A 72,089-nucleotide genomic window follows, 5' to 3' on the forward strand; every position below is an offset into this window, starting at 1 on the left:
CTTATTTTGCTTAGTATGGCGGTAGCACTATAAGATGATCCCTTACTAAATTTCAAGGTATAAGTGTTCTCCCTGAGTATGCACCGTTGCTGCAGTTCATCATGCCGAGACAACACGTGATGATCGGGTGTGATAAGCTCTACGTTCACATACAACGGGTGCAAGCCAGTTTTGCACATGCAGAATACTCGGGTTAAAGTTGACGAGCCTAGCATATGCAGATATGGCCTCGGAACACTGAGACCGATAGGTCAAACGTGAATCATATAGTAGATATGATCAACATAGTGATGTTCACCATTGAAAACTACTCCATCTCACATGATGATCCGACATGGTTTAGTTGATTTGGATCTCGTGATCATTTAGATGACTAGAGGGATGTCTATCTAAGTGGGAGTTCTTAAGTAATATGATTAATTGAACTTTAATTTATCATGAACTTAGTCCTGATAGTTTTGGCATGTCTATGTTGTTGTAGATCAATGGCCCATGCTACCGTTCCCTTGAATTTTAATGCGTTCCTAGAGAAAGCTAAGTTGAAAGATGATGGTAGCAATTACATGGATTGAGTCCGTAACTTGAGGATTATCCTCATTGTTGCACAGAAGAATTACGTCTTGGAAGCACCGCTAGGTGCAAGGCGTGCTGCAGATGCAACTGCGGATGTTCTGAACGTCTGGCAGAGCAAAGCTGATGACTACTCGATAGTTCAGTGTGCCATGCTTTACGGCTTAGAATCGTGACTTCAAAGACGTTTTGAACGTCATGGAGCATATGAGATGTTCCTAGAGTTGAAGTTAATATTTTAAGCAAATGCCCGAGTTGAGAGATATGAAGTCTCCAACAAGTTCTATAGCTGCAAAATGGAGGAGAATAGTTCTGTCAGTGAACACATACTCAAAATGTCTGGGTACCATAACCACTTCACTCAGCTAGGAGTTAATCTTCATGATGATAGTGCCATTGACAGAGTTCTTCAATCACTGCCACCAAGCTATAAAGGCTTTGTGATGAACTATAATATGCAAGGGATGACGAAAATGATTCCCGAGCTCTTCGCAATGCTAAAGGCTGCGGAGGTAGAAATCAAGAAGGAGCATCAAGTGTTGATGGTCAACAAGACCACTAGTTTCAAGAAAACGGGCAAAGGTAAGAAGGGGAACTTCAAGAAGAATAGCAAGCAAGTTGCTACTCCCGGGAAGAAGCCCTAGTCTGGACCTAAGCCTAAAACTGAGTGCTTCTACTACAAAGGGACTGGTCACTGGAAGCGGAACTGCCCCAAGTATTTGGCAGATAAGAAGGATGGCAAATTGAAAGGTATATTTGATATACATGTTATTGATGTGTACCTTACTAATGCTCGTAGTAGCGCCTGGGTATTTGATACTGGTTCCGTTGCTCATATTTGTAACTCGAAACAGGGGCTACGGATTAAATGAAGATTGGCTAAGGACGAGGTGACGATGCGCGTCGGAAATGGTTCCAAGGTCGATGTGATCGCTGTCGGCACGCTACCTCTACATCTACCTTCGGGATTAGTTTTAGACCTGAATAATTGTTATTTGGTGCCAACGTTGAGCATGAACATTATATGTGGATCTTGTTTGATGCGAGAAGGTTATTCATTTAAATCAGAGAATAATGGTTGTTCTATTTATATGAGTAATATCTTTTATGGTCATGCACCCTTGTTGAGTGGTCTATTTTTATTGAATCTCGATCGTGGAGATACACATGTTCATAATATTGAAGCCAAAAGATGCAAAGTTGATAATGATAGTGCAACTTATTTGTGGCACTATTGTTTAGGTCATATTGGTGTAAAGCGCATGAAGAAACTCCATGCTGATGGGCTTTTGGAATCACTTGATTATGAATCACTTGGTGCTTGCGAACCATGTCTCATGGGCAACATAACTAAAACTCTGTTCTCCGGAACAATGGAACGAGTTACTGACTTATTGGAAATAATACATACCGATGTATGCGGTCCAATGAGTGTTGAGGCTCGTGGCAGGTATCGTTATTTTCTTACCTTCACAGATGATTTGAGCAGATATGGGTATATCTACTTAATGAAGCATAAGTCTGAAACATTTGAAAAAGTTCAAAGAATTTCAGAGTGAAGTGGAAAATCATCATAACAAGAAAATAAAGTTTCTACGATCTGATCATGGAGGAGAATATCTGAGTTACGAGTTTGCTCTTCATTTGAAACAATGTGGAATAGTTTCGCAACTCATGCCACATAGAACACCACAATGTAATGGTGTGTCCGAACATCGTAACCGTACTTTATTGGATATGGTGCAATCTATGATGTCTCTTACTGATTTACTGCTATCGTTTTGGGGTTATGCTTTAGAGACGGCTGCATTCACTTTAAATAGGGCACCATTGAAATCCATTGAGACGATGCCTTATGAACTGTGGTTTGGCAAGAAACCAAAGTTGTCGTTTCTTAAAGTTTGGGGCTGTGATGCTTATGTGAAAAAGCTTCAACCTGATAAGCTCGAACCCAAATTGGAGAAGTGCGTCTTCATAGGATACCCAAAGGAAACTGTTGGGTACACCTTCTATCATAGATCCGAAGGTAGGATATTTTTTGCTAAGAATGGATCCTTTCTAGAGAAGGAGTTTCTCTTGAAAGAAGTGAGTGGGAGGAAAGTAGAACTTGATGAGGTAATTGTACCTTCTCCCGAATTGGAAAGTAGTTCATCATAGAAATCAGTTCCAATGATTCCTACACCAATTAGTGAGGAAGCTAATGATGATGATCATGAAACTTCAGATCAAGTTACTATCGAACCTCGTAGGTCTTCCAGAGTAAGGTACGCACCAGAGTGGTATGCTAATCCTGTTCTGGAAGTCATGTTACTAGACCATGATGAACCTATGAACTATGAGGAAGCGATGATGAGCCTAGATTCCGCAAAATGGCTCGAGGCCATGAAATCTGAGATGGGATCCATGTACGAGAACAAAGTATGGAATTTGGTGGATTTGCCCGATGATCGGCTAGCCATAGAAAATAAATGGATCTTCAAGAAGAAGACTGACGCTGACGGTAATGTTATTGTTTACAAAGCTCGACTTGTTACGAAAGGTTTTGGACAAGTTCAAGGAGTTGACTACGATGAGATTTTCTCACTTGTAGCGATGCTTAAGTCTGTCCGAATCATGTTAGCAATTGCCGCATTTTATGATTATGAAATTTGGCGGATGGATATCAAAACTGCATTCCTTAATGGATTTATTAGGAAGAGTTGTATATGATGCAACCAGAAGGTTTTGTCGATCCAAAGGGTGCTAACAAAGTGTGCAAGCTCCAGCGATCCATTTATGGACTGGTGCAAGCCTCTCGGAGTTGGAATAAACGCTTTGATAGTGTGATCAAAGCATATGGTTTTATACAGACTTTTGGAGAAGCATGTATTTACAAGAAAGTGAGTGGGAGCTCTGTAGCATTTCTGATATTATATGTGGATGACATATTGTTGATTGGAAATGATACAGAATTTCTGGATAGCATAAAAGGATACTTGAATAAGAGTTTTTCAATGAAAGACCTCGGTGAAGCTGCTTACATATTAAGCATCAAGATCTATAGAGAGAGATCAAGATGCTTAATTGGATTTTCACAAAGCACATACCTTGATAAAGTTTTGAAGAAGTTCAAAAATGGATCAGTCAAAGAAAGGGTTCTTGCCTGTGTTACAAGGTGTGAAGTTGAGTCAGACTCAGTGCCCGACCACTACAGAAGATAGAGAGAAAATGAAAGTCATTCCCTATGCTTCAGCCATAGGTTCTATCATGTATGCAATGCTGTGTACCAAACCTGATGTGTGCCTTGCTATAAGTATAACAGGGAGGTACCAAAGTAATCCAGGAGTGGAACACTGGACAACAGTCAAGAACGTCCTGAAATACCTGAAAAGGACTAAGAACATGTTTCTCGTTTATGGAGGTGACAAAGAGCTCGTCGTAAATGGTTACGTCGATGCAAGCTTTCACACAGATCCGGATGACTCTAAGTCACAATCCGGATACGTATTTATATTGAATGGTGGAGCTGTCAGTTGGTGCAGTTCCAAGAAGAGTGTCGTGGTGGAATCTACGTGTGAAGCCGAGTACATAGCTGCTTCGGAAGCAGCAAATGAAGGAGTCTGGATGAAGGAGTTCATATCTGATCTAGGTGTTATACCTAGTGCATCGGGTCCAATGAAAATCTTTTGTGACAATACTGGTGCAATTTCCTTGGCAAAGGAACCCAGATTTCACAAGAGAACCAAACACATCAAGAGACGCTTCAATTCCATCCGGCATCAAGTCGCGGAAGGAGAAGTAGAGATTTGCAAAATACATACAGATTTGAACGTTGCAGACCCATTGACTAAGTCTCTTCCATGAGCAAAACATGATCAACACCAAGACTCCATGGGTGTTAGAATCATTACTATGTAATCAAGATTATTGACTCTAGTGCAAGTGGGAGACTGAAGGAAATATGCCCTAGAGGCAATAATAAAGTTGTTATTTATATTTCCTTATATCATGATAAATGTTTATTATTCATGCTAGAATTGTATTAACCGGAAACTTAGTACATATGTGAATACATAGACAAAACATAGTGTCCCTAGTATGCCTCTACTTGACTAGCTCGTCAATCAAAGATGGTTATGTTTCCTAACCATAGACACGTGTTGTCATTTGTTGAACGAGATCACATCATTAGGAGAATGATGTGATGGACAAGACCCATCCGTTAGCTTAGCATTATGATTGTTACAGTTTCATTGCTACTGCTTTCTTCATGACTTATACATGTTCCTCGGACTATGAGATTATGCAACCCCTGAATACCGGAGGAACACCTTGTGTGCTATCAAATGTCACAACGTAACTGGGTGATTATAAAGATGCTCTACAGGTGTCTCCGAAGGTGTTTGTTGGGTTGGCATAGATTGAGATTAGGATTTGTCACTCCATGTATCAGAGAGGTATCTGTGGGCCCTCTCGGTAATGCTCATCACTATAAGCCTTGCAAGCAATGTGAATAATGAGTTAGTTACGGGGTGAAGCATTATGAAGGAGTAAAGAGACTTGCCGGTAATGATATTGAACTAGGTATGATGATACCGATGATTAAATCTCGGGCAAGTAACATACCGATGACAAAGGGAACAACGTATGTTGTTATGCGGTTCGACCGATAAAGATTTTCGTAGAATATGTAGGAGCCAACATGAGCATCCATGTTCCACTATTGGTTATTGATCAGAGATGTGTCTCGATCATGTCTACATAGTTCTCGAACCCGTAGGGTCCGCGCGCTTAACGTTCGATGATGATTTGTATTATGAGTTATATGTTTTTGATGACCGAAGTTTGTTCGGAGTCCCGGATGAGATCACAGACATGACGAGGAGTCTCGAATTGGCCGAGACATAAAGATTGATATATTGGAAGGTTATGTTCGGACAGCGGAAAGGTTTCAGAAAGGTTCGTGCATTTTTCGGAGTACCAGGAGGTTACGGAACCCCCGAGGGGACTAATGGGCCTTCATGGGCCTTAGTGGAAGAGAGGAGGCAGCGGCCAGGTGGAGGCGCACGCCCCCCCCGGCCCAAACCGAATTGGACTAGGGGAGCCCCCCCCCCCCTCCTCTTTCTCCTCCACCTCTTTCCCTCTCCACCCCTCCCCCCTCTTGGAAAAGGAAGGGGACTCCAACTAGGATTGGGAATCCTAGTTGGACTCCCCCAATAGGTGCGCCTCTCCTAGGCCGCCGGCCTCCTCCCTCTCTCCTTTATATACGGGGGTAGGAGGGCACCCCAATGGACAACAGTTATTCTCTTAGCCGTGTGCGGTGCCCCCTCCACAGTTTAACACCTCGATCATATCGTCGTAGTGCTTAGGCGAAGCCCTGCGCCAGTAACATCATCAACACCGTCACCACGCCGTCGTGCTGACAGAACTCTTCCTCGTCCTCAACTGGATCAAGAGCTCGAGGGACGTCATTGTGCTGAACGTGTGCTGAACACGGAGGTGCCGTACGTTCGGTACTTGGATCAATCATGAAGACGTTCAACTACATCAACCGCGTTACTAAACGCTTCCGCTTTTGGTCTACGAGGGTACGTGGACACACTCTCCCGTCTCGTTGCTATGCATCTCCTAGATAGATCTTGCGTGATTGTAGAATTTTTTTTTGAATTACTACATTCCTCAACAGCTGTGCCCCGCATGTGGAGTCCAAACCCTTTGGAAGCTTGCCGACTCAAAACTTTTTCTGATTTTTTTTGGGAATTTTGGAGCTCCGTAAAATTGATTTTAGTCCAAAGACATGTAGAAAGTATCAACAGTACTAAGTTAATATGTTAGTCCAGAAAAAAAAGTAATGTCAAAACTATGACAAAATGATATAAACATTGCATGAAATAATTAAAAAAATTATAGATACGTTTGAGATGTATCAGTGATAAAACTATATTAGACAGAATCACCATGTGCCAACTCTGGTTGCGCCGTCCACGCCAATAGCGCAGAACAACGACGCCATCGAAGTTCCCAAAAGAAGGATTGCCTCACGAGGGCGCAGATGGCTGCGCCCAGCGAACACACAAATCACGGGATCATGACAATCGGCACAACACCTGCATATCTTCACACATGTAAGGCCTTTTTGATTCGTAGAATTCTAAAAACATAGGAATAGAAGAACGTAAGATTGAAGTGCCATAGTCATCTCAATCCTACAAATTTTTGGGTTGTTTGATTGCATCATAAAAAAAACAAATAATTCTTCCAGGCGTTTTTTGGTTTGAAGGAGTTTTGTAGGAATTCTATAGGAAAAAAAAAATCCTTCAGAGTTGTAGGAATAGAATCATATTTCTGTGAAGCAATTCTTCCTGTCTTTCACCTTTCATAGGAAAATAAACATTAGTCTAGACTCTTTGAAAATTTTATATGATGTGAACCAAAAGCACTCTTCATATTCTTACTCCTAGGATATATGAGATACATGACATGTCATTTTCTACAAGTTTTCTATTATTATGATATTCCTACCCTATGAACCAAAAAAGGCCTCAAAGAGGTATGAGTGGATGCTAGAATTTCTAGAATTTTTTTTATATGATTCAATCCTATGAACCAAACAACCAACATATGAAAAAATCGTAAGGATTCTAATCCTTCAAAACTCCTATGAAAATCATTTGAATCAAAGGAGCCCACGGTTGTATTTTACCGATCCGTCGCATGACTTCCACTACCCGACCGCCACACTAGAGCTGCCAGGCACACTTGTCCGGTCACGCTGACATCTGCACTCGTGTCCGTCGCGTCGGATGAAAGCAGGGGCATGCCATTTGGACGCGCCGACCTGCAACCAGGACATGAGCTGACTTTTTTTTTTTATTTGCGGGGGGACATGAACGGACTCAACCCAAGCATCATATCACTGAGGAGCTATGCCTGATCTATAGTTCCCACCGCAAGCCGGCCAGACCAAACCATCGTTGAAGAGTAGCGCTAGCGCAAGCAAATCACAAACCAGATGTCAGATCAGGAGAAGGGTTAGGGAAGAAGGGGAGGGGCAGGCTTAGAGAGGAAGCCCGCCACCACTATCGGTCGGCTGTGGAGGTCATCGTCAGTGATGGTGAGGAGGAATGAGGAAGGAGGTGATCCAGGTTGCAGGTCGCTGGCGTTTGGGTGTCTCCGAAGTCGTGAGAGCGACCCAGGTAGGCGTCGACCTTGACGATTACTACTAGATAGGCGCCACATAGGACTAGCTGGGACCCCCGGGTAGGAAATTAAACTTTACCAGGACAAAGTGGTTGGTCTTTTAATAGTTCTCCAGCCGTATATTAAGCTGCAAGAAGACTGGCTTAAATTACCCTAAGATATCAAAAAAAAATTGATCTATGCATTGTACAAAGAACATTAAAAATATTAAAATTACATCTAATTTCATAGACAACCTAGCGACGACTAAAGCTGGAGCGAGCCGAAGGTGCACTGGTCATCGCCGACCCTCAACGGGCCGGGCAAACTTCTTGTACTAAATATAGTCGGGAAGTCATCATGCTATGCTAAGACCCCACGGGACCAAGGTACCAGAACAACAATCATCGACGATGAAGAGAACCGTAGATTGGAAGGATCTAACATGTAGACACGCGAAGGAACACGAACAAAGACTGGATCAACGGAGATCCAACAAAGACCAATACCGACTGAATCCCGCGCGATCCGCTGAAGACACACATCCACACACCCTCCAACAACGCTAAACGCACCGCCAGGACGCGGGATAGGCGGAGAGGGCCTTATTCCATCTTCAGGGAGCCGCCACCGCCACGCCTTCCTGAGCAGGACACAGACACTAAGAATATTAATTAACCTTTTAGCCACAACTAGTAGGCAGCTAGCAAAAATATGGAAAGTACTATTGAATAGTAGAATTATGCAACACAATCCAATTATTCTGATTTAGAACATCTAGTAAGGATTAACATACCTTTTTCTCCTCCTCAATCTTAGCCTTGATAACTGAGTATAGGGCAACACCAGAAATAGCAATGGCTGTGCCAATTCCAGTTTGTGTGGTGATCTTGTTGCCTGCTCAGCATTCCAAAAAGTATTATGTGACAAGAGTACACCAGTGCAAAAGAACAAGAGCCAGACATATGTATCGATCTTTAAGAAACAACAGATTTTAGTGATACCGAAAATGATGATTGAGAAGCCGATGACAAAGACACGTTTCAACACGTTGCCAACGGCATGTGTTAGAGGGGCCACCCGCTGCAATGTGTTTGTTGCAACCTGTATGTCCAGAATTCTTTTAGGACCAAATTATAACAGATAAATGAAAGAATGACAAAACTATCATCAAAATGGCACAACTATAATGCATATCTGCGATATCTTCTGTATCTGAACAACTAAAAGAAGTCCATGTGCACTATATGGAGGGTCACACTGTGGTTGGCACGGTTGAAGTTGATTCATACCATCTTGAAGTGAAACTTTATACCTGATTATAAAGGTGATAGAACAAGCCCGCCAAGAAAATATTGGAAACTAACTTTGCTAATCCAACTTTGGCAATTGCATCTTTAAATCCATGCTGCACTAGTTGAGGTCCTTCAATCTGCAAGTTAACACTGTGATAAATAAATATTCCCTCAGTAAACTAATATAAGATTGCTTAGATAACTACTTTAGTGATCTAAACGATCTTATATTGTTTACAGAGGGAGTATATCACAATCAATGGTCTATACATGCAGAATTGGCAGTAAAAGTAGTTTGTGAATAGGAATTTATATCCAAGAATCAGTTTAATCGCGCAGTCACAAGCCATAATGCTGCAGGACAAGCAATTTTTTATTCCATTGAATATTCTCGCAATTGTTTGTGTTGCAGAAACAATACTCATATTATAATCAAAATTATGAACGAAATATATGCTCTCTTAATCATGATGCTAGATTGTTCATGCAGAATATTTGGGATTGTCATGCCCACACCAACGCATGGGCATCATCTACTTATACATAATTGCATATACAAACTGCATGCAGCCATGTCCACACATATTCAAGAACAGGAACTTGTGACATTAGTTGCAGTGTCATATTATCTAAAGTTTAGTGATAAATATAGACTTACAATGAGTGCTGGAGGAATGCAGACGATGAGAGCAATTATAGAGATATAGGCATACAGATTGGTGCTATCCATGTCAGTCTAGGACAAATAGAAATAACGAGAAAAGTTGTTAAATACGAATTCTTCAAGAGGAAGGAAAACTGGGTGCAAAACCTTAAAGCAAGACACAAACCATAGCTTTCTTCGAATAAATGCTACGGTAGGTGAACGAGATATTAGAAATCATGGCATTGATGAAACCAGTCCAGTTGAATGAGAGTTCAGTGAGAGATGCGATTGATACACCTGTTCAGTTTAAAATAGTTAATCCTGGTCCACATCTCATTATAAGAATCGTGATTTTCAAGGTGTAATCCTAACATGATTCTACAATCATCGTGTCAACAAAGAAACTATCATGCCTAGTGCCTACGGTGCTCATCTTAGCAATCTTGCTAGTCACACTTTATGACCTAAGCAACCCCATACATCGTCACACATCAAAATGAAAACGACAATCTACAACACTTGCACATCAACCACACGGATAATTATGTGTTCTGTAACATATATTTTCCTCTTGTCCCAAAAAAAACAGCATAAAACATGGGAAGCTAAAACTTTGTGTGAATATTAAACCATTATAACAGTGATGATGAAAATATTGTACAGAAAAAGTCCTAAGTTATATATGAATAGCATCACAAGCAAAAAATGCAATAACCAGAAATTACCTATTACAACTGGAGCCAGAGATAACCACAATGTGAAGGGAACTTGCTGCCCGAGAATAAACTGTGAAGCAGCCGCATTGAAGAACGGCTCGAGAGCTGGATTGTATTTATTTGTTATTAAAATATTTAAAATATTTTCCTTAAAAGATTGAAAACATGTATAAAAGAGCAAAAACGCCAGCACAACAAACGGAGAACAAAATTAGAATATCGTTGCAGCACCTTTAATGGTGTGGGCAAATGAGACCGATACAGCAGCAAAAGACACAGTGCTCGTTACATGACCGATGGCATGGCAAATTGCAACTGGCAGCAGCAGCTTCAGAAGCGTCGAATTCATCGGCTACAAGAGTACAACAGTATTGGGTTTACTACTTCCTCCAGAAATAATGACATTAACATAAAAAGAACATGGACAAGAAACACTTGATGATTCACGGAAATATAGAAAAAATTCTCAACGAAGAACTATTTACATTTTATGCATAGTTCAATGTGATTCTTAGAAGCCATGTCATCATTTGTAAATTCCTGAAATTTTCAGAAAAGCACTCTATAACACCATAGTGTAAGAGATCAGGGAGAATGTGTCATCAGTTGATTGCAAAGAGGTAAAGAAAAAGAAAGAAAATGTTGCAGTTCGAGTGATTTGTGTAAATGTTTCAGTTGACTCGCTGCTTCAATTGTGTATATATCCATCGAGAACCAACATCGTTAGCCAATCATAAGGAGTATGGTACCAATAAATTATTATCAGTAATTGTGTTAAGTACCTCAGAAAATAAACATATAAACAGCTAAAGACATCAATATGACCCAATGCTTCATGTTTTCAAAATTATAATTTTGTGAAACCCTGATCACTACTTGTGACTAAATATAACGAACCATGAGTCAGGGTTGTGGTGAGAAATACCGCACACTTTAGGAGACCGGTGCTCCAGCTGATAAGGCAGTACAAGACTCCAACCGAAAGATGGGTCACCGACACAAAGCTATGTGAATTGGCAAAACTTTTAGATGATGAACAGAACTAATCGCAGCATAAAAGAGAATTCGGACACATACTATGGATAGGGGAAGTAATCAAAGATCTTCTTGTTGAGAATGTTAAATATCACATTCAAAAAATACCTACAAATTGTATCAAAATAGCAACCATTAGAGATCTGTGGTTTCCATTTATACTGTCTGATATATGACCCGCAGGTGAGGTGAGTGAGCGTACCACATGAAGAAGAAGAAACCAGTGACAAGAGCCGGGTACCTCTCCAAAAACCCGATGGGCTTTGCTTGCCTGCAAGTGACAACAATAGGTTGTGTTAGGGTGACACAACAAGTTGTGTTGGGGTAACAGGACTAATCTCAAAGCTCTCATGAAGGTTGATGTTAAATTCTACACTGAGATATTTAATTTTTGAGAAAACAGCAAGTACAACAGACACACACTTCGAGATTTGTTAGGAAAACATGACAGAAATACTTAATCACAAAATAAAACTCTCTCTCACTATTGAAACTATCGAGACTGCGAGCATACAGGCACAAGCACACAGCTGACATGCATGACCACACGTGACACACATGCTGGTAGGAGCTAGGGTTCTACCGGGTCTAGGCCGGAGATTGTAGGGGAAGGAGGAAGCAGGGCGCGCGTGAGCACGCGGCCGCCGGCGGCTGGGCGCCGTCGTGCGCGTGGAGGAGGCGGTGGCGGTGAGAGGAGGCGGCTAGGGGTTTAGGATTTCCGGCTCCTCTGGGAGCCGGGCAATGGAATTGTCTTATTGCTTAATCTGAAAAAGAGTCTTACAGCTTCTTTATATAACCACGAAAATAAGATAACTTGTGGGCTAAGCCCCTAACTAAACCTGCCCGGTGGGCCTCCTACGGGTATAAGTTACCCCGGTCATAACATCTCTCCCCGCCTGCGCAAACAGCTCGTCCTCGAGCTGAAAGTATGGGTAGTGTTGGCGGAACTCATCGCGCTGCTCCCAAGTAGCCTCCTCCTCCGGAAGGCCAGCCCATTGGATCGACACATACCACACCCCGCGACATAGCTGGGCCTGCAACACCTTCGCGGGTCCCGGAAGGAGGCGGCCGTCGGAGGTCGGCGGAAGTGCAGGGGTGGTGGCCGGGGGCTCCCCACGGAAGGGCTTCAGCAGCCCCACATGGAAGACGTCGTGGATGCAAGCACCGTCCGGAAGCTAAAGGCGGTAGGCCACCTTCCCGATGCGCTCCAAGATGGCAAAGGGCCCGGCGTAGCGAGGGCCCAGTTTGCGCTTCACACGTGGGTCCAGGGACTGCGTAGAGTGGTGAAGAAGACGCAGCCACACCCAATCGCCCACCGCGAACTCCGCCTCGCGATGGTGGCCGTCGTAGTAGTGCTTGGCTAGCTGCTGGGCCTGAATGAGGCGCTGCCGGACCTCCACAAGCATCTCCTCGCGGCTGCGAAGAAGATCGCCCGCCGCCTCCGTCCGAGCCGTCGCCGGGTCAACCGGCAGGATGGGCGGAGGAGGGCGGCCGTAGACCACCTCAAATGGCATGGCGTGCAGGGCGGAGTGATAGGAGGTGTTGTAGCAGTACTCCGCCCACGCGAGCCAATCCACCCAAGCGCGAGGACGATCACTTGTGACACAACGTAAGTACATGGCAATCACCTTGTTGACGACCTCGGATTCGCCGTCCGTCTGAGGATGGAAGGCCGTGCTCAGGCGGAGCTTCACGCCCGCCAACCGAAAGAGATCGCGCCAGACATGCCCCGTGATCACCGAGTCCCGATTGCTGACGATCGAAGCGGGAAATCCGTGGAGGTGGACGATGCCGTCGAAGAAGGCACGGGCCACGGACGCGGCAGTGTAGGGATGGCCGAGCGCGATGAAGTGAGCATACTTGGAGAAGCGGTCGACCACCGTGAGGATGACGGACTTGCCGCCCACCTTGGGGAGGCCCTCGATGAAGTCCATGGAGATATCCGCCCAGACCTGAGACAACACCTCCAAGGGCTGTAGCAAACCAGCCGGCCGTAGTGTCTCCGTCTTGTTGCGCTGGCATGTCACACAAGACCGCACCCAGTCCTGGACCAGGGCCCGATCACCGGGGATATAGAAGTCGGCGCGGAGACGATGTAAGGTTTTCTGCACACCCTCGTGGCCGTCGAGTGGGCCAGCAACAGAACCTGATGACAGAGGTCGTCGTGCGCTGGCACGAAGATATGGCGCCCATGCAGGAGGAAGCCATCGGCAAGGCGCCACGGCTCCTCCAGGTCGCCCGCAGCAAGCTGCTGCTGAAGGAGCAGAGCGTCCGGCGCGACCGCGGTGGCCCGTTGGATGTCGGCGAAGAGGGCGAAAGAGGGCCCCGTGCGGATGCATAGCACCGTCCCCTCGGAGTCGCCGACAGTGGGGTCGTGGTCCACGTCGCGGCGAGACAGGGCGTCGGCCACAGTGTTGAGGCGGCCCGGACGATACTCGACGGTGAAGTCAAAGCGAAAGAGTTTGCTGATCCACTGATGCTGCGGCACGGTAGACAGCCTCTGGTCCAATAAGGACTGAAGGTTGTAGTGATCCGTGCAAATCCGGAACGAGCGGCCCCAAAGATAGGGCCGCCAATGGCGCACCGCCTGCACCAAGCCAATGAGCTCCCGCTCATAAGCCGCGAGCTTAAGATGGCGCGCGGCGAAGGGCCTGCTGAAGAAGGCGAGAGGGCCATCGCCCTGATGAAGGACGGCACCGAACCCCGCACCGAAGGCGCCGCAGTCCACCACAAACGGGCGGTCGAAATCCAGCATCTGAAGAACGGGACCCTTCATGAGGGCCCCCTTGAGGGCCTCGAACGCCGCCGTCGCCTCCTCATCCCAGGCAAAGGCGTCACGGCGCAGCAGGCGCGTGAGCGGTGACGCGATGAGGCCGAACTCCCGGATGAATTCCCAGTAGTACCCCGCGAGGCCCAGGAAGCCACGAAGAGCCCGCGGTGAGTGCGGTGTCGGCTAGGCCGTGACGGCCGCCACCTTGTCGGCGTCCATAGCAACCCCCTCGACCGAGATGATGTGGCCGAGGTAGGCGACTGAAGGCGTCTCGAACGAGCACTTCGAGCACTTAAGATGAAGATGGTACGCCCGAAGCTCGTTGAAGACGATGGCGACATGCTGAAGGTGCTCCGCCCACGAGGCGCTGTAGATAAGAATGTCATCAAAGAAAACGAGCACAAACCGACGCAAGTAGGGGCGGAGGACGTCGTTCATCAGAGCCTGGAAGGTCGCCGGGGCGTTGGAGAGGCCAAAAGGCATCACCAAGAACTCAAAGTGGCTGTGATGAGTCTGAAACGCCGTCTTGGCGTCATCGTCTGGGTGCATTCGCACCTGGTGGTAGCCCGACCAAAGGTCGAGCTTGGTGAAGAAACGCGCCCCATGGAGCTCGTCCAGGAGCTCGTCGACCACTGGAATAGGAAACTTGTCCTTGAGCATCAGGGCATTAAGAGTGCAATAGTCGATGCAGAAGCGCCACGTGCCGTCCGACTTGCGGACGAGGAGGACCGGCGCCGAAAACGGCGACGTGGAGATCCGGATGATGCCCAAGGCGAGCATGAGAGCGCACTACCGCTCCAGCTCGTCCTTCTGTAGCTGGGGATAGCGGTAGGGGCGCGCTGCAACCGGCGCCGTGCCCGGCAGGAGATGAATGCGGTGATCATACACCCGGGCTGGCGGAAGGCCCTGAGGCTCGTCGAAGAGGTCGCGGTGCTGCTGCAGGAGGTGATCCAGCAATGGATGCTCGAGCTCCGTGGCGGCCGCGGCAAGCTGAAGCTGCGGCGGCGCCAGAGAGGCGCCACCCACGCCCTCCCACCGGACGCGGCGACCCTAGCGCCAGAAGGTCATCGTCAGGGCGTCGAAGTCCCAGAGGATGGGACCAAGGGTCCGCAAGAAGTTGACACCGAGGATGAAGTCGAAGCAGCCCAAGTCGATGCCCGCGCACGTGATGGTGAAGTGCTCGTCGCCGATAGTGATGGGCACGTTCCGTGCCAGCCCATGACACCGGAGGCGGTCGCCGTTAGCCACCGTGACCCAAAGTTGCTCCCCGCCCGTCGGCTGAAGCGCTAAGTGGCGCATGGTAGCCTCGGGCAGGAAGTTATGTGTGGAGCCCGTATCCAAGAGGGCCACCAGGCGCTCGCCATGAATCATCACCGGCAAGAGCATAGTCCGCTCGTCGCGGATGCCGGCAAGCGCATGGAGCGAGACCACGAGCGCCGTCGCGGGTGCAGCCGCGGGGGCGGCGTCCGCAACAACTGGTGGCGGCAACTCGCCGTGACCGTCGGCGGGTGTGTCCTCCTCGATGTAGTCGGCTGTCTCCAAGTAGAAGAGGCACGGGCAGACGTGACCCGGCACGTAGGGCTCATCGCAGTTAAAGCAAAGCCCCTGACGCCGACGCTCAAGTTGCTCGGCCGGAGAGAGCCGATGGAAGGGCCGCGTCGTGGCCGGGGTGGCAGTCGCAAGAGCGGCCGGACCGGCGCCGGTGCCGGGGGCTGCCTGGCATGCTGTCGGCCTCCGTGAGCTAGGGCCGCCTGCTGCAAGGCCTGCGCGCGACACTCGAAGGCGCGGGTGTAGTACATGGCCGTTTGGAGGTCCTGGGGTCCCCGAAGCTCCACGTCAACGCGGATGTGGTCCGGAAGACCGCCGACGAAGAGTTCGGCCCGCTGCTGCGTCGTCACGCCCGGCACGTGGCATGCCAGGGCCTGGAAGCGGTTGGCGAAGTCCTGCACCATGGATGTGAAGGGGAGGCGGCCGAGCTCCGCCAGCCGGCTCCCGCGGATCGGCGGCCCGAAGCGAAGGAGACATAGCTCGCGAAAACGCTCCCAAGGAGACATACCACCCTCGTCCTGCTCGAGGGCGTAGTACCACGTCTGTGCGGCGCCCGGAAGGTGATACAAGGCGAGCCAGGTGCGGTCCGACGCGAGTGTGCGTTGCCCCCGGAAGAACTGCTCGCACTGGTTGAGCCAGTTGAGGGGGTCCTCAATCCCGTCGTAGGTGGCGAAGTCCAGCTTGGCAAAGCGTGGCGGCGTCTGGTTATGACCGCCGCGGCCGTACGGCTCGATGGCGCGGAGCAGTGAGGAGGGTGACGCCCGGTCGGTGGGGACCGGGGGTCCCCAGTGGACTGGCGGGTCGGCGCGGCCCATGGAAGGACCCGCTGAGCCAAACGGATCGCCGAACTGCAAGGTGGGCGCCGGCTATTCCCCGGCCTTAGTGTAGACGGGCTGCGGCGCCGACCCGGACAGCCAGGCCGGGAGCGGTGACGGAGACGACGGGAAGCGAACTTGCTGGATCGGAACGCCTCCCTGCGTGGTCGGCCCTGGCCAGGTGCTGAGTGGTGGAGGTGCCTGCAGCAGCGGCGGTTGCTGGATGGGGGCGGTGGGCGCTGGAGGTGCGGCGGGAGCCGGTGCCGGCCACTGCGGCCACTGCGGGGCGGCGGCGGGTGGCGGCGACAGCTGCAGCTGGGGCTGCAGCGTCCCAGCAAACGCCGCGGAGGCCCCTGGGTGCGGCGAGTACCACACCAGGGCCGGCGGCCCAGTGGCGGCGACGGCCCGTAGGGGCTGGCCAGGTACAGCCGGATCCCCTGGACGGCGGTGACGAGGTCGTTGAGGACCCCAGTGATGTCCTCCGGGGTGTAGGCGGCGGCCGGTGGTGCGGTGGAGGGCGCCGGCATCTGGGCGGTGGCGGCGCCGGAAGATGCGACCAGCGGCGCAGACGGGAAGGGCAGCGGCGCGGTGGTGCCGGTCGGCAACGGAAGCGACAGGGTGGGCGGCGGCAAAGACATGATCGGAACTGAGCTACCTGATACCAAGGTGGTAGGAGCTAGGGTTCTACCGGGTCTAGGCCGGAGATTGTAGGGGAAGGAGGAAGCAGGGCGTGGGTGAGCACGCGGCCGCCGGCGGCTGGGCGCCGTCATGCGCGTGGAGGAGGCGGCGGCGGTGAGAGGAGGCGGCTAGGGTTTCTGACTCCTCTGGGAGCCGGGCAATAGAATTGTCTTATTGCTTAATCTGAAAAAGAGTCTTACAGCTTGTTTATATAACCACGAAAATAAGATAACTTGTGGACTAAGCCCCTAACTAAACCTGCCCGGTGGGCCTCCTGCAGGTATAAGTTACCCCGGTATAACACATGCGCATGTAGATAGGAAACTATTGAAGAGACTACCATCCTCACTTACCTGGGGCACATATCATCCTACTCCCTCTGTTCCTAAATATAATTCTTTTTAGAGATTCTACTATGGATTACATATGGAGCAAAATGAGTGAATCTACACTCTAAAATATGCCTATACACATCCGTATGTAGTCCGCATTGAAATCTCTAAAAAGACTTATATTTAGAGGCGGAGGGAGTACTTAACATGCATGGCTCCGTGTACTCTGAAAAAACTTGGAATCCAAGTGGATAGAAATGAATAACCTCAGCTCTTAGGGCCACGTACCATTAGTAGTAATGCACATTTTCTCCTATGTTGAGAGCATGTTCACGAATACTATACATATTTAGACCAACTAAAGCATGCATGTGAAATCACGTCCCAAAAATTCATGAATTTCAGTAGGACAAAGTATTTTCACTCAGCAAGTCGAGAACAAAATATATATATATATATATATATATATATATATATATATATATATATATATATATATATATATATAACATAGTAGCATTGGCATCCAAATAGAATGCTATCGGAGGAAATTATGAGCATTGGTTTACAGTATTCAGAACAAAGCATGATTTAAGTGTAGGGGTCCAACTTCATCTTGTATCCTTAATTAGAAAGATGGAGGGGTTAGGGCACAAATTTGTAGAATTTGACTAAAATTTTGAAAGAATTAGGCATTGTTTGGTGTTTCCCTAGTGAACAAGCGTCTGAGCTGTGTGCCCAGTCAGTTGTCAGTCGTCCTAACAAGTAGATCGAGCTCTTCAGTTTGGGAAAAATAACAAAACTACTATGGAAGATTTTTTTTAAATGAAGTAAAGGCTGTTACAACGGCACAACTAATGGATAAAATGCGGAATTCACTCCGTAATGCAGTGGGGGCTGCGGGAAGGCAAGAGCCAAGAGGCACTAACCCCTGGGAGTCGGATGAGGGGGCGGCCGCGGAAGCCGACGTCCGGAGGAGCTTCCTACTCCCCGGAGGAAACAGGGGCAGAGCGCCGAAGGAGGAAGTGGGGAACAGCGCCGGGCGGAGCTTCCTACCGCAGACAAGGTGGGCGGCGTCCGAAGCGGAGCCGCCTCTGACATGGAGCGACGGGGCTGCGCGGCGGCGTGACCGCTGGTGGCCGGCGACGGCGCCGCCGCAGAGGATGGTCGCGAGCGCCGCCATTTGTGTTTACCGCGAAGACGTTGTGTGGTGGAGGTGCGCGCGCGCGGAGATAGAGCCCGTCAGACGAAAGAGCAACAACAGTCGAACGTCCGTAACAAATCTGAGCACACCCCGGCCCGGCCGGCCCGACCCGAAAAAGCCCCACCTGACCGGCCTGGTCTTGCCTGTGGGTCGGGGCCTGGGCCTAATTTTTTTAGCCCGAAGGCAGGTCCGATGGGCTTGTCTTGGCATTTTTGCATTTTAGGAAAGAGGCCTGGCCCGGTGCCCAACGGGCTTTTTCTCTGATGGGCTGGGCCTAGGTTTTCTTCTACGGGCTTTATTAGGCCCGGCTCGGCCCAACTTATGGCCAGGTATAAGAGCACACCAGCCAAGCAAAAATGCTACACTTCCAGGCTACCTAAGGAGCTTACGGATTAACCTGCTCCCTCGATTTCAATCCAATCTCTCAATGTAACTTCTTGTGATTTGAACCCAACCAACCTCGATTCCCACCTTTGTCTGTAACAAATCTTCCGTGAGGTTGGTTCTCACCAACTGTCGATCTCCAAGGCACAATGGCCTATACTTTGTTTGAAGGATTTTCTCGCAAAAATCCGATCCATTATTTCTCCGCTATGAGCATTCACAACCAGCGCTCCCATGTCCTTCCCAAATGTCCTAGTGGCCAGCCCCATCTCGTACCCAACCCATATCTAGGACGGACCAGATGTGTTCGGATGTTACCACCATGTCAGACTGTCCCACGCTGGCTTATACCGTCCCGCCGTTGTCCCCATAAATATCCCACTCGGATCAAACCTTGTTCATACCTTACTCCACTTGACTGCTTCGCTCGACTACCCGTGTCCTCCCCTTCTTCTACCCTCCCCTTCATCATGGCCGACACCGAATCCGGCAGCGAATCCGACTCCATCGACTAGCCGGAGCTCGTCAAGGAGGACTCCAGCTCGTCCATGCCGGACGACAAGGAGCACACGCTACGCATTGCCCTCATCTTGCGGATGGATAGGGGTAGGAGATCCTCCTCCCACTAGTAGAAAAAGGGTCAAACGTGAAGCACATTAGTGCCGGTTTGTATTTGAGCCGGCACAAATGTATACATTAGTGTCGGTTCCAACGGCTAGCCGGGCCGCTCTCATTAGTACTGGTTCGTGGCTAACCTTTAGCACCGGTTCGTGCCATGAACCGGTACTAATGAGAGTGGTGGCAGGATGTTGTCAGTCTGGGCCCCTTCCAGCACCTTTAGTACCGGTTCTTGGCACGAACCGGTACTAAAGGTCGTCCTATATAAATCCTTCGTCCACCCGGCTCCTCTGTTCTTCCCCTTTCCCCTCTCCCTCTCTTTGTTCTTCCCTCTTCCTCTCGAGTTCATCACAAATTTTGCCCCAAATTTGTCAAGATTTGCAGGCCCTCATCCATTCAAATGATCACCAAGGTTAGCAACTTTGTCCTTTCATCTCTCATTGCTAGATTAGCTCTTGCAATGGTTTATATAGTGATTAATTGTGGGTTTAGTAATTTGGGAGGAAATATATATGTGCTAGTATTTGATTTATATGCAATTTGAGGTCAAAATAACACTTAGTTTGCATATGTAGGTGTGGTTTACTTAGTGCCTTCTAAATCTCCGTCGTAACCACCGTCGATCGCCCGCACCGTCCCGTCGCCGGCACCACCTTGTGGTGAGCCTCTTGTTCATGAAATTTTATATAAAAAATGATGTTTGTGTGATTTGGATATATAGTTACTCGTATAATAATTATCTTACCCGTACGTTGTTTGTTATACATAGTGCCATGGTTTTGATATCCGTCCCCGTCGGCCCTCGTCCTTGTTATGATTCGGATGTGGTATATTCTCTTTTAAAACTATTTGTTGCATTTCGTGTTTATGACAAATTATGCCCATCAAGTTGACATAGATATTTTTATCTAGGAGGTATGTGAACCGGAAATTCCAACCGACCCTATTGTCGAGAGGTTAAATTTAGTTGAAAGAGAAAACGAGTACTTGAAAGAAAAATTGAAAAGAATTGAGGGGGAGAAGATGGAATTGGAGTTGCATGTTGCCGATGTCGTCGATGATCACAAGATCAAGATGGAGAAAATGCGCTTGAAGATTAGAAAGATTAGAAAATATGCCATCGATAGTGAGGCTTGGTATCATTATGCTGTTGGATCAATTGTTACCTTAGTTGCGATCTTGATCGCATTTGTTGTTGCATTTAAATGCTTTAGCTAGAGAGTTATTTGTTTGTTGCATTTAAGTGTTGTATGAACTTTATGTATGAACTTGTATTAATTTGGTCTATTCGGTGTTGTGTAATGAAGATGAGCCGGCAATGGATGTACGATGACCGATGCTCTCCCCAGTTCGTTGAGGGCGTGCATACTTTTCTGCTTGCGGCTGAGGCAAACAAGCGGGCGGATGGTTTTATGCCTTGTCCATGTGCTGGCTGTAAGAATGATCGCAATTACTCTACGTCAAGAACCATTCACGTCCACCTGTTTGAGTCCGGTTTCATGCCCCACTATAATGTTTGGACCAAGCACGGAGAAAGAGGGGTTATGATGGAAGACAATGAAGAAGAAGAGGACGACGACAGCTATCCTGGCCATGGGTTCCCTGAATACGATGATACAACAATGGGGGAAGAAGCTGAGCCGGTAATGCGGGAAGAAGCTGAGCCGGCAATGCGGGAAGAAGCTGAAGAAGAGGCATCAGATGAGCCCGTTGATGATCTAGGTCGGGCCATTGCCGATGCAAAGAGAAACTGCGCAAGTGATTTGGAGAAGAAGAAGTTGCAGCGCATGTTAGAGGATCACAAAAAATTGTTGTACCCGAATTGCGTAGGTGACAAGAAAAAGCTGGGCACCACACTGGAATTGCTGCAATGGAAGGCAGAGAATGGTGTATCTGACAAGGGATTTGGAAAGTTGCTGGTAATGATAAAGGATATGCTTCCAAAGGACAACGAATTGCCCGAGAGTACGTACGAAGCAAAGAAGGCTGTCTGCCCTCTAGGGTTAGAGGTGCAGAAGATACATGCATGCCCTAATGATTGCATCCTCTACCGCGGTGAGTACGAGGATTTGAACGCTTGCCCGGTATGTGGTGCATTGCGCTATAAGATCAGCCGCGATGAGCATGGTGATGTCGAGGGCGAGCGCCCCAGGAAGAAGATTCCTGCCAAGGTGATGTGGTATTCTCCTATAATACCACGGTTGAAACGTTTGTTCCAAAACAAAGAGCATGCCAAGGCGATGCGATGGCACAGAGAAGACCGTAAGAAAGACGGAAAGTTGAGAGTACCCGCTGACGGGTCGCAGTGGAGAAAAATCGAAAGAAAGTACGGGAAGGAGTTTGCAGATGACGCAAGGAGCGTATGGTTTGGTCTAAGCGCAGATGGCATTAATCCTTTTGGGGAGCAGAGCAGCAACCATAGCACCTGGCCTGTGACTCTATGTTTGTATAACCTTCCTCCTTGGTTGTGCATGAAGCGGAAGTTCATTATGATGCCAGTGCTCATCCAAGGCCCTAAGCAACCCGGCAACGACATTGATGTGTACCTAAGGCCATTAGTTGAAGAACTCTTACAACTGTGGAATGGAACAGGTGTACGTGCGTGGGATGAGCACATGGGGGAAGAATTTGACCTAAAGGCGTTGCTGTTCGTGACCATCAATGATTGGCCTGCTCTCAGTAACCTTTCAGGACAGACAAACAAGGGATACCGCGGATGCACGCACTGTTTGGATGATACCGACAGTATATATTTGAATAGTTGTAAGAAGAATGTGTACCTGGGACATCGTCGATTTCTTCCGAGCAGGCATCCCGTAAGAAAGAAAGGCAAGCATTTCAAAGGTGAGGCGGATCACCGGACGAAGCCTCGCCACCGTACTGGTGCTGATGTACATGATATGGTCAAGGATTTGAAGGTGATATTTGGAAAGGGTCCTGGCGGACAACCTGTTCCAAAGGACGCTGACGGACGCGCACCCATGTGGAAGAAGAAATCTATATTTTGGGACCTGCCATATTGGAAAGACCTAGAGGTCCGCTCCGCAATCGACGTGATGCACGTGACGAAGAATCTTTGCGTGACCCTGCTTGGCTTCTTGGGCGTGTATGGGAAGACAAAAGATACACCTGAGGCACGGGAGGACCAGCAACGTATGCACGGAGAAGACGGCATACATCAGGGTCATGCAAGCTACGCTCTTACCAAAGAAGAGAAGGAAATCTTCTTTGAATGCCTGCTCAGTATTAAGGTACCGTCTGGCTTCTCGTCGAATATAAAGGGAATAATAAACATGGCAGAGAAAAAGTTCCAGAACCTAAAGTCTCATGACTGCCACGTGATTATGACGCAACTGCTTCCGGTTGCATTGAGGGGGCTTCTACCGGAAAACGTTCGATTAGCCATTGTGAAGCTATGTGCATTTCTCAATGCAATCTCTCAGAAGGTAATCGATCCAGAAATCATACCAAGGTTACAGAATGATTTGGTGCAATGTCTTGTCAGTTTCGAGTTGGTGTTCCCACCATCCTTCTTCAACATCATGACGCACGTCCTAGTTCACCTATGCGAAGAGATTAACGTTTTGGGTCCTGTATTTCTACACAATATGTTCCCCTTTGAGAGGTTCATGGGAGTCTTAAAGAAATATGTTCATAACCGTGCTAGGCCAGAAGGAAGCATCTCCAAGGGCCATCAAAATGAGGAGGTCATTGAGTTTTGTATTGACTTTATTCCTGACCTTAAGCCGATTGGTGTTCCTGAATCGCGGCATAAGGGCAGACTGGATGGAAAAGGCACGCTAGGAGGGGAACAAATAATATGTATGGACGGACATTCTCTCACTGAAGCACACTACACAGTTCTACAGAATTCCGCCTTGGTGGCTCCGTATATGGATGAACACAAGAATTTGCTACGCTCCAAACACCCGGAGCGGTCTGATGACTGGATTACACGTGAACAAACCAGGAGTTTCGCCAGCTGGTTGCAGACACGTACCATGCATGACACCTCTATTGAAGATGACCTGTACTTGCTGTCCCAGTTACCATCTTCGAATATAATGACTTTCAAAGGGTACGAGATAAATGGTAATACATTTTACACGATCGCCCAAGATAAGAAGAGCACCAACCAAAACAGTGGTGTCCGCTTTGATGCAGAAACCAAGACGGGAAAGGAAACATATTATGGTTATATACAGGACATATGGGAACTTGACTATCGACGTGGTTTAAAGGTCCCTTTGTTTCGGTGCAAATGGGTCAATATGACACGAGGCGGGGTAACGGAAGACCCGCAGTACGGAATGACAACAGTGGATCTCAACAATCTTGCGTATGCAGACGAACCATTCGTCCTAGCCAATGATGTGGCACAGGTTTTCTATGTGAAGGACATGTCTACCAAGCCAAGAAAAAGAAAAGATAAGGAAGCGAATGCATCGTACGATGAGCCAAAGCGGCACATAGTTCTTTCTGGGAAGAGAAACATCGTGGGAGTGGATGACAAGACAGACAAGTCAGAAGATTATGAAAAGTTTGATGAAATTGCTCCATTCACAGTGAATATTGACCCGAGCATCCCGTTAAATGATGAAGATTTTCCATGGTTACGGCGCAAAGGGACACACGCGAAGAAAAAGTTTCACACCCAAAGATCTGGGATGTGATCGGCTTCACTAGCTATCATCACTTTCTTCTGTGTTTCGCACCGAGAGGGGAATCTCTGTAATAGTTAGGGTAGTTATGTGTTTTGGCATTTGAAACGCGAAGAAATTTTATGTGCAAACAAATTCACACTAATTTCAAATAATTCAAAATTTAAACTATTCAAATTTGAAAACTACGGGCACTAACAGAAAAAATAGCAGAAAAGAAAGAAAAACTATAGCTGAAAAGAAAAAAACTATATAAAAAAACTACTCAAAAATAAATAGAAGAAAATAAATATAGCAGAAAAGAAAAAACTACTCAGAAATAAATAGAAGAAAAAATAAAGCAGAAAAGGAAAAAAAATTATATTTGCTATTTTTCAATCGTTTACAAAATGACCGTGAAATTGAAAATCACTACAAAATGAACTCTGAAAATGTTGAATTTTGGCAAACTAGATGAAAAACTACTCACAAATAAATAGAAGAAAATAAATATAACAGAAAATAAAAACTATACAAAAAACTACGCAAAAATAAATAGAAGAAAATAAAGCAGAAAAGAAAAAAACTATAAAAAATTGGGGCGCTGCCCTGTGGGCCTGATAGGCCACAGGTGTGTAATTACAGGCCTTAAAGGCCCAGCAGACTCACAGGGCCGCGCGCAAAGTTTAGGCCCACAAGCCTGCTAGCTATATAGAGGAGTTCGAAGTGGTAGCCGTGGCTGGGTTTATAAACCAGTGCGGCTGCCCTTCGCCCGGCGAGGTGGGACTAAACTTTGGGGTGGCAGCGCGACCCCTTTAGTACCAGGTCGTGGCACAAACCGGTACTAAAGGGGGGGGTCCTTTAGTACCGGTTTGTGCCACCATCCGGTACTAAAGGGGGTCGCTTCCCGCCGCTTGGCCTGGCCAAAACAGGCCTTTAGTACCGGTTGGTGGCTCCAACCGGTACTAAAGGTGCCTTCTATATATACTCGACTTACGAAATTTTCATTCTTCCTCTGTTTCCGTCGTCTCCGTCGCCGTCGCCGCCCCCGTCCCCGTCGCCGCCCTCGTCTCCGTCGCCGCCCCGTCCCCGTCGCCGCCCCGGGCCCGCCCCCGTCCCCGTCGCCGCCCCCGTCCCCGTCGCCGCCCTCGTCTCCGTCGCCGCCCCCGTCCCCGTCGCCGCCCCGTCCCCGTCGCCGCCGTCGCCTCGCCGTCGCCGTCGCCCCGCTGTGAGCTCTCCCCCTCTAACCTCTCTCCCTTGCCCCCGGCGGCCACCATGGGCGCCACCCCTCCCGGCCCCGAGCACACACACACACACAAGCATGACTTAGTATATAATTTAGATTATTTAGATTATTATTGTTTTAGTTATCAAAACACACACACACACACAAGCATGAATTAGTATATAATTTAGATTATTTAGATTATTATTGTTTTAGTTATCAAAATTTTTATATGGAACACACACACACATATGTATGAATTAATGCATGTATATATTAGTATATACATATTTTGTATGTTTAATTAGTTTAGATTATTTAGATTATTATTGTTTTAGTTATCAAAATTTTTAATATGGAAATTAGTGTTTAATTAGTATGGAATTTTTTTATGTTTAATTAGTATATAATTTAGATTATTATTATTAGTATATAATTACTGTTTAATTAGTATGGAAATTTTTTATATAATGTTGTTTTTCAGTTTTTTAATGGATGTATAGAAGTTGTGTTTTCTGTTTTTAGTGTTAGATGCTTAATTAGTATGAAATAGTATATAGATTTTTGAAATAGTAGAAATGTTAGAAATTTTAGTTATCAAAATCCAATCATTAAAAAAATATTACTTTTTGCGGGCATATAGCTAGTATTTGTTCTCGACGATGCCCGGCCCGCATCCTCGCCGTCGACCCGTCCGCGACGACGTCCAGCCGACCCATGTCCGGGACTGGGCTCCGCCGGGCTGGCACTGGGAGGTGCTGCCTGGAGGGGCGCGCCGCTTGATGAGGAACCCGGCCCCGGGTCCCGTCGTCGACCCTGATCTCGTTTGGTGGCGTTCGCGTGGGCCAGTTTCGGTGCGGAGGGACCCGGCCCCGCCGGAGGTGGTACGTCGCCGTGTCAGGGAGGAGGACGAGCACGTCCATCGCTACATGGTTGCGTTAGAGGGCGGCAGGTTCTCCAATACCTGGCAGTATCTTCGGGGATCTCACTTCAGCTATGATCCTGTGAGGGTTCCTTCTCTTTGGGTGTCCACCGCCCGCGCCGCAGGAACCGCGAGTGTCCTAGATTCTTCTGTAGTATTCGATCTTTAATTAGCTAGCCAGTGATGTACTATTCAATATTATATATTATTCGAGACGATGTATTCGAGATTATATCTATTATTCTAGACGAAGTATTCGAGATTATATCTATTATTCGAGACGATGTAATTTGAATACTAAATTGTTTTATATTTCTTTTGAATTAGTTAAATAAAAGCTATGGCAGACAATACCGACAGAGAGGGAGAACAGACCATGTTCGATATGATACGCGGGCCAGATGATGATCAGAATGAAGAAGATTATGACGGCTCCGAATTTCTAAACAACACCGGAGAGGGTGATATGATATTCGATCGCGACGACCGAATTGATGAAGTCATGAACTACGATTATGACGATGACGAAGAACATGTTGATCCTGAAACAACAAAGACCGGCGAGGTATATATATTTATATAAGCAGGTATCTGGTGATCATCACATGTTTTAAATGACTTGAAGATATATTAACGAATCGATCTTTGTTCTTTCAGCCATCCGGATCGAGCAAATCTTCAGGCAAAAGGACGAAACGAGGCCCGAACAAAAAGTTGAAGGAGGGCGTAAAGTACAATATCGAGGCAGTCAGACCTAATGGCGAACCATTAGCGCCTAAGAAGATTGCGGACAAGTTCGTTCGTCAGTGCGGAGTTCTTGTGAAGGACCAACTCCCGATCTCCCTTCAAGAATGGAGAGAGCCAGCAAAAGACAAAAGACAAAAAGGCAAAGAGGACGCTGCTCCACGTCCAGATGTTACTTTTGTCGACAAGAATCAAAAAGATCTGCTTTGGGATACTCTCATGGAACATTTCACCCTACCAGATCATTTCACAGAAGCAGATGTGCAGAAAGTCAAGGACGCTGCTCTTAGGAAGATGGCGGTTGCATTCAAGAACCACAAGAATCGTGAATGGGACAAGTACGTCAAGGGAGGAAGGAAGACTCCAGTATTCGAGGGAACACTAGAGAACCAACGTGCTCATTGGGACGATTTCGTGAAATTCAAGGATTCGGAATTAGCTAAGGAACGGTCGAGAATAAACAAGAAGAATGCCGAAAAAAGGATAAGTTCCATAAGCTGGGGCCAGGTGGCTATGCGGTGGCAATGCCTAAGTGGGATAAGTCTGAGAAAGAGATGGAGGATGCAGGTGCCACTCCGGTTACTAAGAGCTGGCCCCCCAGGGTCAGGACTTGGTTCTATGCGCATGGGGGGAGTTGGACCCGAAGACAGGCAATGTTTCGACGAGGGCAAGTCTGAAGGGAGCCGACGATGCGATACTTGTTGCAATAGAAGAGGCACGATCGGGGGTGTTCCAGCCCAACAGAGAGAACGACGAGCTTACGCGTGCCCTGGGAAATCCTGAACACCCGGGAAGAACACGAGGCAAGGGCGCTATTCCGTGGTATGAGGGGTTTTCAGACTGGAACACCGACTACAGAACCCGTGCGAGAAAGAAGATTGCGGAGGAGAAGAAGAGGAAGATGGAGGAGGAGCAGAGGAAGCGGGACTATGAACGCCTTCAAGGCCTAGAAGCAAGTCAAGCGGAATTGGTAGTCAAATTCCAGCGGCAGCAGGAGCAGATCGACTCACTTACCCAGCAAAGGGGGTCTCAGCAGCTGCAGCAGCTAGCGAATGATCCAGCATTGGATAGCACCGCCCCATCCATGCCGAGAAGCAGCGTGGGTTCCGCCCCGGACGATGCAATGCTGGGTAGATACCCCGTGGATGACATCACGGAGAACACTAGCTGCGAGCTACACGTCAAAATGAAGAACATATCCATGAAGGTGGCGGACGCCGTTGCTTTTACAAATCCCCCCGAGGCAACCTTCCATTGCAACCCGATTCCAGCGGGCTATGCTCGTGTCTTGGTTGATGAGGTGGTGGACCCATATTCGGAGCTAGAGCTTGACATTCCTGGAGGTGACGACGAGCGCTTTCTCGGAGACGCCAACCATCGTATCATCCTATGGAAAAAGGATTGCATCATCTTTCGAAGGCCACCGACACCGCGTCAGCCGACTCCTCGTCGAAGTCCGCCACCGAGTCAGCAGTCTCCCGCTCCTGCAAGTCCACCAAGTCCGGCAAAGTGTCAGGCCACTCCTCCTCCAAGTCCGGCAAAGTGTCAGGCCACTCCTCCTCCTCCAAGTCCGCCACAGCGTCAGACGTCCACTCCTCCTCCAAGTCCGGCACAACCTCAGGCCACTCCTCCTCCAAGTCCGGCACAGCTTCAGGCGGCCACTCCTCCTCGTCCAACTCAGCCCCGTCAGCCGTCTCCGCCGCCTCAGCAATCGCAGAAGAGACACCCCGCAGCTATGGTGCGTAGCGGTACGAGTCGAGGTAGTACAGGAAGTACAGGCGGAGGCAAGCGATATAAATATGGTCCAAGCCTCACGCCTCTTCCGCAGAGGGCTTATGACAGGTCCGAGGAGGAAATCGCAGCCATATCGAAGTCCGAGGTGGAAGCCCATTTTGCACCGAAACCGCCACCGCCGCCAAGGGAGAAAGTGCCTGAGGAAACGATTGACCACTTCATTCGTATGGCTCAACCACCAGCTCCCAAGCCTGTTGACACAGACTATGAGCGCCACATCAGGAAGTTAAATCGAGCACGTCTACATAAGGAGGCGAGCTCGGGATCGAGCAAACAAGAAGCAGCTGTCAAAAAATGCGGGAAAACCATTCCCCAGCTGGGAGAACAGGCGGCGCAATCGATCCCCTCGCTTGTTGTGCCAACAACACGTGACAGTACGCGCGCCCAATATTATTGTGGGCAAACAGTTTACGTTCCTGAGGTGGGCAATGTGGTAATAACGGAGGAGCATATAATGCAGGCTGAAGTTCTCAAAATCACTGTTGGACAACTCCTCGAGATCGAGCCCATGCCTGTGCTTAGAGAGGATGAAATAAAACGGAAATATGTCCGGGGCCAACCTTTGGTCGAGCCAGACAAGGTCAAGAACCTCCCAACGAGAATGTATGAATTGCATCAATGGTACATGAACATTACCAAGATTTCCGATCGATTGTCCCTCATGGTGAATGTCAAGGAGGAGCATTACTACCATGAGAAAGCTGTGTCCGTTGAGTATTCTGAACTGTTTCAGTTATACAATCAAGACGCACTCGACAAATCTATCGTCAGTTGCTATTGTCTGTAAGTGATTTCTTTCTGTAATTTAAGTCTCAAGCTAGCTGTAGTGATCCTTTTGATCAATCATTACCTGTAATTATCCTCACTATATTCTTTTCTGTGGTATTATATGCAGGATGAAGATGTATGAAATGAGAAAAGGTGGACGCTTTGGCATTGGGTTCATTGACCCAAACACCGTTAATGAATACACATGGAAAATAGATCCACGTCATCAAAAGGCCGTAGAGGACAGCATGCTAGAGTTCTTGAAGCGCCTCAAATACAATGAAGATATACTACTTCCTTACAACTTCCAGTGAGTCACACTGTCTTGTACTACAAATTCTCTGTTTTTGCCTACTAGCTAGCTACATGTTTTTGCTTACATATGCCCGCTTAATTAAGACATGCAAACGTGTGTGCATGCAGATTTCACTGGGTCTTGTGTATCATTAAAGTTGACGCCGGAACAGTTGAAATACTGGACTCACTACTCAAAGAAAAAACTGACTATAACATCTTGTTTGGGATAGTCAACAGGTAATTTCAATCATTATTAACTATATATCTCGGCCTATTTAGTTCGTCATTTCATGATATGAACTATTTAATAACCCCTTTATTCATTTTCTTTGTCGGCGGGCAGGGCTTGGGCAAGGTTCATCAGCGTCACGGAAGGCGAATGGAAAGAAAAGCTTAAATGGGGAAGACCCAAGGTAAGTAATTAAGTAGTACTAGCTAGCTAGCTAGCTGCCATCTCTTTAATTATCATGCTTGATTAATTATTATCTGATCAAATTCCATTCTCGTAAAGGCCCTGAAGCAGGCGCAGGGGACTGATCTGTGTGCATTCTGCGTTTGCGAGAACATTCGCATGATGGCGTCCGAAAGGAGCAGATCTCAAAGACAGGAATGGGTACGCTTATCAAAACACTATTCACAATTTTTACACCATTATCGATATCTAGTCACACAACTAATACACATGCATATTGATCTCCTTCTTAACAGTTCAGAGAGGTGCGGGAGAAGCTCCTAGAAACGGAGCGCGTAGAAGCACTTCAAGAGGAAATAGCGGGATTTTTGCTCGACCAGGTCATAAATCCGAAGGGAGAATACTATTACCCGCTACCGCCCCCATGAAAACCACTTCCAATTGTCATCGTGCTCCGAAGGCATAAATTAGGCTAATGCCACTGGCTCCGAAGGCAACATGCATATGTAGGAGAAATTGTATATAGCTATACATGTGTGTATGTGTGAATTAATTAATATGATGGTTTGTGAGACATTGATGATATATATATATATATATATATATATATATATATGCATGATTGGTTCTACTAGAAATTCTATTATATATATATATATATATATATATATATATATATATATATGCATAACGTGTACAATGTGTAGTATCGTAAAATACCAGCAAACAAAAAGAATTAAAATGGAAACACAAAATTAAATGAAAAAGAAATCATAAAACTAAAAAACCCCCAAACCTTATAGTACCGGTTGGTCTTACCAACCGGTACTAAAGGGCTCCAGGCCCCTGGAGCAGGCTTGTGCCACGTGGTTTCCCTTTAGCACCGGTTCGTGCTGAACCGGTACTAAGGGGGGGGGGGGCTTTAGTGCCCACACTTTAGTGCCGGTTATGGAACCAGCACTAAAGGGCCTTATGAATCGGTGCTATTGCCCGGTTCTGCACTAGTGTCCACAGTGTCCCCGGTGGCCCGGAGGGACTGGTGCAACTTCGCGCCTTCCTGGGTCAAGCGGTAGGGCAACCAGTGGCGCCCGACATCTCCAGCTCCTGCTCTTCCTAGGCAGCGTTAGGTGCTCATGCCCGCACCGCCGAGCCTGCGGCCACGACTACTGGAGTCCGAGGCACACTTATATCGCCATGCAAGGCAGAGAGCAACGCAGGCACCTCCAGACGCTCCGACTATGGGTCCTACAGACCTGCGGCGGAGCTGCTTCCGCCCGCTAGCGATGGCGAGGAGGTCCTCCGCGTCATCATTCGTCGCTCCTACACCTCGGTGGAGACGGACGCCTGTTGTCGGTGCTGGAAAAATGCAATGGCGCGCCGCATCGGGCTCGAGGAGTTCGAGCGGCTCACGAGCCAAAAGGCAGTCGTCCGGCTCGCGAGGGAGCACCCCTGTGTCGTCCGGCGTATGGCCTGGATCATCTCCTCCTCTGATAGCGGAACCATCTTCGACAATGACGACGCTTCGCCCTACGCCGAGGACAACCGCTGCTCCAGAGACCCCAAGGGGAAGCGACCGACAAGGGAGTGGTGAACTTTGGCGGCCCTGATGTCCTGTCTCACTGATTAAACCTTACATGCATCAATCATTGTTTTTCCTAGAATTTCTAAAGATAGTTTACATGTTTTAGAGAAAGCAAGTATGGAGTAGCAGTGGTAGGAATTGCAAAAATATCCCTAGCAATTGGTTACAATACTAGATTCATAATCATGCATTACAGTTTTATATGTGAGAGAGGCCTATGCTAACATTCAATAAAGCCCACTGATAACATGTACTCCCTCCGTCCGGAAATACTCGTCGGAGAAGTGGATGTATCTAGACATATTTTAGTTCTAGATACATCCATTTTTATCAATTTCTCCGACAAGTATTTTGGGACGGAGGGAGTACTTATGAATGAAACCATAGCAAGCATCCGCAAACACAAAGAATTTATTAAGGTAAAACCCAACCATAACAAACACAATGTTCATTTTTCTTATGGATGAAATCAAACCTTTTGATCACCTCATCAAAACAAGTGTTCCAACTCCTAGATGCTTGCTTAGAAATACGATTGAGCTCCGACTAAAGTTCTTGTGAACACAATGTTCATTTCCATTTTGGATGAAATCAAACCCTTTGATCACCTCACCAAAATGAGTGTTCTAGCTCTGAGATGCTTGCTTCAACCCTTAAATGGATCTCTGAAGCTTTAATACCTTACTTGCATCCTTTGGATTGACAAAACTCTGGGGTTGCATCATATACATGTCCTAGTTTATATTTCCATTAAAAAATCCATTTTGACATGCATCTGCCATATCTCACAGTCGAAATACGCATCTATAGCTAGAATGATCCTAACTAATTTAGGCATTGCTACTGTGAGAAATTTGATGGGGAATGGTGCATGAAAAAAATATCCTACGAAACATCCAAGATCTATTCTATGGAGATGCCAACCATGAGAGGGAGCTCCTCATGATGTTCCAGATCCCATACGAGACTCCGAACAATATTTGGTCTCACCATGATGAATATGCCAATACTACCATAGCGTTACCGAACGTTAAGTGTGTGACCCTATGGGTTCGAGAACATGCAGACATGACCGAGACACCTCTCCGATCTATATTCAATAGAGGGACCTAGATGCTCGTATTGACTCCCACATATTCTATGAAGATCTTTATCGGTTTGAACCACGATGTCAAGGATTCAGTTAATCCTGTATGCAATTCCCTTTGTTTGACGATATGCTACTTGCCCGAGATTCGATCGCTAGTATCGCCATATCCAGTTCAATCTCGTTACTGACAAGTCTCTTTACTCGTCCAGTAATACAAGATCCCCATGACTAAACACATTAGTCACATGCTTGTAAGCTACTTATGATGTTGTATTACCAAGAGGGCCCAGAGATATCTCTCCGTCACACGGAGTGACAAATCTCAGTCTCGATCTATGCAACCCAACAAATATTTTCCAAGATACCTGTAGAGCACCTTTATGATCCCCTAGTTACGAAGTGATGTTTGATACCCATGAAGCATTCTTCCGGTATTAGGGAGTGCCAGATCTGATGGTCTAAGGAACAGATACTTGACATGAAGAAAGTTGTAGCAATTAAACTAAGTGATACGATATGATGCCAAGCTTACGATTGGGTCTTTCGATCACATCATTCTCCTAATGATGTGATCCCGTTATTAAATGACAACTCATGCCTATGGGTAGGAAACCTTAACCATCTTTAATCAACGAGCTAGTCTAGTAGAGGCTCACTAGGGGACAAAGTGTATGTTTATGTATCCACACATGTATTTAAGTTTTCGGTCAATACAATTCTAGCATGGATAATAAACATTTACCATGAACAAGGAAATATGATAATAACATCTTTATTATTGCCTCAAGGGCATATTTCCAACAGTCTCTCACTTGCACTAGAGTCAATAATCTAGTTTACATTATAATGAATCTAACACCCATGGAGTTCTAGTGTTGATCATGTTTTGCTTGTGGAAGAGGTTTAGTCAACGGGTCTACAACATACATATATGTATGTACTTTGCAAATCTCTATATCTCCTTCCTTGATGTAATCATAGATGGAGTTGAAGCGACGTTTGATATGTTTGGTCTTCTTGTGAAATCTGAATCCTTGGCAATGGCAATGGCGCTAGTGTTGTCACAATATTTTGTCATGGGATCCAATGCACTAGGAACCATTCCTAGATCAGACATGAACTCCTTCATCCAGACTCCTTCTTGTACCGCTTCCGAAGCACCTATATATTTTGCTTCACATGTAGATGCTGCTACCACGCTTTGCTTGGAGCTACTCCAACTGACTGCTCCACCATTCAAAACAAACACGTATCCGGTTTGCGACTTTGAGTCATCCCGATCAGTGTCAAAGCTAGTATCGACGTAACCCTTTACGACGAGCTCTTTATCACCTGCAAAACAAGAAACATTTCCTTAGTCCTCTTTGGGTACTTAATGATATTTTTGACCGATGTCTAGTGTTCCACTCCTGGATCACTCCGGTACCTACTGCTACTTGTGAGCTGTGCTGGGATTTCCTCGAAGAGGAGAGGATTCAGTGGTACAGTAGAAATAAGTATTTCCCTCGGTTAAGAACCAAGGTTATCAATTCAGTAGGAGAACCACGCAAAACCTCGTTAGCAATGCCTGCACACACAAAAGTGAATATTTGCACCCAACTGATCAAGGGGGTTGTCAATCCCCTCGACGGTTATTTGCAAGGATCAAATCTCGTAGTGGTAGATGTTGGGGAACGAAGCATGAAAATCAAAAAAATTCCTATGAACACCCAAGATCTATATAGGAGAAGCATGGCAACGAGAGGGGAGAGTGTGTGTATGTACCCTCATAGCCGAAAGCGGAAGCGTATATAACGCAGTTGATGTAGTCGTACTCTTCACGATCCAACTGATCTAGTGCCGAACGGATGACACCTCCGAGTTTAGCACACGTGCGGCTCGATGACGTCTTCTCCTCCTTTGATCCAGCAAGAGAAGGCAGACAATTAGATGGGAGCACAACCAGCACGACGGCGTGGTGGTTATGGTGGTGGTGGATCTAGTTCAGCAAGGCTTCGCCTGGCGCTAATAGAACAAGGACGGAGGAACTACAGAGTAACGAGAGAGAGAGAGGGGCGCCAAGGGCTTGGTGTGTCCTCTTGGGGTTCCCTCTCCCCTCTATATATAGGTGGAGGGGCGTTCGGAACATCCCCTCCAAGCCCTAGGGTGCAGCTAAGGGGGAGAGCGCTTGGACTCCAAGTCCGAGTCCAAGCCTATTCCTACTAGGACTCCTCCTTTTTCCCCTTCCCTAGCCACATGGGCTTTTGATGACTTGGTGCGCCTAGCCCAATAAGTCCATGGCGCCTCCCCTCAGCCCATGCTAGCCCTTGGGTCGTGGTGGACCCACCTGTGGACTTCCGGACCCCTCTGAAATCCTCCGGAACCTTCTAGAAGCTTCACGATACAATACCAAAAAAGCTACACTTTTTCCGGAACCCAAAATATGACTTCCCATATATAAATCTTTACCTCTCGACCATTCCGATACTCCTTGTGACGTCTGGGATCTCATCCGGGTCTCCAAATAACGTTCGGTTACCAATCATCAAATATCTCAATACTACTCTAGCGTCAACGAACATTAAGCGTGCGACCCCGCGGGTTCGAGGATCATGTAATCATGACCGAGACACCTCTCTGGTCAATAACGAATAGCGGGACCTAGATGCCCATATTGATTCCTACATATTCCACGAAGATCTTTTATCGGTTGAACCACGATGTCAAGTATTCGGTTAATCCCATATGTAATTCCCTTTGTCCGGCAATATGTTACTTGCCCGAGATTCGATCGTTGGTATCTCCATACATAGTTCAATCTCGTTATTGGCAAGTCTCTTTACTAATTTCGTAATACAAGATCCCACGACTAACTCATTAGTAACATTGCTTGCAAGCTCTTTAAGATGTTGTATTACTGAGAGGGTCCAGAGATATCTCTTTGTCATACGAAGTGACAAATCCCAGTCTTGATCCATGCCAACCCAACAGATACCTCGGAGATACTTGTAGAGCACCTTTATGATCACCCAGTTACGAAGTGACATTTGGATATACACTAAGTATTCCCCCGGTGTCAGGGAGTTACACGATCTCGTGGTTTAAGGAACATATACTTGACATGAAGAAAGCTATAGCAAATAAACTAAATGATCTGATGCTAAGCTTATGGTTGGGTCCTGTCCATCACATCGTTCTCCCAATTATGTGATCCCATTATCAAATCACAACTCATGTCTATGGTTACAAAACCTTAACCATCTTTGATCAACGAGCTAGTCTAGTAGAGGCATACTAGGGACATGGTGTAGTTTATGTATTCACACATGTATTTAAGTTTTCGGTCAATACAATTCTAGCATGAACAATAAACATTTATAACAAACAGAAAATATGATAATAATTAAATATTATTGCCTCCAGGGCATATTGCCAACAGTAGATAGATAAGATCCCGAGGTTAATTCTGTATGCAATTCCCTTTGTCCGGCGATATGTTACTTGCCCGAGATTCGATCGTTGGTATCTCCATTCGTAGTTCAATCTCGTTATTGGCAAGTCTCTTTACTAATTTTGTAATACAAGATCCCGCGACTAATTCATTAGTAACATTGCTTTCAAGATCTTTAAGATGTTGTATTACTAAGAGGGTACATAGATATCTCTCCGTCATATGGAGTGATAAATCCTAGTCTTGATCCATGCCAACCCAACAGATACCTTCGGAGATACTTGTAGAGCACCTTTATGATCACCCAGTTAGGAAGTGATGTTTGGATACACACTAAGTATTCCTCCGGTGTCAGGGAGTTACATGATCTCATGGTTTAAGGAACAGATACTTGACATGAAGAAAGCTATGGCAAATAAACTAAACGATGTGATGCTAAGCTTGCGGTTGGGTCTTGTCCATCACATCATTCTCCCAATTATGTGATCCCATTATCAAATGACAACTCATGTATATGGTTAGGAAACCTTAACCATCTTGGATCAATGAGCTAGTCTAGTAGAGACGTATGCTAGCTCTTGAGCATGCGTTGGTTTTTCCCTTGAAGAGGAAAGGGTGATGCAGCAAAGTAGCGTAAGTATTTCCCTCAATTTTTGAGAACCAAGGTATCAATCCAGTAGGAGGCTCCTCACAAGTCCCTCGCACCTACACAAACAAACAAGAACCTCGCAACCAACGCGATAAAGGGGTTGTCAATCCCTTCACGGCCACTTGCGAAAGTGAGATCTGATAGAGATAATATGATAAGATAAATATTTTTGGAATTTTTATGATATAGATTGAAAAGTAAAGATTGCAAAATAAAGTAGATTGGAAACTTATATGATAGAGAATAGACCCAGGGGTCCATAGGTTTCACTAGTGGCTTCTCTCAAGATAGCATAATTATTACGGTGGGTGAACAAATTATTGTCGAGCAATTGATAGAAAAGTGCATAGTTATGAGAATATATAGGCATGATCATGTATATAGGCATCACGTCTGCATCAAGTAGACCGACTCCTGCCTGCATCTACTACTATTACTCCACACATCAACCGGTATGCAGCATGCATCTAGAGTATTAATTTCATAAGAACAGAGTAATGCATTAAGCAAGATGACATGATGTAGAGGGATAAACTCAAGCAATATGATATAAACCCCATCTTTTTATCCTCGATGGCAACAATACAATATGTGTCTTGCTGCCCCTATTGTCACTGGGAAAGGACACCGCAAGATTGAACCCAAAGCTAAGCACTTTCCCATTGCAAGAAAGATCAATCTAATAGGCCAAACCAAACTGATAATTCGAAGAGACTTGCAAAGAGAACCAATCATACATAAAAGAATTCATAGGAGATTCAAATATTTCTCATAGATAAACTTGATCATAAACCCACGATTCATCGGATCTCGACAAACACACCGCAAAAAGAGTTACATCGGATAGATCTCCAAGAAGATGAAGGAGAACTTTGTATTGAGATTCAAAGAGAGAGAAGAAGCCATCTAGCTAATAACTATGGACCCGAAGGTCTGTGGTAAACTACTCACAACTCATCGGAGAGGCCTTGGTGATGATGTAGAGGCCCTTCGTGGTCGATTCCCCCTTTGGCGGAGCACCAGAAAAGGCTCCAAGATGGGATCTCACGGGTACAGAAGGTTGCGGCGGCGGAAATAGTTTTTCGTGGTGCTCCTCGATGGTTTCGGGGTACGTAGATATATATAGGCGAAGGAGGTAGGTTAGGGGAGCCACGAGGGGCCCACGAGGCAGGGGCGCCCCCCTAGGGCGCGTCCTACACCATCGTGGCCGCCTCGGTTGCTTCTTGGCGTCCACTCCAAGTCTCCTAGATTGCGTTTGTTCCAAAAAGATCGCCCCCAAGGTTTTACTCAGTTTGGACTCTGTTTGATATTCCTTTTCTGCGAAACACTGAAATAGGAAAAAAACAACAATTCGGGCTGGGCCTCCGGTTAGTAGGTTAGTCCCAAAAATGACATAAAAGTGTATAGTAAAGCCCATAAACATCCAAAATAGGTAATATAATAGCATGGAACAATAAAAAATTATAGATACATTGGAGAGGTATCAAGCATCCCCAAGCTTAATTCCTGCTCGTCCTCGAGTAGGTAAATGATAAAAACAGAATTTCGGATGTGGAATGCTACCTATCATTTTTCTCAATGTATTTATCTTTATTGTGGCATGAATGTTCAGATCCAAATGATTCAAGATAAAGGTTCATATTTACATGAAAACAATAATGCTTCAAACATACTAACAAAGCAATCATGTCTTCTCAAAATAACATGGCTAAAGAAAGCTATCCCTACAAAATCATATAGTCTGGCTATGCTCTATATTCATCACACAAAATATTTAAATCATGCACAACCCCGATGACAAGCCAAGCAATTGTTTCATACTTTAATGTTCTCAAACTTTTTCAACCTTTACGCAATACATGAGCGTGAGCCATGGACATAACACTATATGTGGAATAGAATGGTGGTTGTGGAGAAGACAAAAAGGAGAAGATAGTCTCACATCAACTAGGCGTATCAACGGGCTATGGTGATGCCCATTAATAGATATCAATGTGAGTGAGTAGGGATTGCCATGCAACAGATGCACTAGAGCTATAAGTGTATGAAAGCTCAACAAAAGAAACTAAGTGGGTGTGCATCCAACTTGCTGACTCACGAAGACCTAGGCCATTTTGAGGAAGCCCATCATTGGAATATACAAGCCAAGTTCTTTAATGTAAAATTCCCACTAGTATATGAAAGTGACAACATAGGAGACTCTCTATCATGAAGATCATGGTGCTACTTTGAAGCACAAGTGTGGAAAAGGATAGTAACATTGTCCCTTCTCTCATTTTCTCTCATTTTTTTAATTTTGGTGGGCTTCTTTGGCCTCTCTTTTTTAGTTGGGCTTCTTTGGTCTCTTTTATTTTTTATAAAGTCCGGAGTCTCATCCCGACTTGTGGGGGAATCATAGTCTCCATCATCCTTTCCTCACTTGGGACAATGCTCTAATAATGAATATCATCACACTTTTATTTACTTACAACTCAAGAATTACAACTCAATACTTAGAACAAAATATGACTCTATGTAGATGCCTCCGGCGGTGTACCGGGATATGCAATGAATCAAGAGTGACATGTATGAAAGAATTATCAAGATGGCTTTGCCACAAATACAATGTCAACTACATGATCATGCAAAAGCAATATGACAATGATGGAGCTTGTCATAATAAATGGAACAGTGGAAAGTTGCATGGCAATATATCTCGGAATGGATATGGAAATACCATAATAGGTAGGTGTGGTGGCTGTTTTGAGGAAGGTATATGGTGGGTGTATGGTACCGGCGAAAGTTGCGCGGCACAAGAGAGGCTAGCAATAGTGGAAGGTTGAGAGTGCGTATAATCCATGGACTCAACATTAGTCATAAAGAACTCATATACTTATTGAAAAATCTACAAGTTATTGAAACAAAGTACTACACACATTCTCCTAGGGGGATAGATTGGTAGGAAAAGACCATCGCTCGTCCCCGACCGCCACTCATAAGGAAGACAATCAAAAAATAAAGCATGCTCCAACTTCATCACATAACGGTTCACCATATGTGCATGCTACGAGAATCACGAACTTCAACACAAGTATTCCTCAAATTCACAATTACTCCACTAGCATGACTCTAATATTACCACCTTTATATCTCAAAATGATTATCAAGCATCAAGTTGATCATAGTATTCAATTCACATCCTATGATAGTTTTTATTATACCCAACTTGGATGCCCATCATTCTAGGACCAATTTTATAACCATAGCAAATACCATGCTGTTCTAAAAGACTCTCAAAATAATATAAGTGAAGCATGAGAGATCAATAATTTCTAAAAAATAAAACCACGGCCGTGCTCTAAAAGGTATAAGTGAAGCACTAGAGCAAAACTGTCTAGCTCAAAAGATATAAGTGAAGCATATAGAGTATTCTAATAAATTCCAAATCATGTGTGTCTCTCCCAAAAGGTGTGTAAAAAAAGGATGATTGTGGTAAACTAAAAATAAAAGACTCATATCATACAAGACGCTCCAAGCAAAACACATATCATGTGGTAAATAAAAATATAGCTCCAAGTAAAGTTACCGATAGACGAAGACGAAAGAGGGGATGCCTTCCGGGGCATCCCCAAGCTTAGGCTTTTGGTTGTCCTTGAATTATCTTGGGGAGCCATGGGCATCCCCGAGCTTAGGCTGTTGCCACTCCTTATTCCATAGTCCATCAAATCTTTACCCAAAAGTTGAAAACTTCACAACACAAAACTCAACGGGAAATCTCATGAGCTCCGTTAGTGCAAGAAAGAAAAACCAGCACTTAAGGTACTGTAATGAACTCATTATTTTTTTTATATTTGTGTTAAACCTACTGTATTCTAACTTCTCTATGGTTCATACCCCCCGATACTAGCCATAGATTCATCAAAACAGGTAAACAACACACGAAAAACAGAATCTGTCAAAAACAGAACAGTCTGTAGCAATTTGTAACTTTCGAATACTTCTGGAACTCTAAAAATCCTACCAAAATAGTAAATCCTGGGCACTTTGTATATTGATCTAATTCAAAAAGAATCAACTCAAAATCACGTTTCTGTGATTTATTAGATTTTTTCTCGTGAGCGCAAAAGTTTCTGTTTTAAGTGAGATCAAATTAACTTTCACCCAAGATGATCCTATATGTTCTACTTGGCACAAACACTAATTAAAATATAAAACCACATATAAATAGAGGCTATATGAATTATTTATTAATAAACAGGAACAAAAAGCAAGGAACAAAAATAAAATTGGGTTGCCTCCCAACAAGCGCTATCGTTTAACGCCCCTAGCTAGGCATAAAAGCGAGAATATATCTAAGTATTGCCATCTTTGGCATTCAATTCTTCAATAGAACACTTATAACCCTTAGGAGTTTATTTATTTTTATTAATGATTAAACTGTTAGGCAAGAAATCAAGATATACGTTTGTAGCAAAAAGTTCCTTAATAAGATCAAAAAGTTGGAATGAACACTTATTGATTTGAGGTCCACATTTTCCTTACTAGAAGATTCACCCTTATTTTTGGGAACATACATTAATTTGGAAATTTTTGTAGGAGGAGTTGGAGTATTTTTCATGGATGAAAAGGCATACCCTAAATTAGTAATAATATCCTCAAGTTTACGGATTTTTGTAGAATCTTGATCTGTCCTTTCATTAACTATAGGTTCCTTCTCCTTAAAAAATTTCAAAGTAACTCCAACCTTAGATCCATATTGGGTAATTTAGTTGTGGATACTTTTATCCAAATTTTCGATCAACTCATTAATAGCAACTTTATTTTCAATAATTTCAAGCCTTTGCATCACATGTTCTAAAGTTAAAACAGTTCCGTTAACCAAAAGAGGTGGTGGACCGAACAAATCTGACATGGCACTATAAGCATCAAAAGTATGGCTACCCAAAAAATTCCCTCTGACAATGGTATCAAGAATGTATCTATTCCAAGGAGTAATGCCTACATAAAAATTGCGAAGACGAACAGAAGTAGATTGCTTCCTAGTAGATCTATTTTGAGCATTGCAAATTCTATGCCAAACATCTTTTAGATTTTCTCCCCCCTTTGTTTAAAAGTAAGAACTTCATGATCGGGAGTACTAACGGTGCTAGGAGGACTAGCCATGACAACGAAATAAACAATCTAACACATGAGCACACAAGAGACAAGCAAAAAAGAAAGGCGAACAAAAAAGAGAGGGCGAATAAAACGACAAGGGTGAAGTGGGGGAGAGGAAAACGAGAGGCAAATGGCAAATAATGTAATGCAAGAGAGATGAGTTTGTGATGGGTACTTGGTATTTCTTGACTTGAGCGAAGACCTCCCCAGCAACGGAACCAGAAATCATTCTTGCTACCTCTTGAGCATGCGTTGGTTTTTCTCTTGAAGAGGAAAGGGTGATGCGGCAAAGTAGCGTAAGTATTTCCCTCAGTTTTTGAGAACCAAGGTATCAATCCAGTAGGAGGCTCCTCACAAGTCCCTCGCACCTACACAAACAAACAAGAACCTCGCAACCAATGCGATAAAGGGGTTGTCAATCCCTTCACGGCCACTTGCGAAAGTGAGGCCTAATAGAGATAATATGATAAGATAAATATTTTTGGTATTTTTATGATATAGATTGAAAAGTAAAGATTGCAAAATAAAGTAGATTGGAAACTTATATGATAGAGAATAGACCCAGGGGGCCATATGTTTCACTAGTGGCTTCTCTCAAGATAGCATAATTATTACGGTGGGTGAACAAATTACTTTCAAGCAATTGATAGAAAAGTGCATAGTTATGAGAATATCTAGGCATGATCATGTATATAGGCATCACGTCCGCATCAAGTAGACCGACTCCTGCCCGCATCTACTACTATTACTCCACACATCGACCACTTCCAGCATGCATCTAGAGTATTAAGTTCATAAGAACAGAGTAACGCATTAAGCAAGATGACATGATGTAGAGGGATAAACTCAAGCAATATGATATAAACCCCATCTTTTTATCCTCGATGGCAACAATACAATACGTGCCTTGCTGCCCCTATTGTCACTGGCAAAGGACACCGCAAGATTGAACCCAAATCTAAGCACTTCTCCCATTGCAAGAAAGATCAATCTAGTAGGCCAAAACAAACTGATAATTCGAAGAGACTTGCAAAAATAACCAATCATACATAAAAGAATCCAGAGGAGATTCAAATATTTATCTTAGATAAACTTGATCATAAACCCACAATTCATCGGATCTCGACAAACACACTGCAAAAAGAGTTACATCGAATAGATCTCTAAGAAGATCAAGGAGAACTTTGTATTGAGATTCAAAGAGAGAGAAGAAGCCATCTAGCTAATAACTATGGACCCAAAGGTCTGTGGTAAACTACCCACAACTCATCAGAGAGGCCTTGGTGATGATGTAGAGGCCCTCCATGGTCGATTCCCCCTCCGGCGGAGTGCCGGAAAAGGCTCCAAGATGGGATCTCACGGGTATAGAAGGTTGCGGCGGTGGAAATAGTTTTTCGTGGTGCTCCTCGATGGTTTAGGGGTACGTAGATATATATAGGCAAAGGAGGTAGGTCAGGGGAGCCACGAGGGGCCCACGAGGTAGGGGGCGCCCCCTAGGGCACGCCCTACACCCTCGTGGCCACCTCGGCTGCTTCTTGACATCCACTCCAAGTCTCCTGGATTGCGTTTGTACCAAAAAGATCGCTCCCGAAGGTTTCATTCCGTTTGGACTCCGTTTGATATTCCTTTTCTGTGAAACACTGAAATAGGCAAAAAAACAGTAATTCAGGCCGGGCCTCCGGTTAGTAGGTTATTCCCAAAAATGATATAAAAGTGTATAGTAAAGCCCATAAACATCCAAAACAGGTAATATAATAGCATGGAACAATCAAAAATTATAGATACGTTGGAGATGTATCAACGTACTAGGTACACGGTGTAGTTTATGTATTGACACATGTATTTAAGTTTCCGGTCAATACAATTCTAGCATGAACAATAAACATTTATCACAAATGGAAAATATGATAATAACCATTTTATTATTGCCTCTAGGGCATATTTCCAACAGTCTCCCACTTGCACTAGAGTCAATAATCTAGCTCACATCTCCATGTGATTAACACCCAATCAGTTCGGGGGTTTGACCATGTTTTGCTTGTGAGAGAGGTTTTAGTCAACAAGTCTGCAACATTCAGATCCGTGTGTACTTTGCAAATCTTTATGTTATACTATAGATGCTTCTACCATGCTCCACTTGGAGCTATTCCAAATGACTATCCACTATATGTGTCCGGTTCGCGACTCAGAGTCATCCGAATCGGTATCAAAGCTTGCATCAACGTAACCCTTTACGACGAACTCTTTGTCACCTCCATAACCGAGAAACATTTCCTTAGTCCTCTCAGGATAATTTTGACCGCTATCTAGTGATCCACACCTGGATCACTCTTGTACCCCCTTGCCAGACTCATGGCAAGGCACACATCAGGTATGGTACACAGCATGGCATACATCATAGCGCCTATGGCTGAGGCATTGGGTATGACCTTCATCATTTTTCTTTCTTCTGCCGCGGTCGAGCTTTGAGTCCTACTCAACTTCACACCTTACAATACAGGAAATAACTCCTTCTTTGACTATTCAATTTTGAACTCCTTCAAAATCTTGTCAAGGTATGTCCTTTGTGAAAGTCTTATCAGGCGTCTTGATCTATTTCTATAGATCTTGATGCCCAATATGTAAGTAGCTTTACTCAGGTCTTCCTTTGAAAAACTCCTTTCAAACAACCCTTTATGCTTTCCAGAAATTCTACATCATTTAGAATCAACAATATGTCATCCACATATACTATCAGAAATGCTATAGAGCTCCCACTCACTTTCTTGTAAATACAAGTTTCTTCATAAATTTCATATAAACCCAAAAGCTTTGATCACCTCATCAAAGCTTATATTCCAACTCCGAGATGCTTGCACCAGTCCATAGATGGATCCCTGGAGCTTGCGTACCTTTTTAGCATCCTTAGGATCCACAAAACCTTCATGTTGCATCATATACAACTATTCCTTAAGGAAAGCGGTTTTCACATCCATCTATCAGATTTCATAATTAAAAAATATAGCAATTGCTAACATAATTATAATGCATCTCTACAGGTGAGAAAGTCTCATGGTAGTCGACCCATTGAACTTGTCAGAAACCTTTTGACAAACGAGCTTTATAGACAGTGACATTACCATCAGCGTCTGTCTTCTTCTTAAAGATTCATTTATTCTCAATGGCTTGCCGATCATCGAGCAAGTCCACCAAAGTCCATAGTTTGTTCTCATACATGGATCCTATCTCAGATTTCATGGCCTCAGACCATTTGTTGGAATATGGGCTCATCATAGCTTCTTCATAGTTTGTAGGTTCCATGTTGTCTGACCACATGACTTCCAGAACTGGATTACCGTACCACTATGGTGCAAAACGTACCCTGGTTAACCTATGAAGTTCAGTAGTAATTTGATCCAAAGTTTCATGATTATCATCATTAGCTTCCTTGGTTGGTGTAGGCATCACGGGAACTGCTTTATATGATGTGCTACTTTCCAATTCGAGAGAAGGTACGATTACCTCATCAAGTTCTACTTTCCTCCCACTCACTTCTTTCGAGAGAAACTCCTTCTCTAGAAAGGACCCGTTCTTGGCAACAAAGATCTTGCCCTTGGATCTGTGGTAGAAGGTATACCCAATGGTCTCTCTAGGGTATCCTGTGAAGACACACTTCTCCGCTTTGGGTTCGAGCTTATCAGGCTGAAGCCACTTGACATAAGCATCACATCCCCAAACTTTAAGAAACGACAGATTAGGTTTCTTGCCAAACCACAACTCATACGGTGTCGTCTCAACGGATTTATACGGTGCCCTATTTAAAGTGAATGCGGTTGTATCTAATGCATAACCCCAAAATGAAAGTGGCAAATCGGTAAGAGACATCATAGAACGCACTATATTCAAAGAGATGATTACGAGTTCGAACACACCATTACACTGTGGTGTTCCAGGTGGCATGAGCTGTGAAACAATTTCACATTGTCTTAAATGCATACCAGACTCATAACTCAAATATTCATCTCAATGATCAGATCACAGAAATTTAATTTTCTTATTACAATGATTCTCAACTTCACTCTGAAATTCCTTGAACTTTTTCAAATTTTTCAGACTTGTGTTTCATTAAGTAAATATACCCATATCTACTCAAATCATCTGTGAAGGGAAGAAAATAATGATACCCACCATGTGCTTCAACACTCTTCGAACAACATACATCGGCATGTGTTATTTCCAATAAGTCACTTGCCCGCTCCATTGTTCCCGAAAACGGGGTTGTAGTCATTTTGCCCATGAGGCATGGTTCACATGTATCAAATGATTCATAATCAAGTGATTTCAAAAGTCCATCAACATGGAGTTTCTTCATGCTCTTTACACCAATATGACCTAAGCGGCAGTGCCACAAGTATGTGGTGCTATCATCATTAACTTTGCATCTTTTGGCATCAATATTATGAATATGTGTATTACTACGATTGAGATTCAACAAGAATAAACCATCCACAAGGGGTTCATGACCATAAAAGATATTACTCATATAAACAGAATAACCATTATTCTCTCACTTAAATGAAAAAACATCTTGCAATAAACAGTATCTAGATATAATGTTTTATGCTCAATGCAGGCACCAAATAACCATTATTTAGGTTTAATACTAATCCCGAAGGTATTACGGGTGTGCCGATGGTGATCATATCAACCTTGGAGACACATCCAACACTCATCGTCACCTCGCCCTTAGCTAGTCTTCGTTACTCTGCAGCTCCTGTTCGAGTTACTAATATTAGCAATTGAATCGGTATCAAATACCCAGACGCTACTACGAGCACTAGTGAGGTACACATCAATAACATGTATATCAAATATACCTACGTTTGACGTTGCCATCCTTCTTATCTGCCAAGTACTTGGGGAAGTTCCGCTTCCAGTGACCCTTTCCCTTGCAATAGAAGCAATCAGTCTCTGGTTTGGGTCCAGCCTTCGGTTTCTTCACAGGAGCGGCAATTGTCTTGACATTCTTCTTGAACTTCCCTTTCTTTACCTTACCCTTCTTGAAACTGGTGGTCTTATTGACTATCAACACTTGATGCTCTTTCTTGATTTTTACCTCCGCAGCCTTAAGCATCACGAATAGCTCGGGGATCGTTTTCTCAATCCCCTGCATATTATAGTTCATCACAAAACCCTAATGGCTTGGTGGAAGTGACAGGAAAACTTTGTCAACCGTTGACTTAGATGGAAGATTAACTTCCACTTGATTCAAGCGATTGTAGCACCCAGACACTCTGAGAAAATGCTCACTAACTGATTTGATCTCCTCCATCTTGCAGGCAAAGAACTTGTCAAAGGTCTTATTCCTCTCAACACGGGCATGAGCCTGAAATACCAATTTCAGCTCTTGGAACATCTCATATGCTCTGTGGCGTTCAAAACGTATTTGGGGCCCTGATTTCTAAGCCATAAAGCATGGCACACTGAACTACCGAGTAGTCATTAGAACGTGCCTGCAAGACGTTCACAACATCCACAAATGACTCTAGAGGGGTTGGCACACCGAGTGGTGCACCAAGGACATAAGCCTTCTGTGTAGCATTGAGGACAATCCTCAGACTACGGACCTAGTCCGCATAATTGCTTACAATATCTTTCAACTTAGTCTTTCTCTAGGAACGTATGAAAACAGGGAGCTACAACGTGAGCTATTGATCTACAACATAATTTTCAAAGACAATTTAGACTATGCTCATGATAATTTAGTTCAGATAATCAAATTACTAATGACTCCCACTTAAATCAACATCCCTCAAGTTGTCTAAGTGACACATGATCCAAATCAACTAACCCATGTCCGATCATCACGTAAGATGGGGTAGTCATTAATGGTGAACATCTTCATGTTGATCATATCTACTATATGACTCATGTTTGACCTTTCGGTCTTCTATGTTCCGAGGCCATGTCTGTACATGCTAGGCTCGTCAAGTTTAACCCAAGTATTCTGCATGTGTAAAACTAGCTTACACCCGTTGTAGGCAAATAAAGAGTCTATCACACCCGATCATCACGAGGTGCTTCGAAGCGACGGACTTTTGCAAGGTGCATACTCAGGGAGAACACAACTTCTTGAAATTAAGTGAAGGGATCATCTTATAATGCTAGCTACTGTCATTCTAAACAAAATAAGATGCATAAAACACTAGTAGAAAACAAGGCTTTGGTCCAGGCCAGATAAGAGCATTAATCCCGGTTCTCTTACGAACCGGGACCAATGGGTGCATCAGTCCCGGTTCGTGAGGCCAGGGCGCTGGCCGGGCCTCGGGGGCCATAGGTCCCGGTTTGTTTGCCCCCTTTGGTCCCAATTCCAGGCACGAACTGCGACCAAAGGGCCTCACTCCTGGCGCAACCCCTTTAGTCCCGGTTGGTGGTTGGAACCGGGACCAAAGAGCGGGCTACTATCCCGGTTCTAGCCACCAACCGGGACTAAAGAGATGCCTATATATACCCTCACCCCTGCCCACCCTCTCCTTTGTTTTTTGGCCGTGTGGGAGGTGTGTGCATGCGTTGCTCTATTCTCCCTTCTATGCATGCACATGAGGTGTTCGATGAAATGCCCGAGCCACACTTAAGCTTTATCCTCTCCAAGCTCGACCTCCAAGCTCCATTTTCCCCAAGATTTTTCTAGGTTCGACGGTCTGTCCTGTCCCGTCCACATCCTCACCGCTGTCAATCGCCCGCGCCGATCTCGTCGCAGACACCAGCGTGGTGAGCCTCTAGTTCTTATCTTCTTTTTAAAAAGAAAAAAAAAATTCTTACTTGTATGATTTAGATAGATACTTGTATAATTTTCTTACTTTTATTATTATTTGTTGTTATATAGTGCCATGGTTTTGGTATCCGCCCCCGTCGGCCCTCGTCCTGTCTATGATTCGGATGTGGTATATTATCTTTTACTATCATTTGTTTCTGTCGGCGTTCTGGATATGGGGGTATCTAGACTTGCCTGCCTGCGGCCTGCTGCGTGGCTCCACGGGCGGCCCAGTGCGGCCCGTCTTCATCAACCAAGCACTCAAGACCCTCGCGAGGGGCCAAGCTGAAGGAAATATGCCCTAGAGGCAATAATAAAGTTATTATTTATTTCCTTATTTCATGATAAATTTTTATTATTCATGCTAGAATTGTATTAACCGGAAACATGATACATGTGTGAATACATAGACAAACATATAGTCACTAGTATGCCTCTACTTGACTAGCTCATTAATCAAAGATGGTTATGTTTCCTAATCATAGACATGTGTTGTCATTTGATTAATGGGATCACATCATTAGGAGAATGATGTGATTGACTTGACCCATTCCGTTAGCTTAGCACTTGATCGTTTAGTATGTTGCTATTGCTTTCTTCATGACTTATACAAAGTTCCTGCAACTATGAGATTGTGCAACTCCCGTTTACCAGAGGAACACTTTGTGTGCTACCAAACGTCACAACGTAACTGGGTGATTATAAAGGTGCTCTACAGGTGTCTCCAAAGGTACATGTTGAGTTGGCATAATTCGAGATTAGGTTTTGTCACTCCGATTGTCGAAGAGGTATCTCTGGGCCCTCTCGGTAATACTCATCACCTAAGCCTTGCAAGCATTGTAACTAATGAGTTAGTTGTGAGATGATGTATTACGGAACGAGTAAAGAGACTTGCCGGTAACGAGATTGAACTAGGTATTGGATACCGACGATCGAATCTCGGGCAAGTAACATACCGATGACAAAGGGAACAACGTATGTTGTTATGCGGTTTGACCGATAAGGAAGGTGGGGGCCCTTGCCTTCCCCCTCTCCCACTCCTTCCTTCCCCCTCCTTCTTGGAATAGGAAAGGGAGGGGGCAAACCTACTTGGAGTAGGTTTCCCCCTCCTAGGGCGCGCCTCCCCTTAGGCCAGCCCCCTCCTCCTCTCACCCTTTATATACGGGGGAGGGGGGCACCCCATAGACACACAAGTTGATCTACGGATCGTTCCTTAGCCGTGTGCGGTGCCCCCCTCCTCCATATTCCACCTCGGTCATATCGTCACAGAGTTTAGGCGAAGCCCTGCGCCGGTAGAACATCATCATCGTCACCACGCCGTCGTGCTGACGGAACTCATCCCCGATGCTTAGCTGGATTGGAGCCCGGGGAACGTCATCGAGCTGAACATGTGCTGAACACGGAGGTGCCGTACGTCCGTTGCTTGGATCGGTCGATTCATGAAGACGTACGACTACATCAACCGCGTTGTCATAACGCTTCCGCTTAACGGTCTACGAGGGTACGTAGACAATACTCTCCCCTCTCGTTGCTATGCCATCACCATGATCTTGCGTGTGCGTAGGATTTTTTTTTGAAATTACCACGTTCCCCAACAGTGGCATCCGAGCCTAGGTTTTATGCGTTGATGTTATATGCACGAGTAGAACACAAGTTAGTTGTGGGCGATACAAGTCATACTGCTTACCAGCATGTCATACTTTGGTTCAGCGGTATTGTTGGATGAAGCGGCCCGGACCAACATTACGCGTACGCTTACGCGAGACTGGTTTCATCGCCGTGCTTTGCACACAGGTGACTAGCGGGTGTCAGTTTCTCCAACTTTAGTTGAACCAAGTGTGGCTACGCCCGGTCCTTGCGAAGGTTAAAACAGCACCAACTTGACAAACTATCGTTGTGGTTTTTGATGCGTAGGTAAGAACGGTTCTTGCTCAGCCCATAGCAGCCACGTAAAACTTGCAACAACAAAGTAGAGGACGTCTAACTTGTTTTTGCAGGGCATGTTGTGATGTGATATGGCCAAGACGTGATGCTATATTTTATTGTATGAGATGATCATGTTTTGTAACCGAAGTTATCGGCAACTGGCAGGAGCCATATGGTTGTCGCTTTATTGTATGAAATGCAAACGCCCTGTAATTGCTTTACTTTATCACTAAGCGGTAGCGATAGTCGTAGAAGCAATAGATGGTGTAAACGACAACGATACTACGATGGAGATCAAGGTGTCGCGCCGGTGACGATGGTGATCACGATGGTGCTTCGGAGATGGAGATCACAAGCACAAGATGATGATGGCCATATCATATCACTTATATTGATTGCATGTGATGTTTATCCTTTATGCATCTTATCTTGCTTTGATTGACGGTAGAATTTTAAGATGATATCTCACTTAATAATCAAGGAGTGTTCTTCCTGAGTATGCACCGTTGCGAAAGTTCTTCGTGCTGAGACACCATGTGATGATCGGGTGTGATAGGCTCTACGTTCAAATACAACGGGTGCAAAACAGTTGCACACGCGGAATACTCAGGTCATACTTGACGAGCCTAGCATATACAGATATGGCCTCGGAACACGGAGACCGAAAGGTCGAACGTGAATCATATAGTAGATATGATCAACATAGTGATGTTCACCATTGAAACTACTCCATCTCACATGATGATCGGACATGGTTTAGTTGATATGGATCACGTAATCACTTAGAGGATTAGAGGGATGTCTATCTAAGTGGGAGTTCTTTAGTAATATGATTAATTGAACTTAAATTTATCATGAACTTAGTCCTGGTAGTATTTTGCAAATTATGTTGTAGATCAATAGCTTGCGTTGTTGCTTTCATATGTTTATTTCGATATGTTCCTAGCGAAAATTGTGTTGAAAGATGTTAGTAGCAATGATGCGGATTGGATCCGTGATCTGAGGTTTATCCTCATTGCTGCATAGAAGAATTATGTCCTTAATGCACCGCTAGGTGACAGACCTATTGCAGGAGCAGATGCAGATGTTATGAACGTTTGGCTAGCTCAATATGATGACTACTTGATAGTTTAGTGCACCATGCTTAACGGCTTAGAATCGGGACTTCAAAGACGTTTTGAATGTCATGGACCATATGATATGTTCCAAGAGTTGAAGTTAATATTTCCAGCAAATACCTGAGTTGAGAGATATGAAGTCTCCAACAAGTTCTATAGCTAAAAGATGGAGGAGAATTGCTCAACTAGTGAGCATGTGCTCAGATTGTCTGGGTACTTCAATCGCTTGAATCAAGTGGGAGTTAATCTTCCAGATAAGATAGTGATTGATAGAATTCTCTAGTCACCATCACTAAGTTAGTAGAACTTTGTGATGAACTATAGTATGCAAGGGATGACGAAAACAATTCCCGAGCGCTTCGTGATGTTGAAATCAACGAAGTTAGAAATCAAGAAAGAGCATCAAGTGTTGATGGTTGACAAGATCACTAGTTTCAAGAAAAAGGGCAAAGGGAAAGAAAGGGAAACTTCAAGTAGAATGGCAAACAAGTTGTCACTCCCGCGAAGAAGCCCAAAGCTGGACCAAAGCCTGAAACTGAGTGATTACACTGCAAAGGAAATGGTCACTGGAAACGGAAATACCCTGAATATTTGTTGGATAAGAAGGATGGCAAAGTGAACAATGGTATATTTGATATACATGTTATTGATGTGTGCCTTACTAGTGTTTATAGTAGCCCCTGAGTATTTGATGCTTGTTCGGTTATTAAGATTAGTAACTCGAAACATGAGTTACAGAATAAACAGAGACTAGTTGAGGGGAAGTGACGATGAGTGTTGGAAATAGTTCCAGGATTGATATGATCATCATCACACGCTCCCTATACTTTCGGGATTAGTATTAAACCTAAATAAATGTTATTTAGCGTTTGCATTGAGCATGAATATGATTTGATCATGTTTATTGCGATACAGTTATTCATTTGAAGTTAAAGAATAATTGTTATTCTGTTTACATGAATAAGACCTTCAATGGTTATACACCCAATGAAAATAGTTTGTTGGATCTCGATCGTAGTGATACACATATTCATAATATTGGTGCCAAAAGATGCAAAGTTAATAATGATAGTGCAACCTATTTGTGGCACTGCCGTTTGGGTCATATCGGTGTAAAGCGCATGAAGAAACTCCATAAAGATGGATTTTCGGAATCACTTGGTTATGAATCATTTGATGCTTGCGAACCGTGCCTTTTGGGCAAGATGACTAAAACTCCATTCTCCGGAACAATGGAACAAGCTACTGACTTATTGGAAATAATACATACCGATGTATGCAATCCAATGAGTGTTGATGCTCGTGGCAAGTATCATTATTTTCTGACCTTCACAAGATGATTTGAGCAGATATGGGTATATCTACTTGATGAAACATAAGTCTGAAATAGTTGAAAGGTTCAAAGAATTTCAGAGTGAAGGGGAAAAATCATCGTAACAAGAAAATAAAGTTTCTGTGATTTGATCGCGGAGACAAATATTTGAGTTACGAGTTTGGTCTTCAATTAAAACAATGTGGAATAGTTTCACAGCTCACGCCACCTGGAACACTACTATGTTATGGTGTGTCCGAACGTCGTAACCGCACTTTATTGGATATGGTGCGACCTATGATGTCTCTTACTGATTTACCATTATCGTTTTGGGGTTATGCATTAGAGACAACTGCATTCACGTTTAATAGGGCACCATCTAAATCCGTTGAGACGACACCGTATGAACTATGGTTTAGCAGTAAACCTAAGCTGTCGTTTCTTAAGGTTTGGAGTTGCGATGCTTATATGAAAAAGTTTCAACCTGATAAGCTCGAACCCAAATCGGAGAAGTGCGTCTTCATAGAATACCCAAAGGAAACTGTTGGGTACTCCTTCTATCACAAATCCAAAGGCAAAACATTCGTTGCTAAGAATGGATCCTTTCTAGAGAAGGAGTTTCTCTTGAAAGAAGTGAGTGGGAGGAAAGTAGAACTTGATGAGGTAATTGTACCTTCTCCCTTATTGGAAAGTAGTTCATCACGGAAATCAGTTCCAGTGATTACTACACCAATTAGTGAGGAAGTTAATGATGATGATCATGAAACTTCAGATCAAGTTGCTGCCAAACCTTGTAGGTCTTCCAGAGTAAGATCCGCACCAGAGTGGTACGGAAATCATGTTCTGGAAGTCATGTTACTAGACCATGATGAACCTACGAACTATGAGGAAGCGATGATGAGCCCAGATTCCACAAAATGGCTTGAGGCCATAAAATCTGAGATATGATCCATGTATGAGAACAAAGTATGGACTTTGATTGACTTGCTCAATGATCAGCAAGCCATGTTAAATAAATGGATCTTCAAGAGGAAGACAAACACTGATAGTAGTGTTACTATCTACAAAGCTCGACTTGTCGCAAAAGGTTTTCGACAAGTTCAAGGTGTTGACTACAATGAGATTTTCTCAACTGTAGCGATGCTTAAGTCTGTCTGAATCATGTTAGCAATTGCCACATTTATGAAATCTGGCAAATGGATGTCAAAACTGCATTCCTTAATGGTTTTCTTAAAGAAGAGTTGCATATGATGCAACCAGAAGGTTTTGTCAATCCTAAAGATGCTAACAAAGTGTGCAAGCTCCAGCAATCCATCAATGGACTGGTGCAAGCATCTCGGAGTTGGAATATACGCTTTGATGAGTTGATCAAAGCATATGGTTTTATACAGACTTTTGGAAAGGCCTGTATTTACAAGAAAGTGAGTGGGAGCTCTGTAGCATTTCTGATATTATATGTGCAAGACATATTGTTGATTGGAAATGATATAGAATTTTTGGATAGCATAAAAGGATACTTGAATAGAAAGTTTTTCAATGAAAGAGCTCGGTGAAGCTGCTTACACATTGAGCATCAAGATCTATATAGATAGATCAAGGTGCTTGATAAGATTTTTCAATGAGTACATGCCTTGATAAATTTTTGAAATAGTTCAAAATGGAATAGTCAAAGAAGGAGTTCTTGCCTGTGTTACAAGGTGTGAAGTTGAGTAAGACTCAAGACCCCACCATGGCAGAAAATAGAAAGAGAATGAAAAATCATTCCCTATGCCTCGGTCATAGGTTCTATAAAGTATGCTATGCTGTGAACCAGACCTATTGTATACCTTGCTCTGTGTTTGGCAAAAGAACACAATTTTGATCTAATAAGTAGATCACTGGACATGGGTCAAGAATATCCTTAGTGAGGACTAAGGAGATGTTTCTCGATTATGGAGGTGATAAAAGAGCCCGTCGTTAAAGTTACAAGGATGCAAGCTTTTACACCAATCCAGATGACTCTAAGTCTCAATATGGATACATATTGAAAGTGGGAGCAATTAGCTAGAGTAGCTCCGTGCAGAGCATTGCGGACATAGAATATTTGCGAAATACATACGGCTCTGAATATGACAGACCCGTTGACTAAGCTTCTCTCACGAGCAAAACATGATCATACCTTAGTACTCTTTTGGGTGTTAATCACATAGCAATGTGAACTAGATTATTGACTCTAGTAAACCCTTTGGGTGTTGATCACATGATGATGTGAACTATGGGTATTAATCACATGCAGATGTGAATATTGGTGTTAAATCACATAGCGATGTGAACTAGATTATTGACTCTAGTGCAAGTGGGAGACTGAAGGAAATATGCCCTAGAGGCAATAATAAAGTTATTATTTATTTCCTTATTTCATGATAAATGTTTATTATTCATGCTAGAATTGTATTAACCGGAAACATGATACATGTGTGAATACATAGACAAACATATAGTCACTAGTATGCCTCTACTTGACTAGCTCATTAATCAAAGATGGTTATGTTTCCTAACCATAGACATGTGTTGTCATTTGATTAATGGGATCACATCATTAGGAGAATGATGTGATTGACTTGACCCATTCCGTTAGCTTAGCACTTGATCGTTTAGTATGTTGCTATTGCTTTCTTCATGACTTATACAAAGTTCCTGCAACTATGAGATTGTGCAACTCCCGTTTACCAGAGGAACACTTTGTGTGCTACCAAACATCACAACGTAACTGAGTGATTCTAAAGGTGCTCTACAGGTGTCTCCAAAGGTACATGTTGAGTTGGCATAATTCAAGATTAGGTTTTGTCACTCCGATTGTCGGAGAGGTATCTCTGGGCCCTCTCGGTAATACTCATCACCTAAGCCTTGCAAGCATTGTAACTAATGAGTTAGTTATGAGATGATGTATTACGGAACGAGTAAAGAGACTTGCCGGTAACGAGATTGAACTAGGTATTGGATACCGACGATCGAATCTCGGGCAAGTAACATACCGATGACAAAGGGAACAACGTATGTTGTTATGCGGTTTGACCGATAAAGATCTTCGTAGAATATGTGGGTACCGATATGAACATCCAGGTTCCGCTATTGGTTATTGACCGAGAATAGTTCTAGGTCATGTCTACATAGTTCTCGAACCCGTAGGGTCCGCACGCTTAACGTTACGATGACAGTTTTATTATGAGTTTATAAGTTTTGATGTACCGAAGGTTGTTCAGAGTCCCGGATGTGATCACGGACATGACGAAGAGTCTCGAAATGGTCAAGACATAAAGATTGATATATTGGATGACTATATTCGGACACCGGAAGTGTTCCGGGTGTTTTCGGAGGAAAACCGGAGTACCGGAGGGTTACCGGAACCCCCCCGGGAAGTAATGGGCCTTGATGGGCCCTAGTGGAGAGAGAGAGGGGCCGGCCAGGGCAAGAGGCGCACCCCCTCCCCTTTGAGTCCGAATAGGACAAGGAAGGGGGGGGCCCTTGCCTTCCCCCTCTCCCACTCCTTCCTTCCCCCTCCTTCTTGGAATAGGAAAGGGAGGGGGCAAACCTACTTGGAGTAGGTTTCCCCCTCCTAGGGCGCGCCTCCCCTTAGGCCGGCCCCCTCCTCCTCTCCCCCTTTATATACGGGGGAGGGGGGCACCCCATAGACACACAAGTTGATCTACGGATCGTTCCTTAGCCGTGTGCGGTGCCCCCCTCCACCATATTCCACCTCGGTCATATCGTCGCAGAGTTTAGGCGAAGCCCTGCGCCGGTAGAACATCATCATCGTCACCACGCCATCGTGCTGACGGAACTCATCCCTGACGCTTAGCTGGATTGGAGCCCGGGGAACGTCATCGAGCTGAACGTGTGCTGAACACGGAGGTGCCGTACGTTCGGTGCTTGGATCGGTCGATTCGTGAAGACGTACGACTACATCAACCGCGTTGTCATAACGCTTCCGCTTAACGGTCTACGAGGGTATGTAGACAATACTCTCCCCTCTCGTTGCTATGCCATCACCATCATCTTGCGTGTGCGTAGGATTTTTTTTTGAAATTACTATGTTCCCCAACACAAGCCTCGCGGGGCGAATGACGCGCGGCCTCCTCCGGAGCGTCCTCACCAGGCAGGCTCGCGAGGTAGGTGGAGAGATCAAGGCACGGGGTACCTCGCGAGGTACCCATGAGGCAAGCCATGACGACCAAGGCCAGGTGGGCGCCAGGCGGGCGCCAGCGCGTGTAGTGTACCGGTTTCCTCTTTGGTGCTAAGGGGGGCAAGCGCAGGCGTGGAGTACCAAGGCATCAGGCAAAGGTTTCCATATCGGTGCAACAAGACCAGGACTAGCAGGATGGCAATACGGAGGTCATCGTGGACCCCAAGACGGCGTCACATCAAAGCCTTTGGTAGGCGAAGACCACCTTTAGTCAGGATAGCCTGTACTGGCTGTCCCTTTCAAATCCCGCCGTTATGGACTCCCTTCCCGCTGAATATTTGGGAAGAGGACCAGTGCCCCTATAAATAGGACTATCCACCACCATAGCGAGAGAGGATCCATTCGGACCAGAACCACTCACCGAGCACAAGAACACCTCTCCTCGCGAGGTTGTTCTTCCCCTTGTACTGTTCACCATCAGCCCAAGAGGCAATCCACACACCACACACTAGAGTAGGGTATTACACCACAATGGTGGCCTGAACCAGTATAAACCTCGTGTCTCTTGTGTTGTGATTTCGTTTAGCTAAGCCAAGGGACCGCGACGAAGCAAAGAGAGAGAGAGAGAGAGAGAGAGAGAGAGAGAGAGAGAGAGGGAGAGATTCGATAAGGGGAAATCTTCGTGCACACCCTTGTGTTCGAACCTTATGGGTTTTGCCGGAACACGATATCTGACATTTGGTGTGCTAGGTAGGGGTGCGCCGGAGCTCTTCCTTCCATCGATCTGCATCCCGTTGCTTCATCGCGTCCATGTCTGATGCTCGCCGAGCCCGCGCAGAGCGCTGGGCCGCTCTCGCCGCTCAGGTCGCCCAGACGGCCCCCGTCGGCGGCTCCCCTCGTCGTTCTTCATCGCCTGCCGCCAACGCCGCCACCGGCCCGGTAGGGCATGAGCAGCAAGCATCCTCGCTGCACCGCTCGGTGCGGCTAGACGGTCGCACCGCCACTCCATCGATGACTCCAGCTGGGTCGTCATCCCACGCTCAACGTGCTCCCACGGACGCGCATGCCGTGCTGCTCATGGCGCGCGAGCTCCTGCGTTACCGCCCCATCGATGACCTCTACGAGGATTGGCTCACCTGCATCACCGAGCTCGTTAGTGCCGCAGGGGGCTACCCCGCGTCGTCCCTCTCGCTGCCTTGCCCACCACCGAGTTTGGGCGACGCGGCTCAAGGAGCGCCTCCACCACCTCAGCCTCAAGGCGGCGCCCTGGCTCCAAGGCGCGCGGCCCCCGGGCGTGACCTGCCACGCCCGGCGCCCGCTCGAGAAGAAAGAAGCTGTCAAGAAATCCATCGGCCCCGAGAAGGCGCCCCCGTGCTCCCTACACCGGCACGACAAGACCGCGCGCTGCCAGTCGCAGCGGTGCACGGGCATCACCAAGAGCAAGCTCTGCGGCAGCAAGGGGCTCCAGTGGCCACAGCAGGCTGCCGCGCCTTCACCCCCGAGCTGCGCAGCGTCCTGGCCAGGCAAGTTCAAGCCAGACCTGCCTCCTCGCTACGACGACACCCCCGACCCCGAAGAGTTCTTGCAGCTCTATGAGCTTAGCATTGAAGCGGCCAAAGGAGACGAGAAAGTTATTGCAAACTGGTTTTCCATGGCGCTCAAGGACGGCGCCCGCTCCTGGCTCCTGAATCTGCCTCCCGGCTCGATCTCTTCCTAGGACGAGATACGCAGTCTCTTCATCGCCAACTTTCAGGGCACTCGCAACCATCCCCCGGCCTCGGGTTACCTGTGCCGCATCAAGCAGTAGCCTGGGGAGACCCTGTAGAAGTACATCCAGTGCTTCAATAGCGTTCACATCAAGATCCCCAAGGTCACGGACGAGGCTATCATTTCGGCGTTCTCTGATGGCATCCATGACGTCAAGATGAAAGAGGAGCTGGCCATCCATGAGGAGTTGTGCACATCCCTGGAGTTGTTCAACCCGGCGACCAAGTGCGCAAGGGCCGAGGAGGGACGCCTCTCCCTCCTCGAGCTACCAGCTGTCGACCCAGAAGAAAAGAAGCTCAAGGCCAAGGACATCAAACGCGAGGGAGCAGCCATGCTCGCCGCAGAGCCGGACACAAAGCATGGCAGGGATCAGCCGAAGTCGTCCAAGGCCAGCCGACCTTTCTGCGCCTACCACAACCTCCACACTCACAACACCAATGACTGCCATGAGCTCAGGGCAGTTTGACAAGGGCGATTCATCCGATGCCCCGCGTGCAATGACGATGCAGTGCCATCGTCCCCTGGAATCATCATGGTCCCCTACGAAGAAAGAGATGCAGTGTGCTCCCTCGAGCGTGCCTTCCAAGCCACATTGATCGAAGACCCAAGCAGCAAGGGCGAGAACTCGCCGGAGGCCACTCCCAAGAAGAAGAAGCAGCCGCACCGCCCAAGGCCTCAAGAGGTTGGCCTCTTAGGCGGTGCCGCGTTAGGATCAGCGCTCGTGCATGGGGCGCCTCCCTCCCTCGCATAGGAAGGCGCGCCTGGTGCCCTCCTCCGGCAGGGCTCGGGGGCTCTCTTCTGGAGGGCCTTAGACCTTTCCCACATCACGAGGGAGGCACTTGCGCATCACTTGGAGGCGTGCTTCACGACACGTTTCCCTCAGGAAGGCGCAGGGCAAGGAAAGCCCAACGTTCAGGAATTCGTCACCAAGACCACTCAAGAGCTTCAGGAAGCAAGAGCCATGCGCGGCGATCGCCGCATGCCTGGCATAGCGCCCCATCCAGGCGAGGATGGCCGGCTGCGTGTCTGCATCGACATCCCAGGGCTCAACCGAGCCGCATCTCAGGAGCGTTGCTGGCCTTCGCACGTGGGGCGCTGCGAGGGTCCGCCACACAGCTATGTTCGCATGCCTTTCGGCTTGATGAACACGGCTGCCATCCACTAGCGACACCTGCGGAGCATTTTGGCGGCTCAGGAGGCCAGACACCATGAGGTCCTAGCGGAGATGGAGACGGTCTTCAGGGAACCACCTGGAACCCCAGAGCCTCCCGAGGCTCAGGGTTCCGGTGGCTCGTGAGGAGAGGTTCCCTCAACGCGCATCTTTAGCTACTCCAACACCCCTCCATCTACAACGGAACCAGGTGACATCTTTCAAGTTCATTTCAGCTGGGAGCGCCTTCATGGCTGCATCATTCCCAGGCCGCGTGGGTCCGTCCCTACGGCATGTATCCCTTTTCCTTATATTTTTAGCTGACCTTGCTCGGGGCGCCCCTCGGGCTGCATCATCCCCAAGCCACTCGGGCCTGGCCCAGTGGCATGTATCTGCTCTACTATTGCCTGCTACGTCTTGAGCTTGCATTGGTTTTCCTTGAAGAGGAAAGGGTGATGCAGCACAGTGGCGTAAGTATTTCCCTCAGTTTTTGAGAACCAAGGTATCAATCCAGTAGGAGGCTCCTCACAAGTCCCACGAACCTACACAAACAAACAAAGAACTCACAACCAATGTGATAAAGGGGTTGGCAATCCCTTCACGGCCACTTGCGAAAGTGAGATCTGATAGAGATAATATGATAAGATAAATATATTTTCGGTATTTTGTGATATAGATTGGAAAAGTAAAGATGCAAATAAAGGTAGATTGAAAGCGTATATGATAAAAGATAGACCCGGGGGCCATAGGTTTCACTAGAGGTTTCTCTCAAGATAGCTAAAGTATTACGGTGGGTGAACAAATTATTGTCGAGCAATTGATAGAAAAGCGAGTAATTATGAGATTATCTAGGCATGATCATGTATATAAGCATCACATCCGTGACAAGTAGACCGACTCTTGCCTGCATCTACTACTGTTACTCCACACATCAACCACTATCCAGCATGCATCTAGAGTATTAAGTTCATAAGAACAGAGTAACGCATTAAGAAAGATGACGTGATGTAGAGGGATAAACTCATGCAATATGATATAAACCCCATCTTTTTATCCTCGATGGCAACAATACAATACGTGCCTTACTGCCCCTGCTGTCACTGGGAAAGGACACCGCAAGATTGAACCCAAAGCTAAGCACCTCTCCCATGTCAAGAAAGATCAATCTAGTAGGCCAAACCAAACCGATAATTCAAAGAGACTTGCAAAGATAACTCAATCACACATAAAAGAATTCAGAGGAGATTCAAATATTTCTCATAAACTTGATCATAAACCCACAATTCATCGGATCTCGACAACACACCGCAAAAAGAGTTACATCGAATAGATCTCCACAAGAGAGGGGGAGAACATGGTATTGAGATCCAAAAAGAGAGAAGAAGCCATCTAGCTAATAATTATGGACCCAAAGGTATGTGGTAAACTACTCACAACTCATCGGAAGGGCTATGGTGTTGATGTAGAAGCCCTCCGTGGTGGATTCCCCCTCCGGCAGAACGTCGGCGACGGCTCCAAGATGGGATCTCGCGGATACAGAAGGTTACGGTGGCGGAAATATTTCTTCGGTGGCTCCCTTGATGGTTTCGGGGTATATGGGTATATATAGGAGGAACAAGTACGTCGATGGATGCCCGAGGGGGCCGCGAGACAGGGGGCGCGCGCTATAGGGGGGGGCGCCCTCCACCCTCGTGGCTTCCTTGATTGCTTCTTGACTTGCACTCCAAGTCCTCTGGATCACGTTCGTTCCAAAAATCATGCTCCCGAAGGTTTCATTCCATTTGGACTCCGTTTGATATTCCTTTCTTCGATATACTGAAATAGGCAAAACAAACAACATTACGGGCTGGGCCTCCGGTTAGTAGGTTAGTCCCAAAAATGATATAAAAGTGTAAAGTAAAGCCCGTAAACATCCAAAACAGGTAATATAATAGCATGGAACAATAAAAAATGATAGATACGTTGGATACGTATCAAGCATCCCCAAGCTTAATTCCTTCTCGTCCTCGAGTAGGTAAATGATAAAAACAGAATTTTTGATGTGGAATGCTACCTAGCATAATTCTCAATGTATTTCTATTTATTGTGGCATGAATGTTCAGATCCAAATGATTCAAAATAAAAGTTCATATTGACATAAGAAATAGTAATACTTCAATCATACTAATAAAGCAATCATGTCTTCTCAAAATAACATGGCTAGAGAAAGTTATCCCTACAAAATCATATAGTCTGGCTATTGCTCTCTCTTCATCACACAAAGTATTTAATCATGCACAACCCCAATGACAAGCCAAGCAATTGTTTCATACTTTAGTAATATCAAACTTTTTCAATTTTTCACGCAATACATGAGCGCGAGCCATGGACATATCACTATATGTGGAATAGAAGGGTGGTTGTGGAGAAGACAAAAAGGAGAAGATAGTCTCACATCAACTAGGCATATCAACGGGCTATGGAGATTCCCATTAATAGATATCAATGTGAGTGAGTAGGGATTGCCATGCAACGGATGCACTAGAGCTATAAATATATGAAAGCTCAATAGAAGAAACTAAGTGGGTGTGCATCCAACTTGCTTGCTCACGAAGACCTAGGGCATTTTGAGGAAGCCCATCATTGGAATATACAAGCCAAGATCTATAATGAAAAATTCCCACTAGTATATGAAAGTGACAACATAAGAGACTTTCTATCATGAAGACCATGGTGCTATTTTGAAGCACAAGTGTGGAAAAAGAGATAGTAGCATTGGCCCTTCTCTCTTTTTCTCTCATTATTTTGTTCCTCATTTTTTTTCTTTTTTTTTCTTTTTTCTTTTTGGTGGGCTTCTTTGGCCTCTTTTTTTTCATGGGCTTCTTTGGCCTCTTTTATTTTTATAAAGTCCAAAGTCTCATTCCGACTTGTGGGGGAATCATAGTCTTCATCTGTCACGCCCAACATGCGACCCTATCCAAAAGGAACTCGAAGGTCCCACCAAGGATAGACCCGCATATTGAAACGCTTTTGCAAGGTGGATATCATTACATCAACATTACATAATAGATGGGGAAACATACAAGAGGCATACAATGCCACACGAATACAACATCACAATACATCAGAGCATCATCCGACTACGGATGTAACACAAACATAAACTCAAACGACATCCACCCTGCTAGCCCAGGCTGCCGACCTGGAACCTATCCCCTGATCGAAGAAGCAGAAGAAGAACTCAACACAAGCAAGCATCGCTCTCGCGTCATGATCATCGCATGAACCTGCACCTGCAACTATTGTTGTAGTAATCCGTGAGCCACGAGGACTCAGCAATCCCATTACCATGGGTATCAAGACTAGCAAAGCTTAAAGGGAAAGGAAGGGGTAAAGTGGTGAGTCTGCAGCAGCGACTACGCATATATGGTGGCTAACATACGCAAATAAGAGCGAGAAGAGAGCAAACGGAACGGTCGTGAAGCTAGCAATGATCAAGAAGTGATCCTGAACTCCTACTTACGTCAATCATAACCCAAAGACCGTGTTCACTTCCCGGACTCCGCCGAAAAGAGACCATCACGGCTACACACGCGGTTGATGCGCTTTAATTCGGATCTGGTGTCAAGTATCTACAACCGGACATTAACAAATTCCCATCTGCCAATAACCGCTGGCACGGCTTTCGAAAGATTATACCCTGCAGGGGTGTCCCAACTTAGCCCATGACAAGCTCTCGCGATCAACGAAGGAATAGACCTTCTCCCAGGAAGACCCGATCAGACTCGGAATCCCGGTTTACAAGACATTTCGACAATGGTAAAACAAGACCATCAAGACCGCCCGATGCGCCGACAATCCCGATAGGAGCTGCACATATCTCGTTCTCAGGGCAACACCGGATGAACACTACGTACAACTAAAACCAACCCTCAAGTTTCCCCGAGGTGGCGCTGCAAGTGGCTCTGGTTCGGACCAACACTTAGACAAGCACTGGCCCGGGGGGAGGGGCTATAATAAAGATGACCCTCGAGATGTGCGACTCCCAAGGGAAAAAGGGCTAGGTGAGGCAAATGGTAAAACCAAGGTTGGGCCTTGCTGGAGGAGTTTTATTCAAAGCGAACTGTCAAGGGGGTCCCATAAATCACCAGACCGCGTAAGGAACGCAAAATCCGGGAACATAACACCGGTATGACGGAAACTAGGGCGGCAAGAGTGGAACAAAACACTAGGCAAAAGGCCGAGTCTTCCACCCTTTACCAAGTATATAGATGCATTAATAATATAAGAGATATTGTGATATCCCAACCAAAATCCTGTCCACCATGGAGAAATCTTCAACTTCACCTGCAACTAGCAACGCTATAAGAGGGGCTGAGCAAAAGAGGTAACATAGCCAAACAACGGTTTGCATAGGACAGGTGTCAAAGGTTAGAGGTTCATGGCAATTTAGGATGGCATGATAAACAGGTGACAGGTAGCGCAGCATAGCGATAGAACGAAGCAACTAGCATAGCAATGATAGTAGTGAGATCCAGGGTAGCGGTCATCTTGCCTGAAATCCCGCAAGGAAGAAGAACGAGTCGATGAAGAAGACGAACGGATGAAGCCGAACCAATCGTAGACGAACGAGTCCTCACGATCGCAACGAAACAGGAACTATCGAAAAGAAGCACACAACATGGTAAACACACCACACATGAACAAGGCATGATGCACAACAAGCATGATGCATGACAAAGCTATATGAAGCTACTCATGGCAAGAGATGATGCAAACAAGAGCAACACATCAAGGCAAGTTTAAATGAGGCCGGGAACAACATATAACAATTCCGGTAAGTCCTCATATGCATATTTCTAAATTGGTCCAGATCTGAATAAACCTTATGTTCAAGTTGTTAAACAGCAAGTTAAGATGCACAAAGATGATCTACATGAGATTCTAGTCAAGTTACATATAAAGTTCATTTAGTTCGGAGCTACGGCCTAGAAGATATGAGCAAAACAAGATCAACATGGCATTGATGCAAAATGCATACAAACATCAAGCAAACACTCCAAAACAAGGATGCAACATGATAATATGAAACTACATGCAATTCTAAGCAAGTTTCATACAGAGCACACTCAAAACGGAGCAACGGTTCAACACACACACATGAAACAAATCTAAAGGACGAGCTGTCCAAAACAGCAACTAGGCATAATGCAAGCATCAAAACAACATGCTACAGCACCCAAACATGAGAACAAAAGGCATGGGCATGATGTACAGGTAAAGCATTACAAAACATGAACACTGAGCTAACTCCAGAAATCACTAGAACATGCTCAAACACACATGGTAAGATTGCAAGTTACAACAATTTTAGACTTTGCAGAAAATAACATCACGATGCAATGTTCAGAGCTATCAAACAACATGTTACAAGAACTTATAATAGCAAACAAATGCATGGCATGAATCTACTAAATGCATAGATCAAAAGTCCCTTAGTGACCATAAGCCACAAAGGATCAGAAAATATGATGGCACCCACGTAAACATAGCAAGTTATTATTACAGATTCAAACATGGCAGGAACATAATTATGAAGGCATGTAGATGAGATTGTGCAACTCACTACAGAGCAAAACATGGCATGGCAAGGCACCCAACAGTAAGAAGACATATTTGTGAAGCTAAGCATGGCAATAGCAAGGTCATAGGGTGCATGGATCACTAGCAAAACACATGGGAACAAGTGAACTTAATGTAAACAGGCTGACAACAACATTATCAAGCAACTTTAGAGCAATATTACAACAAGCTACAACAACGTATAAATGCAACCAGGGGCATGGATGGATAGAGGATGACATGTAGATCAAAACATGTTTATAGAACATCTCCAGATTATGCATAGAATGATTACTAGCAACATGTTTATATAGCATCACGAAATAACAGATTCAGCCTAGCAAAACAGCAACATCATGAACACTACTTAACAAACTCGATACACTCACCACAAGTCATTGCATGACAAGATAAGCATAGCATCGTCAAGAAGACATGTTTGTGTAACCAACCAAGGCAAGAACAAGTCCGTAGCATGCAAGGATCAACTATAGCAAGCTTGGCCAAACTGAATAACATGTAAACAATCTGCCAGGAAACATTTTGAAGCAAAAGTAGAGCACTCAAATGACATGCTAGACTACTCCATAATTGCAACCAAGGGTATGAATGGATAGACAATAACCTATTGTTCAAAACATCCTTACTGAAGTATCTCAAAATATGCATGGATCTCTCTGTAGCAACATGTTTACATGGCATGAAAATAACAGCAGAACAGAGACTAAAATCAGCAACATCACGATGCCTAGTTTGCATGCTTGTGCTAGTCACCACATTGATCACAAAAATACATGGTAAGCACCTCTGTAAAGAAGACATAGCATAGTTCAAAACACATGTAGACATCAACCTCATAGGATGCACACATCAATCATGGCAAAAATGACAAAAGAGCTCGTTCTAACAGTTTCAGCAGATTAACATCATGAAGCACTCTTACGACGATAATTCAGGCATCAAGATTACCTCAAATGAATATGATGCAATGTAATGAAATGATGTACTCTTCGAGAAGAACAATTTGACATATTACACGGACAAAACGGAGCTACGGATGCAGATATACGGCATGCCAACCAAAGCAACAAAATGTCACAGATAAAGGACTTAGGCGAAATAATAGACCTCGGGATCTAGGGTTCCGGCGGCTGTGGAGTCAAAGGCGGCGATGGCGGGCTCGGTTCCGGCGATGGGACCACGGGGCGGCGCCGGAGAGGGACGGGGCGGGTGGTTCCGGCCATCTCCCGGCCAGATCCGTCCCGAGGAGGCCGCGGAGGCGATAAGACGGCGGCGGTCGCGCGCGGTGGTCGCGGTGGAGGTGGCGCACCTTGAAGATCCGGCACGGGGCGGGGCCAGGAGCTCCGGGCGGAGCCACGGGTGGCGCTGGTCGCCGGCGGGGAGGTGCTAGGCGGCGGGGACCGGCGAGGAGAAGGGCGGCAGGCGCGGGGAGGCTCGAGCGCGCTCGGGCGGCGGCACTGGCGCGCGGCCGAGCGGCGCGGTGCGGGCGAGCGCGGGCGGCCGACGGGCTCGGGCGGGCCGAGCGCGGGCCCCGCGGGCCGCGGCGGGCGCAGGGAAGAGAGAGGGCGACGTGGCGCGCTCCGGCGGTGGACGTGTCCGGTGCGGTGGGGAGGTTTGTCCGGCGGCGCAGAGGGAAGAAGGCTAGGGTTTGGACTGCGGGAATTTCGGGGGAGGTGCACATATTTATAGGTAGAGGGAGCTAGGAGAGTCCAAATGGAGCACGGTTTTTGCCCACACGATCGTGATTGAACGACCGAGAGCATGGAGGGGAGTTAGATGGGTTTTGGGCCATTTTGGAAGGGGTGTTGGGCTGCAAAGAGAAGGGGGTTTTACGGTTACCCGGTTAACCGTTGGAGTATCAAACGACCTCCAAATGGCACGAAACTTGACAGGCGGTCTACCGGTGATACCAAGGCCGCTTGGCAAGACTCGGGCCATTCCGAGAAAGTTTAACACCCACTCACAACAGGAGACAAAAGGGGAACGCCGGAGGGCATAGGAGCACCGGATTGCAAAACGGGCAACGGGGAAAATGCTCGGATGCATGAGACGAACACGTATGCAAAAAGAAATGCACATGATGATATGATAAAATGCAACACGCAAGCAAATGACATGGCAACGACGACGAATAACTAGAAGACACCTGGCGCATCGGATCCGGGGCGTTACAACACTCCTCCACTAACAAGAGATCTCGTCCCGAGATCTTAGGACCGAGACGGAAGGGAAAAGGGATGAGGTGAAGCAAGAACTTAGGAAGAATCAAAGAAACGAGAGCACTCAAAAATAAGAGAGGAACGACGAGAATGACGAGAATCGAAAGCTCAATGAATCAGACAGACTATGAAAGCACTCGTTCTAACCGGAGTGGTTAGAATGAGAAAAGAAACGAATAAGACTGAAAGGATTTAGGCAGCACTCCGGTTGAAAATGGAAAGAATAGAACATGAACTAGAGAGGATGGAATGATACTTGATGAACTCTTGCAGAATGAATTAAATCATGAAGAACCACCATGAAGAACTCCGGTGACAAAAGGATGACGAGATACAATGAAGGAAGAAAGAATAAGATGAGCCTTGCGATGATTTAGAAGGAGGTTTCCGATGGGATGACCGAGGAAATTTGAACTCCGGAAAAGAAAAGATGAAACACTTGGAACTAGAATTTATTCCTCAAGAACAAACTCCGAAGGAAAGGATTACTCACTTGGATGAAATAAGAATAAGATTTATTGTATGCTTATCCTTCATGAAATTAAATTGATGACCAACAATGGATTTCGCATACTACTTATTCTTATTGAAAAGGATTGAGAAGGGATAGCACAAAACTTGAGAAGGTCTTCAAGAACCACCGGTAGGATTGACAGAACGAATGAATTAAAATGATAACCAAAGAAAAAGAATCTTGAATGAACCACCGTAAGAATTCAAAAATGACTGATGAAAGAGAGTGCATCACCGGGAAGAATCAATATGTTTGAGGGGGATTTAGATGCAAAAGAACAAATAGATCATGATCTGATTAAAGAACACTTGAACGAAGCACCGGGAAAAATAGAGAACAATAACTGGAATGATGGCCTCCGGTGAAAAGAAATGGGAAAACAACTTCTGACATACTCCGGATGGGTAAGAAAGAATATCTGACAAATGGAATAATTGAGAGGATAAAAAGAAGTTAGAACCACGAATCTTCGGGAGAACAGACAAGATTGAGAGGGAAAACTCTTCTTCGGTCTTGAAATGACGATGAGAAACAACACCGAAATTACTGAGGTACTCCGGTAGAATGAAAAGCGAAGAGGTTGAGCCAACAATGAAATGAATTGAAATCGATCTTGGAAAAACATCTGACTGATGAAATCCATTCTTACGTCACACTTGAAAAGAATTTGAGAATCACTCTGGGGGAATTAGAAGAGTCAGGTAAGATCCTGGGAAAAGACCTGTGGGTTAGGGCCCACTGAAGAGATAACACCATCGGAAAGGATTGTTGAACAGATAGATGATGCACCGGAATAATTGAAATATTTGAATGAGGTGACAGCCTCGAACCAATTCAAACATAGACGAATCTCCTGAGATGTCTTGAGCACTCCGGAAGGACAAACTAGCGAGAGGCGAACGAGCAAGGAAAACACTTGATCCGAGGGAAAGGATATGATCAACCCGAAAAACTTGAATTGAATCCACCGGAGAAGATAAAGAGATGAATAATGATGAACAAGACGAGAATTCACCGGTTGAAACAATTGACGAAAGACTGAAGAGGCTCCACACGAATGAAATTGATGGTCGATAGAGAGTCAGACTCCGGGAAGAAAAAGGGTGGGAGGGCGGGAAAACAAAGACAACTTGGGAGGGAGAACCAACGAATAACTTGAAGAGAAAACACCGGTTGAAATCATTGAGGAAAGAAATCAAAGACTTCGCATGAGTAGGATGGATACTCGATTATGGACTCCGGTTCTGAGAAGAAGAAGGGTGGGCGGGTGGGAAAAACAACTGAGGATTGAACTCGAAGAAGAAGAGGCTCGAGTCGACTTGACGAGAAATGCACCGGATCAAAAGAGCTGAGGAACAATGATCTAAAAACCAACTGCGTGAACCTAAAGAAAAATTTGAAGGGGAAGAGAAGTAATTCAAAACATCTACGTCAAGATTCCTCACCAGAGCGACGAAGGGGATGAGGTGTAAAAAGAATTCCTACTCTCTGATATAACTAGACTCCGAAAACTATTTTCTTCTAGACTCAACATCGGCCAAACTACACGATCAATCAAGGGGGCTCCCAGGGTCGGTCGAGGCTCTGATACCAACTTGTGACGCCCAACATGCGACCCTATCCAAAAGGAACTCGAAGGTCCCACCAAGGATAGACCCGCATATTGAAACGCTTTTGCAAAGTGGATATCATTACATCAACATTACATAATAGATGGGGAAACATACAGGAGGCATACAATGCCACACGAATACAACATCACAATACATCAGAGCATCATCCGACTATGGATGTAACACAAACATAAACTCAAACGACATCCACCCTGCTAGCCCAGGCTGCCGACCTGGAACCTATCCCCTGATCGAAGAAGCAGAAGAAGAACTCAACGCAAGCAAGCATCGCTCTCGCGTCATGATCATCGCATGAACCTGCACCTGCAACTGTTGTTGTAGTAATCTGTGAGCCACGAGGACTCGGCAATCCCATTAACATGGGTATCAAGACTAGCAAAGCTTAAAGGGAAAGGAAGGGGTAAAGTGGTGAGTCTGCAGCAGCGACTACGCATATATGGTGGCTAACATACGCAAATAAGAGCGAGAAGAGAGCAAACGGAACGGTCGTGAAGCTAGCAATGATCAAGAAGTGATCCTGAACTCCTACTTACGTCAATCATAACCCAAAGACCGTGTTCACTTCCCAGACTCCGCCGAAAAGAGACCATCATGGCTACACACGCGGTTGATGCGTTTTAATTCGGATCTGGTGTCAAGTATCTACAACCGGACATTAACAAATTCCCATCTGCCAATAACCGCAGGCATGGCTTTCGAAAGATTATACCCTGCAGGGGTGTCCCAACTTAGCCCATGACAAGCTCTCGCGATCAATGAAGGAATAGACCTTCTCCCAGGAAGACCCGATCAGACTCAGAATCCCGGTTTACAAGACATTTCGACAATGGTAAAACAAGACCAGCAAGACCGCCCGATGCGCCGACAATCCCGATAGGAGCTGCACATATCTTGTTCTCAGGGCAACACTGGATGAACACTACGTACAACTAAAACCAACCCTCAAGTTTCCCCGAGGTGGCACTGCAAGTGGCTCTGGTTCGGACCAACACTTAGACAAGCACTGGCCCGGGGGGGGGGGGCTATAATAAAGATGACCCTCGGGATGCGCGACTCCCAAGGGAAAAAGGGCTAGGTGAGGCAAATGGTAAAACCAAGGTTGGGCCTTGCTGGAGGAGTTTTATTCAAAGCGAACTGTCAAGGGGGTCCCATAAATCACCCGACCGCGTAAGGAACGCAAAATCCGGGAACATAACACCGGTATGACGGAAACTAGGGCGGCAAGAGTGGAACAAAACACTAGGCAAAAGGCCGAGTCTTCCACCCTTTACCAAGTATATAGATGCATTAATAATATAAGAGATATTGTGATATCCCAACCAAAATCCTGTCCACCATGGAGAAATCTTCAACTTCACCTGCAACTAGCAACGCTATAAGAGGGGCTGAGCAAAAGCGGTAACATAGCCAAACA

The 72,089-nt window shown here is 45.6% G+C and overlaps 1 protein-coding gene across 2 annotated transcripts; it reads right to left on the bottom strand.

Annotated features, from left to right (window-relative positions):
- Positions 1-7,910: 7,910 nt before the first annotated feature.
- On the bottom strand, positions 7,911-18,814 carry LOC123110489 (triose phosphate/phosphate translocator, chloroplastic). 2 transcript variants are annotated; one of them, XM_044531024.1, is made up of 12 exons: positions 18,493-18,814; positions 11,623-11,691; positions 11,463-11,528; positions 11,311-11,389; positions 10,617-10,737; positions 10,395-10,490; positions 9,854-9,966; positions 9,682-9,759; positions 9,044-9,160; positions 8,733-8,832; positions 8,525-8,625; positions 7,911-8,389 (listed from the first exon to the last, which is right to left on the bottom strand). In XM_044531024.1, exons 1-12 carry the CDS (start codon positions 18,744-18,746, stop codon positions 8,345-8,347), a joined length of 1,239 nt encoding a protein of 412 aa, XP_044386959.1. In that variant the 5' UTR covers positions 18,747-18,814; the 3' UTR covers positions 7,911-8,344. The 2 variants fall into 2 exon arrangements, with proteins under 2 accessions (XP_044386959.1, XP_044386968.1); XM_044531033.1 differs by having other exon boundaries at positions 7,911-8,371; positions 18,493-18,813.
- Between the last annotated feature and the right edge of the window lie 53,275 nt (positions 18,815-72,089).

The sequence above is a fragment of the Triticum aestivum genome, chromosome 1B (assembly GCF_018294505.1).
Source record: "Triticum aestivum cultivar Chinese Spring chromosome 1B, IWGSC CS RefSeq v2.1, whole genome shotgun sequence".
Taxonomy (NCBI): domain Eukaryota; kingdom Viridiplantae; phylum Streptophyta; class Magnoliopsida; order Poales; family Poaceae; genus Triticum; species Triticum aestivum.

Bases quoted from the DNA above. Each gene is read 5' to 3' on its own strand.
- LOC123110489 (XM_044531024.1), bottom strand. From the start codon at position 18,746: ATGGCGGCGCTCGCGACCATCCTCTGCGGCGGCGCCGTCGCCGGCCAC. The intron at 11,692-18,492 runs GTTAGTGCCTCT...TGTCACTTGCAG, and splicing joins CCCTCATCCGACTCCCAGGG to GCAAGCAAAGCCCATCGGGT. The intron at 8,833-9,043 runs GTATAAAGTTTC...CTGGACATACAG, and splicing joins TCTATCACCTTTATAATCAG to GTTGCAACAAACACATTGCA.